Here is a 69,540-nt window from a genome sequence, read left to right on the forward strand (position 1 = left end):
GGATATACTTTCCAAGTATACGGTATACTTTCCAAGTATACGGCGACGTATTCTTGAGGTGATTCTGGTATTATTTATTTGAAGCTGATCGTGCATCTGCCAAGCGGTAGAAGGTTTACGTGCTACTACGGACTTCAGCCTTATCAGCTCTATACTCCGTACCGTGATACGAGTATATAAAGCCTTCCTCATCCCGCAGTCTGATCATTGATTATTCTCCCAGCTCCATCTTTCAGATCATCAATTTGTCAAAAAAAAAATCAGAATACTCTATCAACCTCTCTACATTATCAAAATGGTCTCCGTCAAATGCTTGCTTACCGTGCTCTTGTAAGTGGAGGAGTGGCTTGCTCATCCAACCAATCTTTAGAAGTCTTGTATAGCGATATCTGAATAGTCAGCTTGCTAACTCGGCGTATTCCTCTATCTAGTATCTCTGCAGTGAGCGCAAGGAACCAAAACTGTACATGTGGATCTAATACTTCCGAAACCCAAGCCGTCTGCAAAACACTCGATAAAACAGTCGCAAGCTTCGGTTCCGGGAAGGTAAGTGATTTAGCACCTATTCGTAAATCGAACAAAGTCCCTTCTTTTGTCTTTTTTTTTTTTTGTTTCCAAATATCTCAATCGAACGGCAAACCGCTTGATATATATATACAAATGCTAATACCCATCTCTCATTCTGAAGTGCACTGTCACTACTCAAGATGCCGCCAATTCCTTCGCGCAAACATGCATTCGTCGCAACAATAGTGACGAGTCAGAATGCGTTCCAGCTTGAGCGCCTGCCGATCGACGGACAGACGGCCTTTCTCAGATGGAAGGATGGATGGATGCAAAGGACTTCGAACGTGCGATAGTGGTGGTCTTTGTAGCCAGCTAGCCGGCCATACTCGTTACCGTCAGCGAGCTGGACGATGAAAGGCTGATTGATAGGTACGGAGCAACCCGCTGGAAGGGTAGGAATTTATGTATCGATATTACATAAATATAAATATAAATATATATATATATATATATAAACACATTCTTTTTTCTATTAGATTCGATCAGTGGGTAGCGGCAGCGGGAAGCGGCAGCGGGAGGCCTTGGGAAAAAGGGGGACGGGATTGGGGATTGGATTGGATTAGAGACCCGAAGCTATGTTTCGTGGATAGGTACCGTAAGAGGTTCAGGTACCTGCGATGTATATATAGAAATATGTATAGTGATGTATATGTATATATATAGATATATAGATATATAAATGTATATATATATATACCTATATATATACTTTATTTCCTCTACTGCATCGTGATTAGGTAAGTACTCAATGGGCAATGGGCAATGGGCAATGGGCAATAGGCATTGGGTACGTTCCGTAGACCCGATCAAATGATCCCAGCAACCTCAGCCTCAACCGCAACCCAACCAAATCCAAATCCAAATCCAAATCCAAATCCAAATTCAAGTTCAACCCCATCCAATCATTCCCTCGTCCAATCAATTCCAAACTCACCCAACCCACGCTGTTCTAGCCTCGAGACTCGAGAACTCGACTCGACTCGACGGGTATCACGTTTCGGTCCATCCACCTAACCTAGGTACCGGCCTAATCGTCGGCTCGCTTAGGTGGGCCTCCTTTCATCCTTTCAGTCTTAGTCGGCATAAGCGATTGCGGATCGGAAGCGAATGCGGATTTTTTCGAATATGTTAGAAATTCTCTAATACTATAGCATTTACTATTACAACAAAGAAATATTTACATGAATAATTAATCGTCTGTTATACCGTCTTCCGAAATATCTAAAATCGTATCATCCGATGAGATATCTGACTATCGATCATTATTTTCATTAGAATTTGATTCGTCTCTTACCTTTCGCAACGAATCGTTTGAATCTCTACTACTATTAGAATTGAAGCCATCGCTATCGATATTAATACTAGGAAAAGGAATAATATCTTGCTTTAAAGAAAGGTCTCCGGTAGTATCGGTTATAATCATTAGATTATCATCACCGAGAAAAGGTTCAAGTTGAGAAAGAGTTGGTCGAGAAATACTTTTTTTACGAGGCCGCAAAATTTGACGTTTAAGAAGTTGTTGCATCTACTAAATCTCTTTCGAATCGAGAATTGGAATGAGTATTGAATCGTCGTCTTCAATAATTAAGCTTGCAGCAAAGCGTTCTCGTATAGTCCTTTTGCGCTCGCGTTCAGCTTTGCGTGATTCGACTCTTTTACGATACTCAGCATCTCTTTCTTCTCTTTAAAGCTTGTCGACGATTCGTTGTTGTTTTGCAGCAGATTCAAGATTTGCTTTAGCTTCTTGCTTAGCAACAAGCTTATTACCAACTTGAGATGTTAAGCTTTCGGTGTGATGAAACCATTTGCGACTTTTTGTTTTGCTTTCTAGTTGGTCTTTTCGTTGTTAAGCGAGAATAGCTAATTCTTGTTCTTGTAAAGTAGCTTTTACTGCAACTTCTCGAGTACCTTTCATGTAGGATTCGAATTCTTGTCGAGAAGGACTACTTAATAACTCGTTGCATTTATTTTGCCACTTTTACGAGCTGATTTCGACATGCGCTGGTTTCCGAGGAGTACGAGGAAGCTCTGGCTCGTCTTTGTTTACGTATTCGGGAGGCGTAAAGGTCTTGAGATTTTTTAAATATTGCGTTGCGTTCGGTGGGTACATTCTAGACTTCTTCTAAGCTTTTTTGATATTGTATCGACTGAGTGTTTGATTGCGAATATGGTCGAGATCGTTTAAGAAAGAATTGATTGTATACTCGACGTCGAGCTATGCAAGCGCAGCTTTAATCGCTAAGTCGTGGTAATGCTTATAAAGTTGGAAAATCCTTACATCAAGAGGTTGCATGCAATGAGTGAGGTAAGGAATCAACGGGTACGGTAAAATGTGATTTTTGTTAGCTAAATTAATAAATTCCGGAGTCCGGTAGCTAGCGTGATTATCCATCAACATAAGCTTCCAAGGTTTATTCGGTCCACAATCTGCGTTTTTAATATAATGCTCGAGGTATAGCAATGCGATTTTATTGTCCGTGAATCCATTATCAGCTTCCTTAATGAGTGTGCTTGTAGGAAGGTTCGAAACGAACCATTGCTGCATGAGTCGTTTGCCTTGAATAAGAATCATCAGAGGAATAGGTTTTTAGCCAGTCGCATTGATCATCTCGATTATTGTTACGGATCTTCGATTCTTAAGGCTAACACTGTAGAACTATATATAAAAATTAATATATAATATTAAATAAGTTATATAATACGATATAGCACGACATACCTCTTGAATAGATCCAGGAACTAATACTTCCGTTCCTCGCGGACAGCCAATACGGAACCCAGTCTCGTCGAAATTGATGATATCTTTAGGTCGAATATTCATCTTCTTCAAGGTGCGTCGATAGCTTTTGAACCACTTGTGTACCGCGTTCGTGTCTTGCGCTGATATTCGGATTCGAGCGAGAGGTTTGGTCTTGATTTTGTGGAAGCCACTCGTTTTCTACCACCTTGTAAACCAGCTCCAGCTCTGCGGCTTCGCGTATTCATCGTATGTTTTGCGTAAGGCGAATATAACGTTATAGATCAATTGCGGTGTAGGAGTAAGCCAATTAGCAAGGAGCTGAACGATGAATTGGCGTAACGCGTTGATATGCTAGCTTTGCAAGATCTTATTTTGACCGCCGCGCTTGCGATTTTTCGGTCGCTTGAGGTGACTGTTCAATGTGCGCTCACTGAGGTCGTATATACGCGCAGCAGTTTTTTGAGTCTCTTGAGGGTATTCGGACAAGAAGGTTGTAGCGCGTTAAAGACGCGTCGCAAGATCTTCAATTGCATTAGGACTACCTGGTTGAGCGTGGCTTTTATATTGAAAAATCCTTAAAGGCTTCTTCGAGCGAGTGCGTTTTCGGCCCATAATTGATTATAGAATGCGATTGAATTGTGCGGTGGTAGATCAAAGAATAATGTTGTAAATTGTATTTTGTATACAAAAACTGGTAGCAAAATAAAAAAATCCGCATTCGCTTCCGATCCGCAATCGCTTATGCCGACTAAGACTGAAAGGATGAAAGGAGGCCCACCTAAGCGAGCCGACGATTACCTTGACCTGACTTCTTCCCACTTCCCATACCAACACTCACTCACTCACTCACTCACCCACCCACCCACTCACCCACCCACTCACCCATACGCATCCTCTCTCGTCTCTCCCTCTCGAAAAAACAAGAAAAAAAAAAACAAAGAAAAAAACAGATATATCCTCCTGCCTCCCTTCCGTCGGTGGCAACAGCAACAGCAGCGGCAGCAGCACCAGCACCATCGCTCGCTCACGGTTACGGTTACAGTTACAGCTACACGCGGCACCGGACCTGGCCTAAGAGAGGGAAACACCACCCAACACAACCCAGGGGAAGAAGCTTCAACCGACCGACCGACCGACCGACCGACCGACCTGTACCACCACCACGTATCCGTACTGACTGAATCACACACGGTCGATCCATATCCACGTCGGGAACCGCAGGAATTCCATTCACTCCTTTTCGCGCGCCCGAGCAGAGAGAGAGAGAGAGAGGAGGAGAACAGTCACAGTCACAGCCACAGTCACAGATCAACAATCAACAATCAACAACCACGCACCCGTTGCCGCATCCATCTTACATACATACCGGTACATACTCGACTCTCTCGAAACGTCCGTCCTCAAACACGGGCGCAATTTCCAAGTCACGCAAGCACGGACGGACCCGTCAACAATAAAGTCGCAGCCGCCTGGCGGATTGACAATCTCGAGACGGCCCCACCGGCAACACCGACAGAGACACCTCACCCCATAACACATAACACATAACACATAACACATAACATCCCCCCATCCCCCACCCTCCCCCCCCCCCCCCAAAACGAGTGGGTGAGCATCAAACATCCCTCCTCCACCGTCTCACGGTGTAATCCGCACGCCTCGGAACGACCGGAATAGATTCCCACCCACGAGAAGCGACAGGAAGAAAACATCCCTCGACCCAAGATGAAGGGCCTCGCCGTCGACCACCTCGTTTTCGAGCAGATGTTCCCCAAACCCAAAGCGACGGATCCGCAAAACTTCCAGGGCCTGCTCCAACGCCAGCTCGTCCCGGAGGTCCGGCTCGAGACACAGGCGTTCTACGGCCATCTGTCGTCCCAGGAAGCCAAATACCCGGGCCTCGATTACTCGTACAAGCCGCATCGCGTCCGCCTCTCCCGCTACCCATGGCACCGACGCCTCTTCCGCGCCTTTGATAGTCTGGGCCTGACGAAATCTGAGATTGCGAGCTTGACGAAGTGGGAGGGGACGCGATGGGCAAAGGAGCGATTTGAGCGCGAGCAGGGCATTGTGATCAAGGATACGACGGCTGATGGCATCATGGACTGGGTCCCTCCGGAACTGCGCAGATCAATCTCGCAGCAGGCACACCATGCCGATATCGAGGTCATGGACGATGTTCAGGAAGGCGAGGAGACGGAGGACAACGAGGCGGAGAACGAGGAGATGGATGAGGATGGCGAGGACTCGGATGCGGAGCTGCAGAGCGTGGGCACAGAGTTGAATGAGCGGCTGCGGGCTGCCGCGGCACAGCGGGAGGCCGGGCAGGACACCGTGATGGATGAGGAATGGGAACAGTGGTTGAAAGAGACGGTCGAGGCTGGGGGCCTCCCCTTTCTCTCTGCCGACCTGTCGCCCCATGCCAACATCCCCGGTACGAGACCCGCGTTTGACAGCCCACACCTGCCCGCCAGCATCTTGAACGCAGCGCGATTGGGGCAGTGGGATCATATCCCGGATTACCTGCACAACTACATCCGCCGCGAGATGGAAGCCAACCGCCGCCGAATGGAAGATGCACCGATCACCTCTTCGACACCGTCCTCTTCTGCCTCGTCGACCAACGGCAGTGGCCCACTTGCGTCCACGAGAACTCTCCCAATCCCGACCCCGACGACTGCTGCTGCCCCCAGCTCCCGGGTCGTCTCGCCCTTCACCTCCAGAACGCTTCAAGGCCGACAAGATCTCTCTGGCCACTTTGTTCGAAGCGGCACGGGCAGTCCCCGCGCACGCCCTGCAATCCCAGCACCACCAGCGCTCGCGCTCGCGCGCCTGCAAGGTCGTTCTTCGGAACAGATCTCCCGGCGGACGATGATGTCTGTTGATCGAAGAACCCCAGCCATGTCGGTGCATAACGCTGCGCGAGGTAATCAACCCGGAACTCATCCCTAACCTCGTCCCCGATCCGGCGAGAGGGGAGAACGGGCCCGTGGGTCTGGGGGTGCGACCGGCACGGATGATGATCATTGGCTGGCCAGTATACCTTGCTCCTATACTAGCTAACCTTCTTGGAGCGTTTCTGTTTTTGCTTTGGTCTTGTGAAGTTGAGTATAGGTGCACGGGTGGCGTTGTTCATTAGCATGGCGTCTCACTGGGCTTCTTTCGTAACCTGCTAGAGGGGAAATGTGTCATGGTATTCAGAAGCACGGGTTACAAAGCTTTTTTTTTTTTTTTTTTTTTTTTTTTTTTTTTTTCGCTGCAGTTATTGTTGGGGATGGATAGAGAGAGAAAACGGTGGGAAGGGTGTTGCCAGTACTGTACTCGTACGGCTACTGTGCAATGTGGTGGGACGAGATGCGACGAGATGAGGACAGCGGGCATGCAGGCCGGTCTTGTGGGGGTCGGCTTTGGCTGGATGGTGGTACATATGGAGCTCTTGTCTTGGTTCGAAGAAGAAAAAGAAGCATGGAAGCATGAGTTTTAATGTTGCTAGCGGTGCGTTACTTGCTGGCCTGGCTCGAACGACGAAGTTTTGAAAGATCTTTTGGGAGAAGGGAAGGGGAAAGGGGGGGAGGGATAGGATGGGATAGGATGGGATAGGATGGGATGGGATGGGATGGGATGGGATGGGGAGGAGTTGTGGAGAGGGTAGCAAGAAAAAAATGTAGCTTTTTAGTTATTTGGCTGGGCGGACTGGCTGGCTGGGCTGTGGAATTACGATGAGCTTTTAACCTACCTACCTGCATGCTTTTTTTCCTTCTTTTCTCTCCTTTCAACTACCTAAGTAGGTAGGTAGTCCTCCACGTTGTTCTAATTCGATCTTCCATTCATCTCTCCTTCTCTCCTCGTGCATTTGTGTAAATCCACAAGGAGGTAAGTAAGTAAATACAACGCTTAACTAACGCCAGAGTATCAAAAGTATCAAAAGTATCAAAAGTATCAAAAGTATCAAAAGTATCAAAAGTATCAAAAGTATCAAAAGTATCAAAAGTATCAAAAGTATCAAAAAAAAAAAAATATATCAATGAATGACCAACCAAACCCCATCGTCTTCCGAGCCCTTCCGCGTACAGTAAAGTAAGTACAACCTTCGAACACTGAAGGCACCACCAGTGCAGCGATTCTTTGAAGCTTGAAGCTTTGGGTTTGGGGTTTGGGGTTACTTGTTACTTGTTGAGGGAGGGAGGGAGGGATGGAGAGAGAGATACGGAAGTGATGAGAGACTTTTTTATTATCATTTTGCATTCAGTGCGCCTGTCTGGCTGCCTCTGCCTCTGCCTCTGGTTACTCGATACCGTTGATTGCGTAGCCATTGCAACCCCCCCCACCAACGCCATCGCTGCAAAAAAAGAAACCGTCCTATTTCCCTTTTGGAAATATGTGAATCATGGACCTGGAAGTGAATTGAAACCAGCGAAATCCTAGGACGCCATCTGAAAGAAGAAAGAACCCCCCCCCCTCCCACCCCCCAATCTCTCTGCCTATGCCTATGCTATCTATCTACGGCTCCAGGTGCGACCACTCCGGAATGGACTTGATCTGCTGCCACATGAACTTCTCGAGCTTGTTCGCACTCTTGGCATAGGGCGTCGTCTCGTTGTTGTACTTCCTGCAGTTGTCAAAGACCAACTTGGCATCGCGGATGAACTCTTCCGGCGTCGCGTAGTTATCCGCTTCGAGCTTGCGCTCCATCGTGCTCAGATCCATCGGCTCCTTGATGACCTCGTAGTAATCGTGCACCTCCTCCGAGTTGACCGGGTGGTTGAAGGGCCAGGCCGACGCGTGGTTCTGCATGTCGTTCAGCAGGTGCAGCAGCTGGTTGTAGTTGGGCCCGTGGCGAGGCTGGCGTGCGAGCTCGTCCATGTCGGGGGACCAGCCCGAGGCGCGGATGGCGGGGATGCTCATGGGATCGATGGATTTGACGCCGTTCTTCCACTCCGCCGGCGGCTGGTGCACCACGTGGCTCTTGCTGAAGGCGCGGATCTTGGCCTGGACGGCTTCCTTCTGCTTCAGCAGCATGCGGCCTTGTTCGAGGTAGCGGATCCGGGGGAGCATCGAGCACTGCATGATGGTTCCGCCCTCGTAGTCCTTGATGTAGCCCATCCACTTCTCCTTCTCCAGCGTGATGTCCTTGGTGAATCCTTGCTTCTTGAAGTACCCGATGGCATAGTTGTCGGCGTAGGTGAGGAAGTGCATGACGCGCGAGGTGGCGCGGACGTAGTCTTTCAGATGGCACATCAGATGTGCTCCGTAACCCTTGACCTGCTGGTCCGAGGAGATGGCGCAGAAGACGATTTCGGCGAACTGTTGCTTGTGGAAGGGCCGGTAGGTTATCCCTCCCACCACCTCCAGCGGGTGCTTGACGATAGCAATCGATAAGTGAGTCCGGTCATAGACCAGACGCGCTATGTAGTCCTTGGGCATCTTGGGGAGTTGCTTCTGAAAGATGCACTTCAGGCCCGTCAGGATAATCAGGCTCTCTCTCCGATTATCGTTGTTGACCACCCAGAACTCGATCTCCCCGTTGCGCTCTTCTACTACCGCCGGGCGTTCGGGGAATGGGATGATATGGGTCGCGGGCTCCACCGCGAGCGGATCGCTGGTCGATTTCTTGACCCGTTTGCTGTCGCTGGGTGTCCCAGGCTCCTCCGTCGCTTTGCGCTTCATCTCTAATTTCGTAGGACCCATGATGTGAGTCGCAGGGAAGGCGAGATTGGGTTGCGGGCGAGCTCGTAAGTATTTGAAAGTACCCAGTTGGGAGCTGGTACAAGGGGGATGGATGGATATCGGGCTTCGACCGAGGGGGTGGAGGTTATCAGCTGGATAACGAAGTGGAAGAAGGATGCGAACTTGGAACGGGTTAGATGAAGGTGCCAGTGCAGGTGCAGAAAGATGAGGTAACGTCGGAAGAGGTTTCTAGATATGGAGAATCCTGGCTCATCTACCGTGAGCTGTTTGCGATCAGAAATGAACGGAGTTTGCACGATGTTGGGAGCGTATTGATTGATTGATGTCGCCGCCGAGGTTTCAAGCCCGGATCCGGACGAACTGAGAATCAGCGCCTAGCCGAGACAGCTCACAAGGCTGACCGTCAGCCTCGTGAACATTCCTAAAGCATATCCGTCTGGCCGAGGCTACAGCCGTTAGATTAAATACGTATGTATTTATGTATGTATGTATTCATGTATGTATGCAGTACATATGTCCTTAATCAGGAATGTGACAGAACAGAATCTCAACCCTGATCAATGAGCAATGTTTTGGTGATGCTTTGTCCGGAGGGCTCTGTTGCTCTGAGCCTCCGTACACCCCGGCGCTACATTTCTCCGGTGCCGGCCTTAGTTATTCCGAGGGAAGGCCAGCTCGCGACTTTGATATTGACATCCATCGACAGCTCAGCTTCACTTGTGTTCGTCCCCCATCCGCGTCCATTCCCCTCCCAGAAAACCCTCCAGATACCCGCAAATCGAAGCTTATGGAGTCATCACTTCACAAAGTCTGGGAAAGTGCCGCCGGCAACCCATTCGCCCCAACGATCGACAAGGAGAACCATTTCACTGTCGGCTTCTCTCTACTGTCTCTCGGTCTTCTTCTCTGTGGATACTTTGGCCTCAGTAAGCGCCACGATCACGTATCAGATGAACCTCTGCTAAGCCATTCTATAGACAGATCAGTTCTCAACATACCCCTCGTTGGAATTCCAGCTTCATTAGCCATTGCGTACGCAATCTCTCCCCGTATTCAGCGACAGCATCTAACAGTTCCTCTAGCTTTGGTGCAGTCTACATGATCTGCGCAGTAGGCGTCTATGTATGAGGATTGAAGCCCTGGACCCTCCGCGAATCTCCTTCCTTCGCATAAACCGTGTACATAAGTTGTTGAGCAATAGAAGCAGAGGAGATCAGCATACTTCGGACCTTGTGACCCTACCTACTACTTCCCCGAATCTCCAATTACCTCCAGAAAACATGTCTACCCAGGGTGAGCCAAATGTCGGCCCGCCCATTTTCAAATCCGTTTCTAGTTCTGCAAGACAGCTCTTTCAGTTGCTCAACTGCATCCGTTTCGCACCCAAGGCACAAGTTGAAATCAGCCCTGAGGGTATACACTTTGCGGTTGATGAATCCAGGGTCATGCAAGGTTGGCTGACCTACCTGCTGTTAGAACGCCGTGTACTGACATACCTAGGCGTCGTCTTTCTCGACAAAGCTCTCTTTACTTCATTCAACTGCTCTCTCCCCAAGCCAGGCCCAGACGACGCTGATGCTGATGCTGATGCTGAAGCCGAAACGCCAGACAACCCCACTTTCCAAGTATCTCTTGCAGCCCTCCTCGAAACGCTTCAGATATTCGGCGCTGCGGATCCCAACACCGCACGTTTCCTAAAGTCCGATAATGACGGCTACTCCAGCAACATCCGCCCCGGTCGTCCCAATGCGTTCAGTAACCAAGCTCTTGGGATGGCAGGCGTCTGTAGACTCTCATACGCTGGTATCGGATCCCCATTCAGTATTGTCCTTGAAGAATCCGGAGTCACAACTACTTGCAACCTCAATACCTACGAACCCGAGAATCCAGAAGAAATTCCCTTCCAGCTCGATGCTATGCAAGTCAAGATCATAATGCAATCTCGCTGGCTCTTTGATGCCGTCTCGGAACTCAACGCCACTTCTCCTACTCGTCTGGACATAACCGCCTATCCCTCTGCACCATACCTGAGCCTGTCGGCTGTTGGACCCCTCGGTAGTGCAACCGTCGAATTTGCCAAAGGGAGAGAACTGCTCGAGACCTTCACTGTGTCAGAGAAGTGGACCCAGAGCTACAAATTTGAAATGATCAAATCTGCAGCTGAAGTCATGAGATTGGCGAGCAAAGTCAGCTTTAGAGGTGACGAGCAGGGTGTTTTGAGCTTGCAGTTCATGGTCGAGGTTGAGAGTGGCGGCATCAGTTTCGTTGATTTCAGGTTTGTGCCATTTATCCGCGGCGAGGAGGACGAGGGCGACGAGGATGAGGAGAGCGAGAATGATGAATATGCAGATGACGAGGATATGCTTTAGCTAGGACGAGCTATTAATCAATCATATTGCTACGCCCAAGCCGATGTCACACATCCTTTCCGGCAAGCCAACGTCGCCACGCAAAATGAGCTATGCATACATAGCTCAAGGCGCTGGAGATTGCACAGGGATGATGTTGGTGATGAGATGATGAGATGATAATATTATACAGAGGAATATATTGTGTTCGATCGTAAGTTATAGCACCCGCGCTGGTTCCGAAATAGTCCTCCCTGATTGATGGCTTTATCGGATTCAACCAACGTCAGAGGGGGGTGGGGGGTGTTTCTTCTTTTTCTTTTTTGGATTTAGACTATTGGAAATGCCTGATTTCCTGGGGGCTTTTTTTTTTTCTGTTTCACGGCTCTTTCTCTTACAGACTCGGTTAGCCAGCCTTTTTTGTTCTGGTCGACATCGAAAAGACCAGGGAATCGAGGACGAGCTGAGACGAGCTGAGCCGAGCTGAGATGAGATTTATCAAGGAAAAAAAAAATTACAGACAGAAAGATGGAACGAGGCTATTGTCTCTTGATATTTCAAGGGTTGGTTGAGAACTCGAGTTCTCATTTATAATAGCAGGGCCGGGAGGAATGGGTCTTTTTTTTTTTTTTTTTTTTTTTTTTTTTTGAAGTAGATAGATATCCTTCTGATGAATATCTCGCTGTACGTGCTTTACTTATTGTATTCTGTTTATCTATTGACGCATCTTTTGTTTGTCGATATGTATATATGTGTGTGTGTGTGTGTGTGTGTGTGTGTGTGTGTATGTGTGTGTGTATGTGTGGTCTCTAAACAGTGTTGTCAGCGGGCGTATAGGGGATGCAAGGAAAGTAGTTAGGTTTGCCTTCTTTTCTTAGTAAGTGAAGAAGATGATACGGATACAGATGAGGATGGGGATGGATGAATAATGAAAGAGGGGGATTTTCGCGGGATCTTTATATGAAAGTTTGTTCCATTTATAGCGTTTCTTATGCTCGGTTTGTAAAATATATATAAATATATATATATTATCAATCAGATATAACGTAGGGTAGAAATAACGGTTTATATCTGCCTCGCCGCCCCCCTTCCACACACTCTGCATAACATTAGAATTCGGAAGAGCCAAAAAGTGCGCTGTGGCAGGGAAGGGAAGGGAAGGGACAGGAAAGGACCCGTCCAGCCAGCAACGATAGACATCAAAAGTTGCAGACTATTTAATAAGTAACACCGTTGAACTCTAGGTATTCAAGTTGCAACCTCTTTCAACCATTCGTCACCATCTATCCGTATCTCTGGTAACCTAATTTCTAGCCTGGAAGAAAGAAAGGAAGAGAGAGAGAAAGAGAATGGGATAACAACAATGATAATCACAGGCTCTTTATTCCCTATCTATCAATTAAAAATAGATATTATGATCGGAACTCTTGTAATCACAGACTCGCGAGCGGAATTCTCAGCTAGGTAGATTGTACATTGTTTATTGTTCTAATTCTGATTCGATTACGAAGTACACACTTTCGGCTTAATCTGTTGTGACATTTCAGTACTCCCCCGTCTTACTTAGCTGATCTAGCTCAGACGACTACTTCGTACTTTGTAAATATTCGATGTTCCCTTATAGATTGTAGATTGTAACTTTGACCTAGGGTCCGAGTATCCGGGTGGCATATACACACAGAGAGTAAAGTACAATAGATAGACGACAGAGGAACAGCAACAGCAGGACATTTGATCCAACTCCTTTGTTCTCTTTCCTTCTCTTGTCCCAATGATACGCGGACAACGGACAACGATCATTCCTTTCATCTCAATCTCGAGGACAGCTCGAAGCCAAGGCCAGAATTTCGGCGGTATTGTTCTCGCCCAACTGAGAACAATGCCATTCAGGTATTCTATATCATATCGGAGTGGTACGACTTTGCTCTAGCAATCACTCTCCCAACTAGAAATTTTCCTTCGACGAGCTTACTGACGCAGTTACGCTACACTGAAAAAACACATACTTTAGCCAAACCACAAATATCAACAAACAAACAACCGTCACACATACGCATACACGCCGGCACTTTCAAAAAGATGTGCATCAAGAACTTCGCCAGCTACCGTTGCGGTTGCACCATCTTCAGTCACCTCACCCTCTGCGACAGAAACGACGGCAGCTGCGAGCGGCCCTGGGCCGCGCCCGACCCAGCCAACTGGTCCATCCGCAACAGCGCATTCCTGTGTCCGGGCTGCTTCCGCCGGAGCCAACCCGAGAGGCCCAACGTCTACCAGCCACGCCTCAGCGCCGAGCAGGTCTCCGCGCGCGAAGCCATGTTGGAAGACGCCCGAAACCAGATCCGGGACCTGGAGCTCGAGAAGCAGCAGAGGGAACTGGACGCGCGGATCCGCGAGCTGGAGTTCGAGAGGGCGCTCGCCGAGCGCCAGACGCAGGTTCGGGTGATGGAGCACGTGGAGGAGATGGAGGCTGCTGAGAGACGCATGCAGTTCCTGCAGGCGGGAGTCGAGCTCCGCGCTCTCGATCGAGAGGTCGAAGAGGAGGAGGAACACCTCAGTCGGTTTCGGGCACAGCAAAGCTCCGCGAGACGAGCGCAGGAGCTGCAACGAGAGCGAGAGGTGAGTGATACCGAAAGCCACATCCGGGCGCTCGAGCACCAGGAAAAGATGGCGGGTCTTAACGAACAGCGTAGGTTCTTGCAGGCGGGAGTTGAGCTCCGCGCTCTCGACCGAGAGGTCGAAGAGGAGGAGGAACACCTCAGTCGGTTTCGGGCGCAGCAAAGCTCCGCGAGACGAGCGCAGGAGCTGCAACGAGAGAGAGAGGTGAGTGGTGCTGAAAGTCACATCCGGGCGCTCGAACACCAGGAAAAGATGGTGGGTCTTAACGAACAGCGTAGGTTCTTGCAGGCGGGAGTTGAGCTCCGCGCTCTCGACCGAGAGGTCGAAGAGGAGGAGGAACACCTCAGTCGGTTTCGGGCGCAGCAAAGCTCCACGAGACGAGCGCAGGAGCTGCAACGAGAGAGAGAGGTGAGTGGTGCTGAAAGTCACATCCGGGCGCTCGAACACCAGGAAAAGATGGCGGGTCTTAATGAAAAGCGTAGGTACCTGCAGGCGGGTTTGGAGTCGAGAGCTCTCCAGGAAGAGATCGATCAGGAAGAAGGGGAAGCTAGTCGCTCCCGGTCGTCGAGGAGCAAAGGCCCGTGAGTGAGATGCCTCAACTCAACTTCTCGGCTAAGGTACCGGTAGGTTGGTGATGTACGGAGTGCATACTGTGAGAGATATGTGATGATAATAGGTTAGTTACACCGAATCGATCTTTTCCACAATACTTTTTTCGTATTTCCCAATAATGCACATTGTGTATGGACGTAGACCGTTGTTGAACTTGAGAGCTGTACTCACCTCCAATTGGAACCAGATTTTGACATGTCGCCCCGTGCCAAAGAACAGTCCTAACACATCAAACGGCAGCCATCTCCACCATGGTTTGGCCTCCCCCTCAAGTTTCACGGGTGTGTCAGCTGGCGACTTCAGGATAACCATCCCTCGACTGGAAAAACTACTACTAACGCCATAATTTTCATCATCTAATTTTTCCCTGCTGGTAACTGCTCACCTTCCTCCCTGCCCAGGCGGCAATGGATCTGTAGCTTCAACAGCCGGACGACAATAATGCCCAGGATTTTTTGGACCAGACTCGAGGTTTGTTAGATGGAGTTTTGACTTGTGTAAGTTTAGGACTGCGGTTCGAGCTTCATGCTTTGTCTATACGTGTGTGGTCACTGACTTGAAAACCAAGCAGTTGGCCTGCTCGTTGTCGATCTTCTTTTTCCCACTTCCAGGAAACATATCATTCAATTTAATCGGTCTCGTAGCCAGAGCGAGTGACCAGCAGCCATGGCCGAGCCTAAGGTTACCTGGGGAGGTTATTTTGCTTCTTATGTGAGGAAGAAACCTCCTGCAGAAGCACCGGTAGCGACAGCGGCGCCCAAAGATGATGGTAAGGCACCACCACCCAATGTACTTAATCCCGTGGATATATCTGCTGGCCAAGAAACAAAACCGAAGACGGCCTCGGTAAAGAAACCGTCGGAGGGATTTCAACGCTCGACTTCAGGTACGAAGAAGCTCTATGCAATCCCTAAGGAACCAGTGGTATCGGAAGCCTTAGCGGTACAGAGGTCTGCGTCAAACGCATCGAGACTGGCGAAAATGTTTGGATATTCGGGCAATTCGTCGGCTCCTCCAGAACCAGAAAAGATTGAAGAGCTACCGGTCGCGCCGCTTATTGCTATGGTCGAAGCACAAGAAATAACCGAGAAATTGTCAGCTGCGCCGATTAGAAATGTGCCAAAGCCGGAAATGATGCCAACCGTCGAAGCGGCGCTGCAATACACGAAAAAGGACACCGTGGTACCAATCATTCAAAAAACGAGGAAGGATGACACTCAAGACATGTTGGATTATTTTGCCAGGCAACTCGAAACACCAGTGGACGAAAACTCTACCTTAGCCGGCAAGAAGAGGTTCGATACACCAGAGAGCAAGGCGATAGATACGATCGTCGTAGAGAAACCGGCACAGACACCCGTTAGGGCCAAACCGAAAGCGGTAGATATGTTGGATTTCCTCGTAAACCAGCTCGACTCTCCCAACGACAATCTGGCTTCGGCCAGTGGTAAAATGAAAGAGGATTCCAGAGTCGTCAATGAAACAAAGCCGACTCAGTCTAAAGCCAAGGCATTAGACATGCTTGACTTTTTCTCAAGTCAACTGGATTCGATCGATCCAAAACCAGCCCCACCTGCTACCAAGAAGACCGATGTCCCGGGGGCTTTGCCAGCACAGACAGAAATGCCTCCCATCACCAGAAAGGACTCAATGTGGAGTCGACAAGGTTCTGCGACTTCTTCCGAACTGAATATGGTCATGAAGGGCCGTAAAATCTCTGATCCCCGTCCACAAAGCTCAAGCAAACCTGTCGAGGTGAGCATGGAAACACGCAGGACACCGTCAAGATACGGGTTTGGTGACGAACAGCTCAGGCTCGAGCGCGAGCTCATGGAGGCAGAGCGTGAACGTATGCTCCAGCTAGAGAAACAAGCTGAGATAATCATTTCCGAGAGGGAACAGATGGATCTAGAACGCCAAACAATGCTAGAGGAGCAGGCGCGATTTGACGAGGAGGCAAAGCGAATAGCGGAAGAGGAGGAATCTATGCGTAAATTTATAGAGAATGTGGAAAGGGAAAGGCAACTGGACTTTGAGAATCAGGAAAAGAAGCGGATAAGAAGGGAGGCCGAAGAGGCCGAATTGAGGAGAATTGCAGCAGAACAGGAAGCTGAGAGACTGAGGATACAGATGGAAGAAGAGGCTGAACAGAGGAGGATTGCAGCAGAACAAGAAGCAGAGAGGTTAAGGATAAAGATGGAAGAAGATGCCCGGAAGGAAGCTGAACGAGTCAGAATCAAAGAGCAAGATGATGCCCGGAGAGCGGCCGAGATTGAGGCCAAAGAGCTGGCAAGGGAGACCGAGCTAGAGAGAAGACGAGCCGAGAATGCAAATAGAGAGGAGGCTGATCGACTTGCTGCGGAGACGAGAAGATCTGAGGAGGAGGCCGAACACCTATATTACGAGGAACAGGAGAGGATAGAAGAAGCTGCCGGGCGGCAGAGCCGTGCTGACAAGGAAAGAGAAGAGGAAGAACGCTACGAAATCGCACTTGCGGACGAAGAGGCACGACTCCGCGAAGTTGACAGGCAAAAGCGACGCGCAGCACAGCTCGCCAATTCCGAGGTCCAGGCTCGCGCGGATGAAAGAATCGAAAGGGAAACTAGGCGAGCGATGGCCGAGAAAGCCGACAGAGCCTACGAGCAGGAAGAAGCTGAGCGCGCCCGGGCTGTCGGGGCTGACAGGCTCGCCGATGCCTACAAATTCGATATGGATGTGACCGGTCAGCCAATGATCAGCCCGTCCGTGTACGAGGATGAGCTGTACGAGGACGAGTCGGACGAGGATGAGAAGAACGAGGATGAGATGGAGGAGGATGAGATGGAGGAGGATGAGATGGAGGAGTATGAAGAGGAAGAGCGCGAGGAAACCAAGGAGGAGAAGCTGCAAAAGGCAGAAGAGAAGATCCGCCTGGCCTTTGCTGGTATGGCCGAGGAGCGAGCACGACAACCCTCGGCAGCAATTCCAAGTCCGAACCCGATTCGAGAGGATACACGAATGATGAGAAATGATAGAATGCCGATGCCGATGCCGATGCCGATTCCGACAGCTGGGAGGAATTTGAACGTCGGAAACCAGAATGCAAGGCCAAGGCCAGATGTCGGGGGTTCACGATTCAACACCGCTGGGGGTGCAGGTGCAGGTCCAAGAGCAGGAGCAGCAGGTCCCCGGCCTCCAATCCGTGGCGGCTTGCCGAGTGGACCCAGAGGTGGTGGAGGACTACCAGGTGGCCCCAGGCCAAGGAGATAGTAGCGAATTAATGTATGTTGTTCCAATGATCTTGCGAAGATTCGTAAACTTCTCGTATCGTGCCTAAAGTATGGCGCATCGTCAAATATTATTTCCACGATTGCAAACCAGCAGTTTTCCGACTCGGGGTGGTTTGGCGGACGTAGTGGCCAACAGATATCGAAGAGCCCCCTAAACCTCAAGGGGCTCCCAAGCAGGAGTCCGGATTATTTTCAATGTCGTTCATTCGTATAAGCATAAGGCTAAGCGCTAAATGCGATGTGCCTATGGCGGGGTATCAGCTCGTGAAAATGAGGAAATTGTAACAATGTTGCAACCATCAGGCAAAGCAACCACACATCAAGTCGTGTCTAGCAACAGAGACATCCACAAGATTCTAGATCCATCTCTGCTCCTCTCTGTCGTAGCCAATGATGTCCAGGTTAACGTTCAATGTCCTCAACATCATAGCCATAGTGAATTCCTGCCAATGTCAGTAAATACTCAGCACTGCTGGATGAGACGAACTCACGTCCTCTTGGCCGGGAAGCTCTCCAGTATCGCCAAGACCCTTAACACGCTGCGACTTCTCGTTCTCCGTCTCCGGATCGATGCTGTACTCAGCATAGATATCCCTCTTCTCCACATTCTTCTTCTCACCGTCGTCGCCATCATCGGAATCGTTGTTCTTAGCTGGTTCTTCCTGGTCCCACGAGTTCTGATGCTCCGCCTGCTTCTTCTGCATCTCTTTCCAGGCTCGTGGACCACCCATCCTGAACCTCATGAGTATCCATCCCTATGCCACCAAGCGTAGCAGACATACCTGTTAACCCTATCCCTCACTTTTCCAAACAGCTCCTCGGCAGCCAAGCGACTAGCCCCCTTCCACTTCTCAATCAATTCCACCAGCTCCGCATCAATCTCACCCTCTGGATCCTTCTTCTCGCTCTCCGCTTCAATCTTCCGTGCCTGCTCCGCAGTTTCCAACGCCTCCTTGACCTCCTTTAGCTGCTTCTCCAGCTCTCGCTGCGCACGCAGCATCTGAGCAATATCTGGGTCGGCATTGAGCGCAGCTGCGGCGACGGGCGACGTGAATGTCTTCTTGCTGCGGGGTCCGCGGCTTGGGTTTGCCGATGGAGGTGGCAGGCTTGGAGTCTTTGCTGGGTTCGAAAGCAGGGAGTTGCTGCTCTTGAGGGCGAGCGGTGTGCTGCTTTGAGCTGAAGCTCTAGCCGGAGCCCGTGTATTGGTGGTGTCTTGAGATGCGTCGTCTTTCGCGGGGGACTTGAAGGGCGTCTTGAAGGGAGAGCGAAAGGGTTTGGAAAGGGTTTGGGAGGCGACGTCGATTCTGCGCCGCTTAGCTGCCGGGGTGGACATCTTGAAGGTGTTAGTGCTGGTCAAAGGTAAGTCATAGATCAATTGTTGTGGAGCACTGGTGGGTGGGCTTGAATTGGTGTTCAGGACGTTGAAGTCGCGAGCCGGGCTTCACGAGGCTGAAAGTCTGGGCAGTACTGGGATGGTCAGGTGACCGTGGATCGCGAGCGCTGTATTCATTTCATTAACTCTACACGCTTAACCATACATCCAACCCAACTCCATTTTCAATGACCCACGCCGCCCGCAACCCACTGCCCAAAATCAGGATCTCCAGGCTGAGGGAAGAGACCATTGTCCGGCTGGGGCTGAGGTTGGCCATCTTGAGCACCATTCTGTGCTGCCTCGGCTTCCTGTCCTCTTCTATGTGCTAATTGACGTTGCTGGCGGTAATAGATCAAACCAACAAGAGCCCCTGCCAACACAATAATAGCAAGGCTCTCCAATAGCCCATCGTCGATCATATTGTCATACATGCCATCTGCATCACCTCCTGGCATGGGATCGGTATCTGGGAGATAGTTGTCGTCGTAGTCGGCATCGCCGTAATACATATGGTCGTCTTGGAGGAAGTTGGTGATCCATTCAGAGAGGGACCATTGTTTCTTTGGTGCTACTTTTCGTTAGTAATTTCTAAGAATCGGCGGGTCTCGTTTCTTACTTGGCTCGTCCTGAATGGAGTTGATCCTGCCATGTGTGAGAGTATTCCAAGCACTTCTAAGCCGTAACTTAAATAGGCTCAGTGTCACAGGCAGGTATGCCTCCTCGTTCGTCTCCAACGCAAGGTCATAGTATCGCTTCGCAAGATGGAAGTCCTGAGTGAGACCAACGCCATTCTCATGCATCCAAGCGAGGTTGTAGAGAGCTTGTGCACTCTGGTGATATTCGCAAGCTGCCGTGTAGCATGAAGCTGCTTTCTCATAATCTGCCTGGGTGCCGACACCTTTCAGGTAATAATCCCCCATCTTCACCAACGAGTCGATGTTTGACTGCTTGGCGGATCTCGTCCAGTATATCAGAGCTAGTGCCCCATTCTTGAGGAGTTCAGGTCGTGAGATCGAGCTGGGCGATAGCCATGACGGCAGGGTCCATTTAGATTTTTGCTGGTCAAGTAGGTAGGCAACATTTGCTTGTCCCTTCTCGTAACCTTGTTCGGCAGCAAACATGTAGTCGATCAAAGCCAGCTCATGATCGCCGTCTTCAAAAGCTTCATTGGCTTCGGCAAACGAAGAAAGGAGAGGCTCGGCCTTCTCTGCGACACTCTTGTAGTACGCCGCAGCGAGTCCGCAACTTCTTTCCCGACCAATGCCTTGCTCGATGAGCTCGGCCAGGAAGTAAAATGCTTCAATATGGCCATATCTAGCGGCCAGTTCAAAGTACTTACTGGCAACCAAGACATCGCTTGTTGTGCCTTGGTCCAGATACAAGGCTCCCAGAGCAACCTGAGCCGGCGAATAGTCCTGGTCTGCCGCAGCTTTGAGGTACTCTGTCGCCCTCATGACGTTTCTCGGGACACCTAGTCCTTCCAAATACATGAGCCCCATCCCATACTGGGAACCAGCGTCGCCACTCTTGATACCTCGCTGAAACCAGATTTGGGCCTTTTCGAAGCTCTGCTCTACGCCTTCTGCTCTCAAGAACATGCGCCCAAGATATCCGGCGGCTTTGGTTGCCATCTTCTCTAAGCCTGGCTTCTCGCTCTCGATGATACGTCCCTCCCTCGTCCAGTAGAGTTTGGCAACCTTCATAAAGTACCACTTTGCACTCTTCATATTCCTAGCCAGCCCCTTCTGACCATCGTAATGGATTCTTCCCAAGCTGAAAGTAGCCTTGAAATCGCCCTTTCGCGACATAAGATCCAGGTATTCCAGAACGTCATCCAGCGCAGCATGAGCATCCGAATTAACGTTCGCTTTGTTTCTGTTGGTCCCGGAGCTCGAGAAACTTGCCCCCTCTCCATAAACCCCTCCATCATCGTCCGCGATCCTATAAGAGTCCGGTACCCAAGCCATTCCTCCAGGCGGCCCAGACCGAAACCATTCAATCGCCTTGTCTGCCACTGTCTTGTAGTGCTTGACCGCGGTATTGCAGCTCTGCACAACCCCAATCCCGATGTGGTATCGGAATGCAAGCGTCATTTCTGATTTGATATTGCCACCTTCAGCCGCGAAAGTGTGATATAGCAGCGCCTTTGCCTGGTCCGGCTCGACGGCTCCTCCAATCCCAGTGGCATACATGAAACCTAGCATGTGCTGCGCCGAGCTGTTGCCATCCAACGCTGCTAACTGGCGATACCTCCGGAACGCCTCTGGGTAGTTCTTGTGGGTCGAGAAGTTGCCGTAGAAGTTCATTTCCGCCAGGAGGAAAATGGCATCTGGGTTATTGATCTGCGCCGCCTCCTCCAACAGTCGCACCGCCTCTGCTACTGGTCGGGACGGTTCTTTGTGGCGCTCCGCTGACCCTTCTGATGCTGGTCCTTGTATCGATAGCCGGGGCATGAGTGCCAGTAGGTATTGCCCAGCTTGTGCCAGTAAGCCAGAGGATTTTCGAGAAGGGCGTGGGTTCAGTCGTTCGTAATTTCGCAGGAAGAAGAGGGCCTTATCAACCTGCTCTGTGCCTTTGGCTCGTCAGTACATAGCTTTCATATTATGCGGCTTATTCCTACCATCAATCCTTCTCCGCCCACCATCTTGCTCGCGCAGTGGCTGTTGCGGCGTTGGCGATTGCGCTGCCACTGAGGGCTGCGGACTTCCATCTGCTGTCGCCGTTGATTCGGTGCCATCTTGAACTTGCGCGCACACTGTAGGGTATATGAAAGGCAAAAATACTGGTCGGAATGTCAGCAATGAGCGGAATTATTTCAGTGGCCGCATGTCACAACATGACGTACAGATCAAGAGCCACAGCTGTCGGCTCCAGTCCTTCATAGTGTAGAAATTTGCGCGTGAGAGATCACTTCGTTCGAGAAGCTGTAGGAGGTAGCCCTGTCATTGTCCCAGCTGCATAGCACTGAGGGTATTTGTGGTTGTGGGGTTGCGACTCAGCTAGTCAATGTTGACCTGAAGCTAACAGCTGTCAAGACGGTTTTCGGATTCCGTCCCGAGCACGCGACAACGCTTGCTTACAAACAGGAGCGTCCTGAGACACTATACAATCATACTTTGCAGAGAGTTACGTACAGCGAGATGATATTTTGAAACTTTAAATCCCAAACAACTTTTGATTCATTATTCACCTGGCTATATATTCGACTCATGGGCTTTCACCCCGCTACATTCCCCCGAGCCTCAATCTCCTTTCCATGCCTTGATCTGGCTATCCTCTCCGCACGTTAAAACTATCTGTTGCTAGAAGACAAGACCGTCAGTAAGAGTGAAGAAGAAGACTGCACTTTTGCTCACCGAGTCCACAAAGCAGAAGCTTCTGACTATTTCCGATCCATGAGCTCCAGGCAAGGCAACCTTGGCCTCCGGCGCAAATGTCCACGGAGGGTCTTTTCTCAACTGGATGAGCTCAAACGTCTCACGGCTATTCCGGATTATTTTCCATGGTACCGAATCGATCAGGGGAGCAAGCAACATACCTATGGGTTCCGACACCCATAACAGCACCTCCGTCCGGCCTCCTGACCACGTTCGCAACATAGTCGACTTCCAACTTCTGCCTCATATCACCATGATGAGTCGACCACGAATATTCATCTTGCTCCTCTGGATTCGGTACCGTTAACAGTTGGTAAATAGAGAACTTCTCATCGTGGGAGATAGCAAAGATTTCGTGCTCGCTAATGAAGTTGGCGTGGTGTACCGAGGAACCGTGGTTGATGGTTTGCTGCAAAGCATCTTCTTCTTCTTCAATCGTAGTGTCGTATATATTGACTAAACCGTCTGTCGAACCGGAAAGTAAAATATGTGGTTTGGTCGGGTGGAATTGGAGCTGAGATAGGAGTCAACAACCAGTAGGAGTGTAGGGAAATGGGGGGTGATACTTCTGTGATATCGTCACAGTGGCTATCGTAGTATTGCACCGCTGGGAATCCAGTCTTCCTTATATCCCTGGTTCTTATTAGTACGGGCACTTCGGACAGACGGGTGAACTTGCCATATCAGAACTGATGATTGGTGGCCTGACATCTCAGTACCCGCTGCTAGTCCATACGGAGAAGAAGTTGCCAGAGACAGTATTGGTTCAGAGTCTAGAAGATATCAGCAAAGGCTCAAGATCCCATCGAAAAGAACAGCAAAGAGGAGGCTCGTTCTCCTCCCTCTTTTCAGCCGCTTCAAAACCCCGACTTGAAAGGAATGCAGTACACGCTGAAAATCGCGAGATATGTAGGAGACAACACCAAAAGTTACCCAAGCCAACCAAAAGAGGAAAAAAAAAAAAAACAGAAAGAGAAGTAAACCCAAACGAAGCCTCCACAACTCACCACTTCTAACCTCCCAAACCTTCTCTCCACTTCTCGGGTCCCAAAGGCACACCCTATAATCCCCCCCCGCCGTAGCTACAAGCCCACTGCTCTCAACAGCCTGCATACACGTGACCTCCTTATGAACCTCTTTCACCTCGGTCAGCGGGCCCCTATGCAGCGCCAGCGGATCCAGCAGCCGCAAACTATCATCGGAGGAAATAGCTGCGATGGCACCGGCTACAGGTACGATATCGTAGACATAGACGTTTGCTGGGCGTGCAATTCGAAAAGAGGATATGGCGTTGAGGTTGTACATTTTCTGCGACAAAGAGAGATTATTAAAATTTGAAATTTCGGAAGCCGTATCCATCTGGAGCGAGGAACTCTTACATTGGAGTTGCAGATTTTCAGCTGAGAAGAGGCAGGTGGTGCTTGATATATACATAAAAGCGCAAACTTCCTCTTATGTTACCTCAAATGTCAGGCTCATTCACCGCCTTACCAATAAAAGCTTTGGGGACGAAAACTGGCGGATAATTATGGTGCTCACGTGGATTCTGCCGCTCCCGTTCCAAGTGCCTGATATTGAGGGAACGCGTTCGGCCCAACGGGTTGGATTCCCCGTCCTATCCATATTCTCGAAAAGAGACTGTAATATGGCGACCTCGACTAGGCCTCCCGAACGGAAACTATCAGCCAATTACTTGCTCGACTATGTTAGTCTAATGTGACCATACACCACCCCACGCGTTACATGCGATATCGCAGGATATCTTAGAACCTCAGAACGTAGATGGTAACGTTGCACCCACCGCGAGGATTCTGGCGATGAGATCAACGGCCTCGGGATGGGTGGCACTTGCGGCGGGTGCCTGCCATTGACACAGATACCTACTAGGGTGAATCAGCCTACGTGGATAGATACTAGAGCAACAAAAACCCTAGGATACGATGTGGCAAAAGAAAAAGAGACGAGGTAGGAGAGCAAATTGCAAAGAACATTTCCCACAAGTAGAGGGCTAAAGGGCGTGCATGGCCAGGTGCATGTATCTTTGCAGAATTGCTTATCTCGGGCCCAACGCAAACCCAGCTTTGAAACCAACACAGATATCGACTGAGGGAACTTACATGATGCCGTATATTCTGTAACCAACCAACTGCTCTGTGCCGCCCCCGACGAAGTGTCGGATTACGGTCGCCGCCCGAGACCTCAGGGGCAGTGACCATTTCAGCCGCAAGCGATGGCTACAACCGCCCAAACAGACCCTCAACTATACTTATCATGCTTGTTCTTGACCTTGATGAGCAGCAAAGCCTCGTGATAATTTCCCTCCCTCCGAGCCTTCTTCAACTTCTTAACCTCGTCGTCCTCTAGCCTCCTGCCAACAGCCTCCTCAAGCTCCTTCCTACTGATTTTCTCCCTAGCCCTCTCCTCTTTTGACGCCTTCAGTTTCGGCTTGAAACGTGCCTGCATCCGAATGCGGAGCGTCGTGTTGAATGTAATAGCTTCTGCGTCACCTCGTACCTCAGGGAGCGCGCTCGATTTCGAAGATGTAGATGGCTTGATGGTCAAGAATGTCTCGCGTAGTGTTTGGATCTGAAATGTGCCTGGTGTGTCGACGGTAGGTATGGCGAGGAATGATTCGAGCGGTGATACCGCTTCTGTATTCGCAGACAGCATGCCGTATTTGTCGCAACTCAAGTACCTGTAAGATATTAGCCAGAATCCCATCAGGAGCGACTCTTTGACCTGCCTTCCATGGTGGCCCTTGAATGTAAACGACTCTGTGCCTGCTACTCGATTCGCGACCCAAACTTGCCGTACGTCGTGGGGTTCTGCGGTGGAAGGGTCGTCGTTGATGATATTCTCCAGCGCGCTTGCAAAGACCTTGCCATTTGTATCGCACGCCACGCAACTCGGCGGCTCTGACGGCAGAACCAGAACGATCGGCCCTACAACATCTCCAGTAGCCTCTGCCGTCACCCAGCTATCGTCGTCCACAGGGGCGTCCAGCTCGGGCTTCGAAGCGGTAGGTTGCTTGGCCGAAGGTAGATCCTCGCCGTCGCCAAACTTTTCTGCAACGTCGACGCGCTTCCTCTTTTTCGTCTTCTTGTCGCCTTTGAATGAGAGTGGTTTCACCATGTTGCCGAAATGCTTCGCTGAACGGATATGTGGTTCAGCAATGAGTTGTTGTTGTTATCGTAGACCTGCCTTTTCCAGGAGCTTGAAGCTTGAAGCTTGGAGCTAGACCCAAAAAGTGCCCACCTTCCGACCTGAATCCCGACCTCCTCACCCCGTGACATTCTGGACTTATATCGAATTCCCCCTTCTTCTTCCTCTTTAATAATTCAGTATTTCTTGTCTACCTCAAGATGTCTTCGGCACCAGTCACGGTCAGTCTCGAAGACTTGAAAATTGGTAATATACGTCCTTATCAAAACTCTAGACAGTCCGCTCATCTCACCAGGAAATGTCCCCTTCTCTACCTTGGTAGAAGCCTTTGGGCCAGAATCTCTCGGCATAATCATCGTCAAAGATGTCCCAGAAGATTTCCTAGCCCTCCGCCATCGCCTCCTCTCCTACTCCTCTTACCTCGGAAACCTCCCCCAGTTCCGACTTGGTAAACCTACAACATCCACATCCACATCCTCACCCCTATCCTATTCACAGCACTAACTTTCCAGATAAACTCGAGAATCCAACCTCCAAATACCTAACCGGGTGGTCGCGCGGTAAAGAGACTTTAAAAAACGGCCAAATCGATACCTACAAAGGCTCCTTCTACGCCAACTGCGCCTTCTACGTAGACTCCTCCTTGGACTGCGCCAAACCCACGGAGGAGTTCTCGCCTACCAATTTTCCTGAATATCTCAGTCCTAATTTGTGGCCCAACGTGATCCCCGGCTTCAGAGAGACATTTGAGGATCTGTGCCGTCTCATTATCGATACTGGTGTCCTGGTAGCCAGAGCATGTGACCAATACGCCGAGAAAGAGATTCCAGACTACAAGCCGGGATACCTCGAGCATGTTGTCAAGAATTCAACTACTACCAAGGCGAGGTTATTGCATTACTTTCCCGCGGATCCAGAAGCCAAGGAGGAGAGTAACGACGATGACTGGTGTGCTACGCATCTCGATCATGGGTGCCTGACAGGCTTGACTAGCGCAATGTTCATAAACGAGACACGACAAGTCCCATGTATCCCCATTGGATGCTCTGACAATCCTCGTTTTCTCCCGACTCTCCCAGAGCTTGAATCGTCCCCTGATCCCACGGCAGGCTTGTACATCCTGTCTCGCAGCGGAGAGACGGTGCAAGTGAAGATTCCTAGAGACTGTATTGCATTTCAGACGGGTGAGGCGTTGGAGAGGATCACCAAGGGGAAATTCAAGGCCGTGCCGCATTATGTGAGGGGCGTTAGGCCTGGTATTGCCGGTGGGGAGAACGAAGGGGCTGCTATTGCGAGGAACACATTGGCGGTGTTCACGCAGCCAAATCTGGGCGATTTGGTGGATCTAGAGCAGGGTCTTACGTTTGGGGATTTTGCGAGGGGTGTTGTGGAGAAGAATACTGCGAAGTAATGGTATGGCGGAATTGGATAAGAGAAACAGGTGAGCAAGTGTTGGGCATCTTGATCTTCGAAGCTATGTAGATTTCCGCTGATATTTCTCATGATCAACTCCTGCAGCATACGCAAATCCAGCAGCGACCGAATGTTTATACCTCCTATCTTAGAAATTTGTCAACATGCCCTCACTAGAGCATCACTTAACCAGGTTCGGCCCCGGTGGGTGTTGGCTTGGATATATCCGGACATAACAAGCTCTGCGCTCATCCGTTGGCAACCAAAGTGTGGACAAAGGCCATCATAGATAGCATCTTGTTCGCCAATTTTTGAAGGATACATGGGATCGGCCGTGGTGTGAAGATGGGGGGCGTTCGCTCAAGGATTTGAGTTTGACAATTAATGTTCTTCTCGAACGTTATCAAATCTCTCCGTTCGAAATCGGTTCGAGTCGAAGGTCCTCTGATCACGAGATGCAGGTTCTAGAATCCATATTATTATTCCCGGCCTGTGAAGCGCGTACCCGCATGCCTGGTCGCACCCGCCATCCGCGATCTACGGAGTATAGGAAAAAAGCTCCGGCCCTGTACCAATTGATCCGCCAAAAAAGCTTCGGGCGTTGGTGTGCATTTCGCACAGAACCTCGGTCAGGATGACCTTGCTGCTTCGATTGCTAATTTTTCCCTCCCTTTCCCCAGCTCTCAAGTTCTTTACTTTGTGTTCCGTTTGCTATACTGTATCACGACAAGGCTCTCAAGCGAGTCTGTTGACTTTGCCAGACCGGATGATCCCTCTAGCCCAAAAAAGTATCCACTCGCCTCCTCTCCAGCCAATAAAAGTTGCCTGCCGATCCCAACTTTCTACGGAAGAATGCGTGCTCATCTCAAATACCAGATCCTTCTGGCTTCGAAGCTTCTACCTCACCACGCTTGTTTGCTCCAAGTAAAATTTCTAATTATGCTATTCAGAATCATTCTGGCAGCTTTTCTACAAGCAGTTGTGGTTGCTGCTCTGCCAGCGTCTGTATCCTTCCTTTCTCCTGGTAGATTCGAACTTTCCTTTAATATTTTCTATAGGGAGACCTCATCGAAAAGATCCGTGGATTTCAACTGGGGCTCAACCAAAGTTCGGGGACTCAATATTGGAGGCTGGCTGCTACTCGAGCCATGGATTACGCCGTCCATATTCCACGCTCTGGATCCGTCTAAAGGGATAGTCGATGAATACACGCTCACCGAGAAGCTTGGTACGGATGCCGCGTACAGCATCCTCAAGCCTCACTGGGATAGCTGGTGCACCTTTTCGGATTTCCAGAAGATCGCACAAGCTGGCTTCAATACCGTTCGAATCCCAATAGGATACTGGGCCTACTCTCTCGAGAGCGGAGAGCCATATACGCAAGGTGCAGCGCCGTATATTGATGCAGCCATTGAGTGGGCGCGAGCAACCGGGCTCAAGGTCTGGATTGATCTGCACGGAGCGCCTCTGAGTCAAAATGGATTTGACAACTCAGGGCACAAGGTGTCGACACCAGGATGGCAAGGAGGTGACAGTATTGCTCAAACACTTTCAGTCCTCAACACCATCACGAAGAAGTACGCCCAGGAGGAGTACCAGGATGTGGTTGTAGCAATTGAGCTCTTGAACGAGCCTTTCAGCTCTGCTCTGAACTTCGAAAAACTCAAGCAGTTCTACCGAGACGGGTTTGATCAGGTCCGAGCTGTCAGCGACACGCCTGTGATGTTGCATGATGCATTCGTGACCCCCAAGACTTGGAATGGGTTCCTTTCCGTATCTGACAACAACTCGCACAATGGTATATCAAATTGAGCCAGATCTAAATCCTCGACTAATGGTGCCTTCAGTTATTGTCGACCACCACGAATACCAAGTTTTCACCAATGAGCTTGTAGCTCTCCAGCCATGGGAGCACCGTCAATTCGTATGTAACAACGTTGCATCGTATACTTCCGAGACCGATAAATGGGTAGTTGTAGGCGAGTGGACAGCCGCAATGACCGACTGTGCTCCAGCCCTCAACGGGTACGGCATCGGTGCCAGATACGACGGGACCTACCCGGGCTCCTCGTACGTCGGCCAATGCGACGACAAAAGCAACATCACCAACTGGAACGAGACTTTCAAAAGCGATATGCGAGGATACCTTGAAGCCCAGCTCTCGGCTTTCGAAAGCCATTCGCAGGGCTGGGTGTTCTGGAACTTCAAGACCGAAGCAGCTCATGAGTGGGATGCGTTTGTGCTCATGGACGAAGGGATCTTTCCTCAGCCTCTGGAGGACCGCGATTTTGGTGCGATTTGCTCTTGATCATGAGTGACCTGCGGTATTTGGTTTGGCTTCCAGATAGCGATCTGGGGTTGGATGGTTGTCAGGGAGAAGGGGGGGGGGGGGGAACTTGCCGCTGAAAATATAACATTCCTTAGTTTCACTTCTTCGATTTTCATGTACACAAAGCTTAATACTGGGATACTGGGATACAGAGGTCTCGACACCTAATCTACAAGAGAGACTTGATATCTAAACTTAATTAGATAGCATATGCTTATCTTTAGGATGCGAGGCGTTGATTTGAATAGGTATCATCGGTGCTTTTTATCAGTGCACCCACCAACTTCACCTGCCCAGTCTTCCATGCTACTATTATGTCACTGCATCGCGACTTGTTTGTCTCGCTGTTTCTTATCATGCTGTCTGTTCTTGAAAATACCTAGAACTTCGATTGGAAAGTCTGCTTCACTTGTGCCCGTTCTGGGGTTGGGGCTGAGGGTGGGCTTGGCAGAATGTCGCTTGCAGAATGCCAAATCCGACGACACCTCTTGATCTACATACACTTTCATCATACTTACTACGAGACTTATACTTACTTATGATTACTAGACATGCTTCACTATCGTTTAAAACTATTCTTACGTTTGCAACCTTGCTGCAATATTCTTTCCGAGTGTGGGACCAATGCGCTTCGTTGAATCTACTGCGCCCTTTGGCATCTACAGATTCAAGCCATTTTTACAGTCTATCCCAATGTATTGCGGTACCTTCCAAGGCTATTCCGGGGTTTTTTTTGATACAGAATAAACCATTCACTCTCTCTATCTGCTTGGTGTATTTCTCCTCCCTCTGTCCGTGTTTGTCTGAAGGCCTGAAGCCTGGGGCAAGCAAGAGCATCTCCAATCTGCAATATCACTTCCACTCTATCAAGACTCAAATTTTCACAATTGAATCATGAACACCGCCTGTAAATTTTGGCATATTCCATTTTGAGGAGGATTGGCAGAGTGAAAGCGCTGGCTGCCAACTGGCGCTACAGAATCGCTATCACCTCTATCTCCGTACTATAAAGATGTTTAATATTATGCGTTTCAGCTCAAGCATTGTATAGCATAAATTTATTCTTTGTATTTTGTGATGCAGTTCTTTGTAGCCTGCAGCATCTCTCGGTAAACTTAATGTTCCTACTCCTTCACGATGCTGCTAGACAGGCCATCGACTATGACCATCTAGGTAGCCATTCACTCAAGGTGTGGAGCTTGAGATGTTAGGTAGTCCAGGTGCGGGAATCTAGCCTCGTGATATCTGGGGCTCAAGGCTAAGCTAGTTCCTGTCCCCACCGATACAACTGAGATTTTCTTCTAACCTCAACTTCCTCGATTCCACCTCTCAACCTTGTTTCCGATTCCCCTCGACGCCATCTATTTCGTGAAACTGCAGACTCTTCACAGGCCTCCTGGGATTCTTATAACACATCAGACTTCGAAGTCATCTGCAACGCCCTTTATTAGTAAGGAATGGCCTTGACGCAAGATCGATCTCAATCACGAGAAGTGAGCTGACCCAGAACAGGTTTCGATCACTGTGCCTGCACATCTGCCTTCAGCTTCGACTCACGGCACGTGTCTCCCTGGTTTCGACTGAATAGTATGGAAAGCTATCGCGCTAGAATGGCCCCCGCTCTTATACTTGAAGTGGCTCCCCACGAACCTTCATCTTTGGAGGACTTGATCTCAGCCATTGTCAATACCCATCAGTTTCCCGAGCCTGCTCCGTTGAATCTGACTACTCAAAACTTCTCTGATTGGAGAAACAAGATTACTACTCGCATACTGCCTTCCTCCGCTGAACACGCACACTGTCCTCTTCGTCACTACATCGGCCGGAAGCAGGTCAACGCGAAAATTCGCCTTCTGCGACGCTCCATCCGTTCTTCTCGACGAGTTCCACTCCAGGCCGAGAATAACACCCCCGAGGACGCCAACAATAACAATCTCGGCACCATCAACGGCGACAGCTCCTCCAATAGCTCCATTGTCAACATGTCCATCCCCACCACATCTGCCTTCAGCCTATCTCGCCGCGGCGGACGCTCTGCTACCCAGCTGGCTCCTCGGACTCCTCCAAACCTCTATCGCGATAGTAATGTATCTGATCGCGCTTCATTGTCCCCAGTCCTGAACCACCCTGCGAGAGTTGGTTTGGCGGCTCAGCAAGTCATTCGTACCTCAACTATCACTCGTACGACGACAACCACCACTCGCATCGACACAGTCGCGCCCGCTCTTACCTCTCTCGTCGACGAAGCTCCTGCGCGTACCGCCACTAGCTCTCGCATCAACTACGCCGCTCCTGTGGTCGCTCGAGAGGTCACTCCTGAGGTTGTTCCTGCTCCTGAGGTGGTTCCTACTCCTGAGGCTGCTCCTGCTTCTGAGGCTGTTTCTGCTTCTGAGGTTGCACCTGCAGTTGCTTTTACGGTCATGCCTCAACCTCCCACTCCTCCCCCCAAAGATGCTCCTCGTGCTGTGAGTTTCACTTTTCTTCCCGATCTGGTCTCCGGGGCGCAGTTACAACATTTTTTCGCATTCCGCGGCGCGTTATCCACTCCGAACTTCAAACGAAGGCTAACATTAGGACTCAAGCAGAAGGCGGTCGAGAAAGAGCTTCCTGCCAAGCCTGTTCTCTGCAGAGATCAACCTCCCGAGCGTACCGGTCTCACTGGTAGGTTCTTCTATCTGCCTGCTCGAGCTTTTTGGATTGACACAAACACAGATGCCAATGATAGTGCTGCCAAGCGCAGATCTCTCATCTCCCCTCCTCCTCGTCGCTCCTATATACCACCACGTACCTCCTCTCGCCCATTGGGTGGCCCTTTCGTCAAGAATGCCCGCGTCGTCCCCCAGCTCCCAGCCCGAAGTGGCTTCTCTCCCACTGCTAGAGTTGTGCCTGCGATTCGTGCCTCTCTTGGTCACGCCGCAAACTACCAGAGCCGGAGCCCCACGGAGAGAGAGCCCGCTGCCTCTGTTGACCACATATTGTCGTCTGCTTCCAGGGATCCGAAGCCGCAGAAATTGGAGGGTGTGTCTCATGTCAACGCTTTAAACAGTCTGCCCGAAGAGTCGAATGCCAAGGAGGTTAACGTTTCTGGAGACAAGGGTGATGTTGCTGACGACGGAGTTTCTTCGCCGAAGCTGTCACCTGCTCGTTCGGATGGCGGTCGACGCTTCGCCGAGTACGGCTGTGGACCATCTATTAGATTTGCGCCCGATGCTCATGAGAAGATCATGGGTTACTCTAGGTAATTATCGTTCCTCAGCACAGGAGCTCCCCACTGACTTACGATTACAGGCCTACAGCCTCGAGCGGCAGTGCTTCCCGTGATTCAGTTCCTTCCGTGTCTTCCAGGTCTGGCGCTGCCAATGGAACCAACCCGAGTGGACGCTTGTGAGTGCTTGTTCTTGATCTTGATCTTGGGACATCTAGCTAACAGATTGTAGGCCCCCCACGAGCCGCCAGCCGATCAAGACTTCATTCAATGAAGCTAATACCCCCGTCGTCACTTCTCGATTCAATAAGTCTGCAGATCTCAAGGCCAAGGTCAGAAAAAACGCCCCAATCGAGGGCTCTCGCATCGCCCGTCCCGTCACTTCCTCCAACAGTGTCCGCAAAACCACGCCGATTTCGAATGCCAAGGCTATCAAGCGTAAGCCCGTTGCTGTTGCTGAGGTGAAGAAGTCCCCCGAGGTGAAGCGTGTTAGCCAGGGTATCGTCAGCCGCGTCTCCAATCTTTTCGGCCGTCGGCGTATCAAGGAGCAGACCGATCCGAAGCGTGAGTCTAGCAAGTCGAACAGCAAGGAGGGTGCTCGGGCCGCGAACGGAACTCGTGTGACTCGTTCCGGTCTCCCGGTTGCGAATGCTGAGCCAGCCGTCGAGCCAGTCACTACTACTACTGATACGAAAGCAACTCCTATCGTTTCGGAGGTCAAGGGCGGCTACAAGTCCCCCAAGATTGTGATCAATGAGGATCCTGCCCCCTCCTCTGAAGGAAGCACCGAGGAGGCTATGAACAAGCCAGAGGCTGCACCCGCGAGTTCTGCCACTATGGTCAGCGAAGAAGCTGCCCCGGTCGCCGCCACACCGGTTGCCGCTGCGGCACCAGTCGTCATCGAGGCGGTCATCGCCGCCCTGCCGGGCCTTCGGGCCATTTACGAGGAGAACGATGCCGCGGCTGTGGCCGAAGACCTGCGTGCCGCCGCTCGCATCGCGGCACTGCAGGCTTTGGTCACACCGCTCATCGACCACCTCCAGGGCATCACCGACCCGCGGCTCCACGCTGCCATGGCTCCCGTCGCCCGATCCTTCGCCGGGAACCTGATGGCCATGCGCCGTCAGCGCATGGCGTCGGTCGAGGTGGCGGATGCCAACCAGGAGACCATTGGCAGCGTGGTGATCCTGCTCGAGACGGTTGCGGCGCTGCACGGCGTGTCTTGGTCTGAGGGGACGGATGTGTGATGACTGTACGACTAATTGATAATGGGGCACTGGGCGGCAAACAAGGAAGATGATTTGTAGTATAGAAAATAATAATATAAGCAATTCAAAAAACCAAAAATCGGAATAGATGATCGTGATAATATAAAGCTTGCGGACAAGATATACGTTTGATGCTTAACTATATTGATAATATCTTTTCGGATCTAAAATGCTTCGATTGGATTTTTTTTTATTAATCTCCGATTAATAGTTCTTTGAGCGACCGCATAAAAGAAACGCTAATAAGATCTTTATTTATATAGGTAATATTACGGTAATAGCGATCTTATCTTACCACGGACTTATTGCGAGACTTGAGTCATGACGTTATATGTAAATGCGTATAGCAAATTAAGTATACTTATACCTCGGGATTATTATTTTAAAAGCATGTATATAATTATTTCAGCGATCTTTTAAACTTATTTCATAAGCAATTGTCATTAAGCATTGGTTACTTTAAATTCGACTGGAAGAAATCAATCAGATTTAAATAAAAATAATAATAAAGATGAAGTTGTAAAAGTACAATTTATTATTTGGAAAGCTTATTAATGAATCTAGCGTTATGTGATACAATTGTTCCTTCTTTTTATGACGATCCGTGATCATTTGTAATGTTTATTAATAACGAAAAGTAGTAGCGATATGACGTATAAGAATCGTAGATGATAATACCTTTTATTTTATATAAATTAAGATCGCCGAAGATATTGAAAGTAGGCATAAATCCATAGCGATATTTAAATAAATCACAAACATGTAACCTAGAAAATATAGTATAATCTAGCTCTTTCTTAATTGAATCTTTATAAAGTTTTAAGCACGGCCTGCGTTCTTTGTACCAAAACGAAGTGATGCAGACGTTGCAGAGCTATGTAAGGATACGTTCTTTTTAATCGACACCTACTTATTCCCGGAAAGAGATGGTATTGTCTGCGAGTATATAAACACGATGACTATCATAAGAATAAAATAAAAGATGAACTTAGGACGAATGAAAACCCAGGAACATTAAAACAAAACAAACCCTTTTCAGCACCGATGGGAAATGACATTCAATCATATATAGCTTTCCAGAACGTAGCTCCTGATAACACACATCCCCCCTATCACCATATCCTCGACCTCCTTCCTCTCACTTAACAAATCCCCTCAAGCAGCGACTCAGTACTCCCCCAACCGAGAAAAATGGACGGCGCAAAGGTTCGTTACGCAAAGTGCTATGAAGGGAGGTAAAGTAAAGATCATCGCTTGAAATCTACTACCCCTCGCGCTTCGCATTCTTACTGGTCCCGATCAGAGTGTTAAGACTAGGCTCGACCTAGGGTTAGGCTAGAGGTTGTTCTCGGCGTTGGCGTTCTCGCGCTTCACGTTCTTGCTGGCTCCGACCAGAGTATTGAGGTTATAAAGGTTGTTCTCGGCGTTAGCGTTCTCGCGTTTTACGTTCTTGCTGGCTCCGACCAAAGTGTTGAGATTGTAAAGGTTGTTTTCGGCGTTGGCGTTCTCGCGCTTCACGTTCTTGCTGGCTCCGACCAAAGTATTGAGATTATAAAGGTTGTTCTCGGCGTTGGCGTTCTCGCGCTTCACGTTCTTGCTGGCTCCGACCAAAGTGTTAAGATTGTAAAGGTTGTTCTCGGTCATAGCGTTCTCGCGCTTTACGTTTTTGCTGGCTCCGACCAAAGTGTTAAGATTGTAAAGGTTGTTTTCGGCGTTGGCGTTCTCGCGCTTCGCAGTCTTACTAGCCCCGACCAGAGTATTGAGATTATAGAGGTCGTTCTCTGCTTGTCCTGTACCCACAGCTTTGGCAGAATTCGTCAGGATGATTCAGCAACAGAAAATGATCGTGGAGACTCACTGTTTGGGCTAGGGAGCGGAGCAGAGAGGACGACATGCGGAAGCACCGCAAGCAGACTTAGGAGCTGGATTAGGAATCGCATGGTGCTGGATGGCGCTGAGATAGATGGCTGATGTGGATGTAGAATTGTTGCAACTAAAGAGTTGATTGTGGAATTGGCTGTGTTGGATGACTATTGGAGTTCCATCGCCTGCTCTTTATAGAAATCAAGAGCGACCAAGGGGAAGAATTGAGGTAGCTCAGCCCAATTCTTTCTCATGAGAATCGTGTGATCCTCAATCTGACTTGCAGTCTGTTTGCTACCAGGAAAATAGCGGGAGAAGCAGTTTCTGCCATAGACATGCTTCAATGATGCGCTCGTATTCCGAACATCTGCCACATGGCAGCGGGAAACTTGATCACTCAGATAGGCCTCTTTAGGATCTGGTAAGCTGGTTTAGTGTCAATACGATCATGCAATACAATATAATTCCATGCAGATGAAACCTAGAAATTTGTGTACCAGCGATATGATAAGCAGGTTAGCGACTCACAAATGTACTAAGATCTGACAACAGCAGTCTTCGATGATACTACACATTCTGGAAGCTTGCATGAAAATTGAAAAATACGATACATTCGGTCATGCAGAGATGATTCTGCGGTGAAGCGATTGAGTACGCAGTACAATAAGAAATCTATGATTCGGGCCTTAGGAGCCCCCCCCCCCCCCCCCCCCCCCCCCCCCCCCCCACCCCCCAAAACGAAAACATCCGAGACCATACAAAAATTTCGAATCTTAGCTGACCAGCATGCAAGACCTCTGACGAAGGAGGTTTTTCCCGAAAGCCAAATCCAATACTGCAAGCAGCTCAAGCAACGTGCTGACTTATTGCTGGCAAGACAATCACAATAAGGCTTACGACCCCAAATATCGCTTACAACAGCCTCAGACTGTTGATTATTTCACGACGTTCAGCTGGCCACATCTTCATCGCGCTTTGAAACCTTGCTGCTTACTTTTCGCAGCCCTTGCTGTCAGCCTTTCACCGCAACTTCTCATAAATTTTTAAAATGGCATTAAGCATTTGGCTGAGCTGACCTTTAATCTGGGTAAAGGCCGATACCCGTAGGAGACTGTGAGACTAAAACTGCAACCCAAAACTGTCGCTTCCCTGGAGTCGGACCGCTGACGTTATCACAACGTCCAAAAAATCCACGTCTGTATCACCTCAGGACTTTTGTACTTAATTTTCGTAGTTCTTGTTGTCAGATCTTCACCGCAACTCTCTACACATTGGAAAAGTTGCCTGCAGCACTTGCTGAGCTGAAATATGATCTGAGTATATGCTGGGAGAGACCAAAAGTTCATTTTCTATAGAGATTGCGCTACTGACTCCGGAGAAGGTGCGTTGCCGGCCTTCCCTAATAAATACTTATCTACAGGCTACTCAGCGCTCACCGGCTCACCTCTGTCCTGTCCAGTACTGAGAATTTCGCGAGATCAAGCTTCGAACAAGTACCTCCACGGATCTATCTTCTCGCCAGATATTGTTCAACTCGAGATGTGGCTTTATAAAAGTGAAAAGTATAATGAACTGACGGACGATGACCATGAAGTAAAGATTTTTAATGAAGATGACTCCGCCAACTCGACATCGGACTTCCTTTCGAGAGCATACCGAGCCAGGATCCAAGATGAAAAGCTTCCGTGTCGATTCTGGCGATACATAATCATACTCTCGCTGATCAATGTGTTCCTTCTACTCACGTCTTGCACACTTGTGCTACACTGCTATCTCCACGCCCTTCACGGTCGCAATGCCCTCCTCAAAGCAACATCTTTCTACTCTCCGATCCTCGACAGAGTGGAAATCCAAACCTCCGTTAAGAAGATGAATGCGACGCTCTTCCCTGGACCCAATCCCAGCTTTGCACGCCAGTTTCCCAACCCCGAAGCTGACGCGTGGTGGGAAAGCATGGAAATAGTACGCACAATACCAATCACTAAAGAGGACGTGATAAAGCTTGGGAAAGACCCCAAGACTGTTGCCAAGTTTGAAGATGGCCATTGGGGCTTAGGGGATGATGCTTATATGGCGGAACTGGACATCTTCCACCAGTAAGTACATAAACGAGGAATGGCGATATACATATCTAATAATGAAACAGGCTACATTGCCTTAATTCGCTACGGAAATTGATATATCCGGACTACTACATGTACAACGCTTCAAACACTCGTCATCCAGATCTTTGGTATGTACATCTAAACCACTGCGTCGATGTGCTCGCGCAGAACTTGATGTGCACGGGAAGCACGGATCTCCTGACGGTCAATTGGATGGAGACACAGAGTTTTCCTTTTCCAGACTTCAACATCAATCACCAATGCCGAGACTTCGATGCGCTAGTTGAGTGGAAGGAGGAGAATGGTGTGGATCTTGAGAGATGGGCGGCTATGAAGAGACCGGACGGAGTCAGGCAGGTGAAACCAAGTGAAGGTATCAAGGAAATGCTGAGGCATGAGCATGAAATGAAAAATAGTAAGACGGACAGGGAGCGATTGTAAACAATTTGCAGTATGTGGGAGGAAGATGTTGAACGGTAACACGGGGAACAAAGATGAGTAGAATAATTCTTGATTATTGTCTGATAAACTTAAGGAGTAGCCCTTTACTTATATATCTAAAAAGGTCTTGACTAGGCTGCTCCATGGGGTGGGGGCCCCATAGGGTTTTCCTCTCCATTCCCCTTATAAGGTCTTGGCCGATGAGGGACTTTTTTTAAAAACCTTATAAAGAGGATTTTTTTAAGTCAAATTCTTTACGAAGGATGGAAAAACCTTATAAGTTTAAAGTAAGATAGCTAAAAATAATATAAATAATCGTCGGTTACCTTGAATTTAATTTGTAAAAAATCCCGACCTGGCGCAGCCAGGTCGGCACCACCAAGGCGGGACAGTAACGGTATACCACTTATTAAACAACAACTATTATTATAAAACATTAGAAAAAAATCTTTATTGTCATCTACGGTGACCCAAGATAAATTCCAGTAGTAGTAGTAATTAGTCATTCAATCACGTGAAATTTTCTATACGGATCTGCAAGATTTGTGAGCGTGCCAAGACTTTTATTCTATGTCAATCTATTGAACTTTTTCCGGGAGAATTAAAGAAAAAAGAGGGATTAAAGTAATTCCGCCGGCATCGGAATTTTTTTTTCCGTAATACGTATCGCGGGGCATTAACGCGTCGACGCGTCATATAAATACGCGTGCACGGACCACCTTATTTTATTCTTTTTATAATGACGCGTCATTTGTATAAAAGTGCACGGGCCACTTTATTTTTTTAATTAAGCTATTATTAAGGCTGATAAAGCCGTTAACCTTTAGCCGCTTAACCTTCAATCGCTTGATTCTTAATTGCTTTACCAATTAACGTATTTTAACTTGCGTCATTTCTTTTAGCCGTAATGCTTAGTATATCGGTAGAAAAAGGTCGGTTCGAAAGCAAAAGTTCGTTTAATAAAGAAACTATTTAAAAGTATTAATAAATAAACTTGATCGCGATAATTTAGTTTACGATTAATAAGTTAATAATTTAAATAAAAAAAACGACTTTATAAAGCAATAAATAGCGTTATATTTAAAAGCGTAGCAAATAAGAAAGCGATAGTTATAATTGATTATTAAGTGATAGTAAAAAGAAATTAAACTTTATTTTATAAAATCAAAATTGCGTAAAGCGGTTATTGAATTGCTTCTAAACGATTGGGAATATATATTGGTAAGGTCGTAACGTTCGTCAAAGTACTTGCAATTGCAAAACACTCGGTTAATAAGGTATTTGAATTCTATCTGCTCCTGTGATGGCCTGAGGCTGTCAGGCCTGTTGGGAGCACGTGCACGCTAAAGGAGGTACATAGACTTCTCCTACTAAAGAGAACTTAGAAATATCATCCTTTCTATATAATACGGTCCTTTTCTTTACTATTAAAGTGGTGACTTACGCAGCGACCGACTTAACAATCTTTTGATTCGCAAACAAAGAGCTTAAACAATACATTAAGAATACAACTATTAAAGAAACAACTTTAGCTTTATCTTTCTTTCTGAAAGGTTTATCGATAAATCACCGCTTTACTACTACCTTAACTAAAACTACTTCAACTAAAACTACGGACTTATAAAAAAGAGATCACGGACTTACAAAAGCAACAACGACTTATAAGTTAGATAAATGCATAAAAAAAGAATAAAAGAACTCCGCTTCGGCTCACTTTTTTTAATAGACTCGAAAAGGAAATACGAAAAGAAAATCTATTACTTTTAATTTTTATTATTAATATTATTATCGAACGAAAGAGAAAAGAGTTTACTTTCAATAGCTTCGATACTTTTTACTTTAAAATAACAAGCATAGCATAAGCTGATTACTAACCTTCTTTTACGAATATATATATAGTTAGCAAGATTAATAACTTTATTATCTTAACTATTAAATATTAAGACTTAATTACTACTTTCTAACTTTTAAGATCGATTAAGTGTTAAGTTCGTGCTTAAGATCGATATAAAAATTTACGACACAAATGCTCTTGTAAAGACCGAGCGATAACAAGATACTTAAGCAATTAATCAATTGCAAAACTATTATCTCACTCTTCTTTTTACTACTACTACACTTAAACTTAAAGCAATAGACAAGATATCGAACTTAAAGATGCTAAAGTTCGACCGTTGTAAAGACTACGATAAAGAGATGCCGGCTAAGCTATAGCTAAACAAGCTAGATTACGATTTCGAAGTCGATAGCTCCGATAACTTCTCTTTTTTAACGTACTTTAAAGCAATTTCAATTTTTGTCGGTATATCCATATCGACCTTAGCTAGCTAGTAGTAGTAGTAGTAGTAGTTGGGGAAGCTCACCCGTGAACCATGGTTCACGGGCCACTTGGCATGCCTCGCTTAGCATGTCAGCAGTCAAGGGACCCTTAACTTGACAAGTAAACTTATTAGTTAGCTAGTGCACGTGATTCCTTCTAATCGTATAGAAGGAGTCAGCTCCTCTGAGCCTTAAGGAGCAGACAGAATTCAGATACCTTATCAACCGAGTGTTTTGCAATTGCAAGTACTTTGACGACCGTTACGACCTTACGAATATATATTCTCAATCGCTTGGAAGCAATTTAACACTGATCAGTGATTGAATTACTATTAAGTGATCAATCATAGAGAAGCTAAGACTCTATAGCGAGGATACTTTTTAATACGATACCTCCTTCTTTCTATAACGGAAGAGCGATTCCGTACCAAGTCGCTTGCTTATACTACCGAATTCTTTATTTCTACGGAAGAGTGATTCCGAATCAAGTTACTTTTATATAACCTTCAACGCTGTAAGAGCCGCGCTTGCTATATATAGCAACCCAACTAAATTTAAATCGACTTATACGCAAACAAATAACAATTATAGCCGATCGAGCAACTGGACTTTCGAGTAAGGAGTCTAGCCGACAAAGAGCAAGGTATTATACCTTTCGAGTCTCATTACCACTTACGGAACTTCTAGCTATTTAACTAAAAGAAACACTATACCTAAGGCTCTTAAGCCTTTCGGAAGGACTAAACGATAAGATGTCGAGCATCTTATTTGACTTAAACGAGCTATTATATACAAAGCTAGATAGTAAGATCACGGCCCGAGCGATAATAAAAGACTTCTTAAACGCGAAGTGTAAAAAGCTAAAGGATTACGACTTATAGAGCTTATTCCGGCACGCTTTCTTACGCTAAGATTAAACGAGTTTTACGATGACGAAAGATAATACGAGACGAAGCTTTAAGTTTGCTACTTTTATTAGCTTTAAAGAACACTTGCTATTTAAAAGCGTGTGGTACCCTTTAAAGCAAAAGGGCTACGCTAATAAGATAGTCAAGCTTTTGAACGACGAGCAGCAACACTAATAGACCTTTTAAAAAGTAAAAGAGCAACAAGTAACACTTTTAAGCCTCGATTTAAAGTAGACCGCCGAAAACCTTACGGACGACGAAAATAATACGTCTTAACTACTTTTACCACTTTTACAAAGTCTAAAAAAGAAAGAAAAAAAAGAAAAGGAAGAGATTCGAAAGTTACGCGAAGAATTCGCGAAAGAAAAAAAGAATATAAAGCAAAATATAAAAGTGATAGTAAAGCAAATAGCGGAATTACGGACTTACGTTATACAATCTAACGAAAGGCTACGACGAAGCGCTTTAACGTACTCGACGCCTTTAATCTATCAATCGCTACGCAATACGTTAATCATATAAGAGCTAAAATCACTTTAACGGCTTTTAAACCTTTTTCTCAAAAGCTACATTTAATTTTCTGAAAAGCTTAGGCTTAATAGCAATTATAACAAAGGTCTTAAGAATATCATCGGACTAGACAATATTCGAAGCTACGAGAGCTACACGCTAAAAAAAGACTTACTAAAACTTAAGAGCATTCCGAGCAAAATCAGCTCTTACTAAAGACAGCGTGTAGATTTCCGTGCTTAACCTTAACAACTCGAAAAAAAGATCTAGCACTTTCGGACGTACTAACAAGCTCTTTAAATCTTTTAACAAGCTACGTATTAACAAAAAAGATACTAAAAGTATAAGAATCGTTAAGAGCGTGCTTAAAAGTACGGATATCACTAAGCTAGAGTCTTAGCCGGTGACCCGAATAGCTTTAGCGATCTTAACGATAACCGACGAAGAAAGAACGAAAGAGATTAGCAAAAAGATCGAGGCTACGAGTATAAAAGAGGTAAGAACGGCCTTTTTAAACTACTAAAGGGATTCGGAAACGGATTTTCAAAAGACTTCGGATTCGGAAATAAGCTTTTTAAAGACTTTAAAAAAGGACGGATTACCGGCAATTATATCGGTAACCTTTTACCGATCAGATTATTAGCTAAGCAAAGCACGCTTGCGTATAGCACTCCAAGCGCTTTTAACGATAATAATAACGATTTCCTTAAACTAAGAGCGACGGACCCTTATCTAAGAGCAAAAGAGTTAGCTTTGTTTGCAAGAAGCTTTCTTAAAGAGCTAAAGTATTCGGGACCCGACAATGACTTTAAGACTTAATTAAAGATTTTTGCTAATTAAGCAAGTCGATACGGTTTAACTTTAAACGACTATTTAGCGGCATTTTTTATTATGCTTACGAAAGAAGCTATTACCTTTTATTATAATTACGTAATCAAAGCCCGGCTCTTTACGTTCAAAGCGAACGCTATTGCAGTAAAAGACTACTTCGAGACTAACCACCGGCGGCAAGTAAAATACGACCGTTAAAAAGAAATTTCGCTAGATTTAATCAAAAAAAAGAATCTAAAGACTTCGTTTAGCGAGTGCTTTAAGAAGCTCGCTAAAGAGCTCAAGGGAATTCAAAGCTTATTACGACCAAGTTTAAAAGATGATCGAAGTCTTGTTAACAAGCTGTATTCAGCTTGTAAAAACGTGCTAAAGACTACGATTGCACGAATAAACCTTGCTTTTACTTCTACCGCCGTAATTGCTAACATTCGTCGAGCAATTGCGTTTGCTACTAAGACTTCTCGACCTCTCGTAAAAGCGAGTAAAGCTTACGCGAGCTCTAGCGAGCTACACGATCACACTTGCTCTTATAACACTTTAAAAGCTAACTTCGATTTGAACGAAGAATACGAATGCTTTATTTAAGACCGCCAATACTTCGGAAGTAAGAAAGCTGCTAAAGCTACTACTAAAAGTAAGAAAAGGTGTTTTGTTTGCAAAAAGCTAGGTTGCTAAAGCATTAACCACACTTTCGACGAAAGAAAAGCATCCGTCGCTAAGTTTCAAGCTTTTAAAGACGCAAAAAAAGTAACGAAAAGCAAATTCTCTTAATACGTAGCATCGATTAAAAGTTTGCTACTTGTATCTACGAAAGAATTCGATTAGTTTATCGCAAGCTTACTAAACGAGCCGTTCGAATCGAGCAGCTACGCTAATATATCGGAAGGTTTTATGATTACTTACGGCACTTTTAACGCTAACGAAATATACAAACAGTTAAAAATTTAAACGGCATTCTACGCTTTTATTAGCTAAATCGAGACTTAAAACGTGCTCGCGAGCAAAGCAAAGACTTATATAGCTTTTAAGTACTTTGAAAACGTATTCATAAGCTTTATGATTGATAACGGAGCAGTTAATTTCTTTACCGCCGGTTTGCTTTAATTAAAAGCACTTTAAAAGAAGTACTTCGAGGTCCAATTAAATATATCTCGAGCAAAAGAAAAGTCCGTTAAGTACAAGATCGGCTTTGCTACTTCTATTAAAGCAATTACTTTGCATACCCTTTTAAGTCAAGTGGAGTTCTACGTTATAAAGAGCGACGTACCTTTCTTATTTTTATTAGCTAATATAAATAAGCACAAAGTAATCTTAAATAACTTGCGAAACGTGTTAGTTTAAAAGAAAAAAGAAATACCGGTAGTAAAGATGTTTAAACACGTGTAGATGCTATTAAATAAAGAGCGCGCTGCTATTTATTATAGTACCGAAAGCGAAAGCGAAACCGTCTACTGCTACTTTACGGAAAAGCAATTAAAGACTATCTATAAGCGTTTTAATCACTTTTTAGCAAGTCGATTTGCTGCTGTTCTTAAAAGGGCCGAGCACGAATTCAAACGAGATTTGCTTTACAATATCTAAAAGTTTTGTTATTATTGCTAAGTATTCGAACGCTTTTCGAAGAGGTTTAGTATTAAACTTAAAGATAATACTAACTTTAATGATACGGTATACGTCGATATAATACACTTTAACGGCAAAAACGTATTGCACGTCGTTTGCGACTCTATTAATTTTCAAGCCGCTACTTTCTTTAAAAGCATATCCGCATAACACTTACTTAAAGAATTCAGTCGATGCTAAGTTAATACTTACGTCGAGCCTTTTATAAACGTAATGCACGATCCCGGAACCAACTTTAATTTAGCAACGTTCTAAAGCTATCTTAAAAGTATAAGCAGCACTTTAAAGCAAATGCCCGTAAAAGCTTATTATAGCGTCGGGCTAATAAAACGCTACTACGTCCTTATGCGACGCGCTTTTAAGATCGTTATAAAAGAGCTTTTAAAGGCCTTAAAAAAGGACCGGCTTTAAATAGCTATCAAAGCTATTAACGACACAGCTAGACCTAATAGCCTGGTTCTTATACTCTTCGTTTTTAAAACCTTATTAAAGCTAACGGAACAAGATCGACTTGCCGCGTTTACTCAAGAGCGTGCTGCTGCTATCAGCAAAGCTATAAAAGAAGTACGAAAATGCCACGCAGCGAAGCAAGTTAAAAACGCGCTTAAGAGAAAGAATAAGCCAGTTACGAAGCATACCTTAGACCTCCTTATTAGCTTACAAGTACTCGTATAGCGAAAGAATCAAAGGTAAAAAAGCCTTTTTTAGCTGCTTAACAAGCAAAAGCACACGTGCACAATAGCATATCCGAAGCTTACGGAATTCAAGTCAACCTTAATAAAACCTTACTACTCTGAAGTTGAAAAGCTGCTAGAAGAGTTGCAAACACTTAAAATAAAAGTGGAAAAAGATCAAAGTGAAAGCGACGAAAGCGAAAAAGAGCTAAAACTACGAAATTCGCTTAAACCTTAACATTCGCTTAATCTACCGAAGTCGCTTAATCTAAGAAGCTCGCTAAGATCAGCTCTTAATCTTCAACTTATCAATTCTTAAAGATCAATAATACTAATAGTCTAGATACCTTACTAGAAGTACGATCTTAATATCTCGACCGTGCTCGACGAAGAAAAGAGCGATTCTTACGTTCTATTTACTAAAGACTCCGAAGTGTTTATTATCGACAAAGAACGCCGAGACTATAAGCTCTTAACTAAGCTACGAGCCGAAAGAATCATCAAGAGCTTCGAAGCACCGTTTTAAGAGTCGAAAGTAAAAGAATTAGCAAGATTAATAGCTTAAAGCATCTTTTAAGTGATCTCGAGCATTGACTTACGAGCTAAAAGTGCTAAGATCTTCGGATCTAGATTTGTTAACGAGATCAAAAGCAAAAGAACACTTACGCTATACGAGAAGTCTTATATAATAATCTAAGCTTTTTAAAATAAAAGCAAAACGAAAGTACTTATCGAGTCACTTACGGTGCAGCGAGCGGGCTAAAGACTTTGTTATGCTTTAGCTCTTTCTTTAATAAAAGACTACGAGTGTCAAGTCTATAATAAAGATATCATTTAAGCTTACATTCAATCAAGCACGAAGCTTATCTGAATAATCGTCGTGCGACTACTTAAAGAGATCACTTATCGATTCCTTTTCGGCACTTTGTTTCTTATAACTAACCTTTTATATAAGATCCTCGAAGCAAGAACGCACTAGTATAAGCGTTTTTTAAAGCATTTTACAAATAACCTCGAGATAAAGCAATCGAGCTTTGATTCTTGCTTCTTTATATCAACTAACAAAGATCAATTAAAAATAGCTGTTTTACAAACGGATAATGTTCTTATAGTTATTAATCTAGCTATAAAAGCAAAAGAAGAAAGAGAGCTAGTCAAATCTAAGCTAAAGAATAAAGAAATAAAGATCTTTACACACGCCGAGCTAATGATTTTCAATAGATGCAAGTTATTCTTAGATAAAAACGGGTTCGAACTGTTAGTTAAGCAAAAAAAGCAAGGTAAAAGGCTTGCGGTGATCAAGCTTAATTCAGTCATACGAGCTAAAGAGTACTTAAAGCAACGTGCTTAAAAAGCGTATTTAGCTACTATTTGCTACTTAAAAGCATCTTGCGCTCTATCGATAGTTGCCTAGCACTAAGAACCGAAAGACGAAGACTATAAAACCTTTAATTGTCACCAACGGTGACTTAAGATAAATTCCAATAGTTGTGATAGTGATGAGTCATCTAGTAGTTGTAGTAGTGATGAGTCATCTAGTAATTATAGTAGTAGTTAGTCATCTAGTAGTTGTAGTAATGATTAGTCATTTAGTAGTTGTAGTAGTGGTTAGTTATCTAGTCACGTAAGACTATTTTATACGGATCTAGTAAGATTTATAAGCGTGCTAAGACTTTTATTTTATATCAATTTATTAAACTTTTTTCGGAACGGGTCGGCTCGTTTAATTTATATACAACAGCTAAACTTAATCGGGATAAGTAGCTTAGCAGCACGCGCAGTACTTTATAGCATTTGCACGTATTAAGTACGTACTTAACTTTTTCGTCTTTTATTATCTGTTTAAGTATTATTGCAACCTTTACTAATTCATAATATAGACCTTCGTATCTGTACTTATACGCGATGTGTACTTAAGAACACTTTTTAGCTTATTACATCATTTTAAGACTATAGTTAAAATAAAATATTCGCCTTTTGCAATAATTATAAAGCTAAAAACAGAGCTTCTAAATCTGCATATAAAGCAAAACATCTTTTACCTCTGTCTAGTGACGATCACGATCTACTAATAAAAAAGCTTCGCGGCCGACTTCGGCGCGCTTTAATTGCAGCCTTTCCTTTACGAGCCTTTCTACGAAAACCACGCTCTTTACGATATTTACTATTAAAGCCTGGTCACTTTCACCTTACGCAGCGTACCTTTCGCAAATACTTTTATAGATCATCCTTTTTATTACGGCGTACCTTAAATAAACCACCTTTCTTACGCGATCTTGCAGTTCGGCTTAGCTCGCTTTCGCTTTTTTTATTACGATATACGCGTAAGCCTGCTCGAAGTAATAGCATAAGTGGTTTTAGCGAAAATACACATAATAGTTTTATGCGTAAGCTAGCGCTAAGTAGCATGAATAAGTCCTTTTAGCTAAGTTACTAAAGTTATTAAAGTTACTAGAGTTATTAATATTATTAAGGTTTCGATTCTACGGCTTAGCGCACTTAAGTTTTAGGTTTTGTTAAAGATTTATATAAAAGTATATATAATAGTTCTATGCGTAAGCTTGCTCGAAGTAATAATATAACTAGATTTAGCGGAGATACACACGGTAGTTCTATGCGTAAGCTAGCGCTAAGTGGCATAAGTAAGTCTTTTTAACTAAGTTATTAAAGTTATTAAAGTTATTAAAGTTATTAATATTATTAAGGTTTCGATTCTACGGCTTAACGCGTTTAAGATTTAAGTTTCGGCGAAAATACATACGGTTCTATACGTAAGCTTGCTTAAAGTAGCATAAGTAGTAATATAAGTAAGTACTTTCAACCAAGTTACTAAAGTTACTAAAGTTACTAAAGTTATCGAAGTTTCGATTTTACAGCTTAGCGCGTGCAAGATTCAAGTTTTATTAAAAGTTTATATAGTTTTATAAGTAAGCCGCCGCAAAGTAGCATAAGTAAGTCTTTCTAACCAAGTTACTAAAGTTACTAATTTGCTAAAGCTCACTTCTTCCGAATCGGCGTATTAGATTTGCAGCAGAGTTTAAAGCTTTTTAAAAAAGCTTAAGCGGTTTAAGTATATTACTTAAATTATTAAAGTTACTAGAGTTACTAGAGTTACTAAAGTTACTAGAGTTACTAGAGTTACTAGAATTATTAATATTACTTAAGTTCTTTTAATCTGCGATTTAAGCTTACCGTTTTGATCTTATACACTTTGCTACTACTTAATATACTTAATACGAATAACACGTCTTCTTTTAAAAAGGTTCTTAATACTTTGTTACTATCTTATTAACTACAACGAGACAATAATTAAGAAAAAGATTCTAAAGATAATGAACTTTTATTCCCGTCTTTATCTCTTTTAATAAAAGAGCGAAAAGGTCGCTTAAGAAAGCTTGCTCTTCGTATCTTATTAAAATCGCAATTGCGTCGTGGCCGTTTTAAAAAATAAATTTCTAACTTATCTTTTTTATAATCGTTTAGCGTCTTACGGAACTCTTTTTCTAACCGCTAAATGTTTTTTTTTAATTCCGGATCCGAACTAAAGGTTACCGGCCTTCGCTTAAACGACTTAAAGCAAGGTCGTAAGATACGTAAAGCTCGAAAGATCTAAGCTAATATCGAACGAAAGAACCGTTTACAACGGAAAAATAAACGAAAAACTGTTAAAAAAGCTGCTTAAGCCGAGCAAGAACGCTGCCGAAACTTTTAGTTTTAAAAGTCTATCTTTTTCTCGGACATATCATAATCATATGCTACTTTAGCCGAGTATAAGCCGGCGGTTAATAAAAAAAAATAGAAAATGATTTAAGATTTTCACTCGACTATAAGAGCTATTTAAATAGACTTTTGCTTTCGCTATAATAAAAGATAATTCGAAATACGACTTAAAAAAGTCCGCGGCGATATTATTTGTTATAAGTATAATCGTCGTAATAAATCTATTAAAAAGCTAGATCTTTTTAAACAGCTTTATCTTATAACAGCTAGCAATAATATAAACTTAAGTGAAGTGCCGGATTACTTACTAAAGCTTTCGGCATTAAAAAAAACGTTGATCTCACCGTTATATATTAACATATCGCTTTAGCGTTACCGCGGCTATTAATATAAGTACTCGAGCTACGTAATAACCTTTGCTTTTAATAACGCTAAGTTTTTTAAAAACCTTCTTTTGCTTTTTAAAAAGATCAACGTGATTATTCTTAAGTTTAAAAGTTCTAATAAAGACTTTCGGATCAGCAAGCAATTTAAGAAAGAATGCTAAGTTCGGCGCTTTGCGATTTATATCTAGCTTACTTTCTTAAAAGCAAATAATTTTAAGTATATTAATATTAATATAAACTAAGACCTAATAAATTCTTTGCTCGTAAATAAAAATATAAAAAAGCAAGTCATAATTATTAAAAACAAAACACTTAAACAGCTTTTATTAAAGACAGCGGCTCTAGCTACAAAGTTATCGGCATAAAAACGCCGCCGCTTGCGCCGAGAAGTTCGCGGTAATCTTAAAGAAAATTCGAGCGAAAATAAAGCTCTTGCAAACGATAAAAATGTTTTACTTGATGTAAAAGATCACTTAGATCTTAACGATAACTTACTTAATAATTAAAAGCGTCCTCTTTTAAAGACTATCGTTCTCGATTTAAATCTAAATATTACGGAATCCAATCAGCTCTTTGCTTAAGTTAATAAACTCGCATCGAAGCAATATGTTTTTGCTTTTGTTTTAAGCTAGCGATCTACTTTAATCTCTAAGCTAAAACTTAATCAAAAGCTCTTTAGTTTAGCTTTTCTTACACTTTTCTTTACTAGCGCAAGCGATTTCTATACTTAACGATTCCGAAAGGTTAGTATAAAAGATTATGCTAAACACTTAATAAAGTACCGCGATAAGCGTTTTACGACTTACTTTCGTTTCCGGTTTTATTTTTTTAATATTTTAATGCGCTTTAAAGTCGCAAAAGTATCTTTTTACTTTATTAAGTCTCAAAAAGATATTAAAGACTTAAGTATTAATAGTTTGCGAGATCAATTAAAAGAACAGCTAGCCCTCTTTAATTAAATCGTGCGTTATAAGCAAGCTATCGATAGCACTCGTCCTTTTTAAAAGAAGCAAAGCTATTAGCTAAAAGCATTAGCCAAGTCTTAGCTAAACGCTACAACAGCTTTTCTTATATAAAGTGTTGCGAACATACAATAAGAAGACTTTTAGCGCTATCTTCTTTAGTATAATAAATATAAAGCCGCTAATTAAGCTAAGCGAGCTAAGATAGTATAAGTTAATATTTAAAAGAATCCGGCTATTATTGCTTATTACATTTATATCCGTTAGCAAGCTTTTTTATAAAACATCTTAAGTTATTATTTGCCGTATACTGATTTTTAAGCTCGATAAAAGTAGCAAGACCGTAGCTCGAGCTATATTTACGATATATTTTAATTAAAAAGCAGACCGAACGATACGAGCGAGCTTAAACTTAATATGAACTTTAAAAAAGACGATTACTTTCGTATTTTAAATTTCGTTAGCTTTTAAAAGGATTATATTACCGCTTATAACCTTAATGCTACTCGTTTATTAGATTTGCAAAACCCGACTTCTTTACTTTTCAGTATGATCAAGAATACCGTCGATCAACTTATTGCGTTAATTAATCAAATGCAAATCTATCGCGTTTGCTTAATTAAATACTATTTACGTAAAAACAAAGATATAAAAGTCTTTTCTTGCAGATTTTATTATAAGCGCTTTATATAATCGACAGCTGATTATAATCGAAAGATTAATCTTCGCAAGTATTAATTCGCTGCTTAACGCAATCATCTTTTGCAAAACCCTTTTTCACTTGTTTTTATATTAAGCTGGTTAGCTAATACGGATATACAACTTGTATCTAGCCTTAAAGGTCTCTTAAAGTACGCCTTTAAGTATTGCTTTAAGCATGAAAAAGAATCCGACTCTTATAAAGATATTATCAATATAATGCTAGAATACATTAATGCTAAAGCTCTAGCCCTTTCGCTAGTCTTTAAGATGCTTAATAAGCTGCTAAAAGAAAAGGATTATAACGCTTAAGAGGTTTGTCACTTGCTTTTTAAGATCAATTTAATTAAATCCATTCGGAACTTTATCAATTTAAATTGCCGACTAAATAAAAATAAGAAGTATTAAGTAGAATTAAATGAATATAAATTAAAACCTAAACTCTTTAACCTTTAACAGTACCGATAACGCTCCGAGCGAATTAAAGAGGTTATTCTTTTAGACTTTTTTAAAGTTTACGATATATATACTTGCAAAAAGAAGAATTTCTTACGAAAAAGCAAGCTTTAAATCATTAATTACTTTTTTTAATACTTAAATATTAAAGTCTACGATAATTATAAGCACAACGCACGCACTTACTTAATGCTGCACTATTTTTATCGAAAAAAAGACGACTTACTTATTAATGTTACTAAAAAAGAGCATCCGACATTCGCTTTAGCTTATAGCGCTTGCAAGCGCTTTTATCGAGATCTTTATAGCGATTTTTTGCATATACTCGATTATTACGATCCTCTTTCTATAGCTAACGAAAAAGATAAGGCTAGTTTAAACGATAAATACGATATAAAAAGCTTTAAGCCTCGAGACCGTAATAATATTAACGCAAAAGAAGAATAGAATTTGCGCAACTTTCGGAACTTTCGTATTATACTTATAAACGAAAACGATATATCGAACCGGCTTAAAGATCTTACTTATAATTAAGATTTATATATTAGCAAATATAATATTTTATCTACTTATGTTCGAGATTAAAGAGCTGCTGCAAAAGTATTTGATATACGAGTTAGCGCTACTCGAAGTTATGACTTTAAAAGGCTTTCCGATGAACAGAAAAGGTTTTACTATTCTATAATAAACTATTATATTATAGTATTATTAAACTAGACTTTTCTACAGCTGCTAATTCATCTCGACGGCAAAGCTAGCACGAGCAAAACTTACTTTATTTTAGCTACTTGCGTCCGGCTTTAAGATATAGCGGATAAAGCTAGCAAGCTTAATCCAATCATCCGAGCAGCGCTTATAAGTGTTGCTGCCTTTAATATCGCAAAAGCTATATTACATTCATTATTAACGCTATTAATCAAACACTATTCTATAGACAATTCTCTTGCTATCTTCTAGACCTTCTAAGCGAAATTCAAGGATTGCAAGTATTTAATTATTAATAAAAAGTCAATGATTAATTTAAAAGACTTCGCTCGAATTTAAAAGCGCTATGCTTAGATTTTCCTTGAATCTTAAGAGCTATTTAAAAGTTTAAATATTTACTTTTATGATGATTTTTATTAGTTACCGCTAGTTAAAAAGAAGTCCTTATTTGTAATTCACAACTTTTCGCCGGAACAAAAAATCGGTCAGTCTTTTTATCGATTATTTAACAAAACTATTCGATTTAAAGTTATTATACGTCAAGAAAGCGAGTCTTTAAAAGCTATTAATTTCCGCAAAGCCTTTTTAAAACTCCGAAAAGATAACCTTTCGATAGATAGCTAAAAACTCTTTATTTCTCGAGCTAAAATAAATATCCGGCCGGCTAATAAAGATTCTTTTAAAGATGCTTTTCGTATTTACTTTACGAACGCGGAAGTTAAAGAATACAACTACGAGCAGCTAAAAAAGCTAAACGCGCTTATCTTAAGACTTAAATCAAAGAATACGAGCAGCGCGAAAGCTTACAACGCTGATTAAAAAAAAGCTAAAAGCTTAAAGCAAAGCATTGATATATATATTAAAGCTAAAGTGATATTGAATCAAAATCTTTAAACAGAAATAAAAGTAATTAATAAGTCTATAAGAATAGTTAAGAATATCTTTTAAAAAGCAAGCGCTAAACCACGCGAAGAACTGCTATAAAGCATTATAATAAAGATCGAAGATTATACTAATCTTACTTTCGAAGAAACTAAATAGTTTTTAATATTTACCGTCGATCGAGACTTTTTTTACGACAATAAGCTTTATAATCGTCGGCAGCTTTTTCTTCGCGTAGCTTACGCAATCACGGTATACAAGAGTCAAGGAATTTCTTTAATTAAAGCAATGATTAGCTAAGCTAAAGCTGAATTTGCTTATAAGCTACATTATGTATTAGCTTCTAAAGTAAAGACTTTAACGGAAGTTATGTTTAAGAATGTGTTTGATTTTTGCTGCTTTAAAAAGAAGTCTACTAATACTAGTATTAATCGAGATACAAATCATATGTATAAAAAGCAGTTTGCATAACGATTATAAAACTTATAAATAAATATAAATAATACAAATGTTATCGCTAATTACAAAAGTTACAAAAGTTATAGAAGTTACAAAAGTTATAAAAGTTATAGAAATTACAAGATCTAATAAGAATTTACTATTACTCGCTTAATTCAAACAAAGGCTTATTTCTACGTGCACTTAGCTTTAGTAAAGTATTTTCTTTACATTCAAATACTTTGCATTTACGATACACCGAAATCAAATAATATATAATAATAAATCACTTTTTTTATCGCGATTATAAATACGAAGCAAAAGAAAGAAAGTGTTATTAATTATACTAAAGAGATTGAAAAAGAAAAAGAGCTAAAAGAAAACGAGATTCAAGAAGAAAGCGAGATTGAAAAGGAAAGCGAGATTAAAAAAGAAAGCGAGATTAAAAAAAAAGACGAGATTAAAAAAGTCGAGATTAAAAAAAAAAAAGAAAAAGAGATTATTATACTACTATCGAAAACTCTTTTGTTAAATGACTTTTATTACGCAACTTTATAACGCGCATTTATCGCATTATCACTTAGCTTATTACGCTAGCGATATAAATCACTCGATCTCTTCGGTAATGACGACGAAATAACCCGCATTATAAATAAGATCAACTTTAAAAAGCTTATCGATGCTTTAAGCAGCTAACAAATTAAAGTTGATGCTTAAAGCAAAGATAACACACAAGATAATGCTTAAAGCAAAAATAAAACACAAGATAATGCGAAAAGCAAACGAAAAAGCGAAGTAAGCAAAAGAAGCTAAGGTTTTATACTTACGGACTATTTTAAATTTACATACACGACGTATAAAAATAAGAAAATATACAACGATTTCGATATACACCGCGCTTTTAAACAAATCGAGCAATCTAAAAAGATCAAGGCCGAAGCAAAAGCATTAGATTTAACGCTAGATTTGCTTTTCTTTCTATTCTTTTTAACTTTTAAACTAAGTATAAATACGATATATCAATCTCTACCGCGTCTTGCTTTTTTCGCACTTACTTAGCTACTTAAAAGACTTATTAAAATCGAGTGCGCTAAATGCTATACCTTTCGCTTACTGCTATACTTCTTTATCTTAAACACTAGTCTGCGATTTACTACTTGCTTAAATTGCTATTATTAACGACGCTACGAGCTAGCTAAAGAGTACTTTATTCGAGATACAGCTCGGAAAGCTTTAGTTAGCAATTTAATAGATATAATAATATCGAAATATATAGCGAAATTAACGGACGAACCTTATTAAAGCTGTTTAAGTCTATTCCCGTAAAAAGAGCTAAATAGCTTACATACTTATTATTATTGCCGCAATAAGCGGACCTTTTAGCGCTTATGTGTTTTAGATAAGCGTATAAAAAAGGTTATTTAAAGTCTAAAAGCTTACGCACAAATCGAGCTTAAAGCTCACCGATTGATAGCTATAAAAGAGTATAAGCTTAACGAATTGTAAGATGTATATTAATAGTTTATTATCAAAGGTAGTTGTATAGCTATTAGCAATTGATTAAAGGTAAACAATATATTTAAATTGTACGATTAATTGCGCCGAATCAATTGTAACCTTTATAACTTTTATAACTTTTATAACGTTGATAATTTTATATAATTATGCATGCTAAGCCGATAGATTTTGCAAAAGCGAAAATTTACTTATATTACAAAAGTTACAAAAGTTATAAAAGTTATAAGAGTTATAAGAATTACAAGAGTTACAAGCTATTATATAAAATATTATATAGATATACTGCTATACCGACGAATACGGCAAGTGTAAGAATTTAGCTAAACACGGACCTTTTTAAAAAGTGAATTCGTCTATCACTTTTTAATATTTATTATAACTTAAATATTCTTTTTAACCTTAACTTCAACTTTAACTTTAACATCAATATTAATATCAACTTTAACTTTAACCTTAACTTTAATTTCAATTATAACTACAACTACATTAGCAATATGATTTCACTCCGCTAGCGTAACTTTCGAGACGGACTTTATATAAAGCGGGTAAGTCGGCCGGATCCGGCTTATAAGCGGCAAGTACAACTACTTCGCAAGCAGCAATGGCTGCTTTTACACCTTCTCTTTTTTTCTTAATAAGCCTTGCCTTTTGCTTTGCTTATTGCTTTGCTTATTGCTTTGCTTGTTGCTTTAGTTGAGCCCGCGGTATAAATGATAAGTGATACGCTTTAGTTATTTACGCTAATATTATATATAGATTTAATTAAAACGACGATGATAATAAAAATGAGTTAATGATCTTTCGCTTTCTTTCTTCTTCTTTCTTTTATACCGTCTTCGCCGTCTTCGCCGTCTTCGCCGTCCTCGCTATTGCTTTGCCTTTTTTTCTCTTTCTCTTTTTCTTTATTATAAACTTAGTAGTAAAAAAAGTTGAAAAAAAAGTAAAAGAAGATAAAGTAATAAAAGATAAAGTAATAAAAGATTTTAAGCTCGCAATATAAGTCATCTTAAGATTAAGTAATACATTCGAGCTATTTACGCTAATGATATATATATATATAGATTCGAAGACGAAGACGACGACGATATAATTAAGCTAATGATTTTTCGCTCTCTTTTTTTTTTTCTTTTCGTCTTTTTCGCGCTATCGATTCTTATTAGCGTCTCGGCTTTTAGCTTCGCTTTAGCTCTTATATTCTTCGCCGCCGCCGTGCCTCTTCTTGCTACGCCACTTGCTACCCTTCGCTTTACAAGCTTTAAACCGATCTTACTTTTATAATAAAACACAAGCGTAAGTATATTTTATATCTTTTATTAATGCTTATTAATTAAATTAATAAATGTTTGCGTCTCCGCCGGCCGTTAATAAAAAGACCTCTTTTACTAAAGCTTAGCTTGAACAAGCTTAATCGACTGCCGAGTTTGCGCGGCTTTCTTAAGCTTAAATTACTTAAAAGAAGAACAAAGACTTATATACGCTTTCCGTTATAAGCATATAATAGTCGTATAAGCAATCGGACTTATTAAAGCTCTTTTCCTTTCGCCGTGCTGTTATCGGCTACGTCGGCCGTATCATAAAGACCGAATTATAAGAATTACTTTCTTTTATCTTTTAGCAACTTTAAGCTAATACAAATATATAAAAGTAAGCTAATAGACCCGCTTTGCGATGCGTACGCTGCTGTCCGTTAAAAGTGCTAAGCATACTCTTCGGCCGGTAAAGCATAAATATCTAATTCGAAAGATGCGTATGTTCGCTATCGATAGTCTCTTCGAAAGTGTACTGCGTCTAAAAAGAGCTCACGTAAGAAACGTAGACCTCTTTCTCTTGCTCGAAACTTTCCTCTTTTTCTTTTTCCTCTTTCTTTAAGTGTACCTTTAATAGCTAAGTTAAAGATTCGGGTTTAAACTCCTTTTAATAAATATTCTTGAACCTAATAACTCTTATAAATTTTATAACTTCTATGACTTTTGTAACCTTTGTAACTTTTGTAACTTTTGTAACTTTTGTAACTTTTGTAACCTTTGTGACTTTTATAACCTTTGTAACCTTTGTAACTTTTATAACTTCTATAACTTCTGTAACCTTTAATATTTTCGTAATATAAGTAAATATATAATTATAAGTAATAAAAGAGGTCCGAGGTTTCCTCGGTATAAAAATGAAAAGATGAGTAATAAAAGGGGGTTTAAAGGGGTCTCCCTTTTATAATAAAATATAAACTCGATGATAACTTTTGTAATTTTTGTAACTTTTGTAACTTCTGTAACTTCTGTAACTTTTGTAACTTCTGTAACTTCTGTAACTTCTATAACTTCTGTAACTTCTGTAACTTCTGTAACCTCTAATATTTTCGTAATATAAGTAAATATATAATTATGAGTAATAAAAGGGGTCCGGGGTCTCTCCGGTATAAAAATGAAAAGATGAGTAATAAAAGGGGGTTTAAGGGAGTCTCCCCCTTATAATAAATTATAAACTCGATAGTTTTTAATATAATAATACTTTTATATATATTTACTTTTATTTTACGATCTATTTAATAAGTTTAATATTTAGCAAAAGATAAAGTCCGATATAATATTATCAACGAGCTAATTATTAATTTTATAAAAATCTAATTTAATAATATACTAATGAGTAATTAGCCCGTTGGTGACACTACAGAGAACTTGGTCCTCTGCCCTGGTAAAATGATTTAATAGCTGATCGATCACTCAACTCGAAAGATCTATTACGTGCTTTTAGACTTAAAGACTACGAAGCTTTTTGTGTTCGTAAATAAAGCATTTGCTAATAACGCTAACCTTAGCTCTTAGATCAGTTTCGTAGTTATCCTTAGCAATGAAGCTCACGTAAGTGAGAACGAGTTTACTTTAACGAGTAATATCTTATATTAAGTGTTACAGAAGTGCAAAAGGGTGATAAAAGCAGTATTAGCCTCCGAGCTATACGCTATGTCCTTAAGTATCGATATAATTATTACTATGTCGACTACCTTTGCTTAAATCACGGCTCAGTTAAGAATCCTTAACTTCTTCGTAGTCGTATGCACTGACTCTTACTCGCTTTACGAATGCATAATAAAACTAAGGACTATTAAAGAGAAGCGCTTAATAATCGATATTATAGCTATTCGAAAGTCATACGAAAAGCGAGAGCTCTTTAAGGTACGCTAGATCGGAAGAAAATCTAACCTTGTTAACGCTATGACTAAAATCGAGGCTAATACCTTTTTGCAAGAGCTAGTTTTGACCAATACCTTAAAAGTGCAGGTAGACGGGTGGGTAGAAAGGCCGCTGTGAGAGAAAGGAGAGTGAGATTTAGTAGAGTGATTGTTTTTCCTTTGTTTTGATCACCTTCCTTCTTTTTTCGGTCGATATAGTAGTTAGCAAGGCACTACTTGCTAAAGAGAGAGTTGCCGGTGTCGGTATATCCATATCGACTTTAGCTAGCTAGTAGTAGTAGTAGTAGTAGTTAAGGAAGCTCATCCGTGAACCATGGTTCACGGGCCACTTAGCATGCCTCGCTTAGCATGTCAGCAGTCAAAGGACCCTCAACTTGACAAGTAAACCTATTAGTTAGCTAGTGCACGTGATTCCTTCTAATCGTATAGAAGGAGTCAGCTCCCTTGAGCCTTAAGGAGCAGACAGAATTCAGATACCTCATCAACCGAGTGTTTTGCAATTGCAAGTACTTTGACGACCGTTACGACCTTACGAATATATATTCCCAATCGCTTGGAAGCAATCCAACAATTTTACTAATAAAAAAAGCTAGCAGAAAGTTCAAATCTAATATAAGAATAAGATACATTATAATTAACCGCATTATAGCAATAGAGAAAGAGAAGGCCGAAGTAATAAAATAGCTAAAGACGTAATTTCTTAATAATGAAAAACTAATAAAAGAGCAAGACGTAATCGCCGAAGTCTTTAAATTATAACAAAGATTATAAAAAAGTCTCGCATCTTATTATTTACGAACGGTCGCGCTATTAAAAAAGATTAAAAAAAGAGATCTAGAAAAGAACGAAGCATTATTAATAATAACGAATCAATCTAATTCGGATAAGTATATACTTAAGTTTATTACGTCGGCTTTTATTAAAAGAGTTATAAACGATAAGCTTCGGACATTAGCTTTAATTAATAATGCTTTGCTTTTGCTTTGCTTATAAAAAGTATACGAAACTCTCGTTTTCTTTTAAAGTGCATTTAAAGTACAAAAGAAAATTAAGTCGGATATAAAAAAGATTAAAATGTACGAGAAAATGCAAAAGTATATCGAGCATTATGCCGGAGTCTTAATATAAATAGCTTTAGCATCTTTTTAAAATACTTTATACGTCGCCGCTTTATTAAGCTTTAACTTAAAACTGCTCGCTTAACTTATGAAGCTAACTTAACGCATCTTAAAATTAAGATAAAATAAAAACTTAACAACTTTATAATAGAATGCTTTTTTTCTTTAAGCACAAAAACAAAGTAGATATTAAAGAAATAATTAAAGACCGAACTATTAAAACGGATACACAAACTCTTAAACTTAAAGCAATTTAATCATTAATAGATAAATTAAACAGCAACTGCTTTTACGCTTATTACTCTTAAATGATTCGCTTTTTATACTACTTCGATTAGCATTTGAATTTAAAAATCAGTTTATTAATAAGTCGAAGATTTATAACAAATCGAAAGATAAACTTTTATGCATAAGCTATAGACAGACCGGCTACTTAAAGATAGCTTGCTTTAATGCTTAACTTTAAGACTAAAAAAAGGCTTATCTTAAAAGAATTTATTATTTAAAAAAGACGATCATAGTATATTATCTTAAGATTATTAGCAAAAAGCTATCTTTATTTAGCTTAAGCTTTAATGCTTTTATTTTAAAGATAAACATATTAATAAGCATTATAAGCATGTCTTTTTAATAATATACAAATAGCTATAAGACAGCTTCGATAGAAAAGATACTCGACGAGATTATTAAGATTAACATCGAGTATAAAATAAAAAGCGTCGGAGATCTTAAATATAAAATAGCTATTTTAAATAAAGAAAACGCTACGAATATTAATATAAAGATAGCAGATAATAGATCGAAAAAAAGATAAAGAATAATAAGAGCATTAAATAATATAAACACTATTAAAGTCGTTAAGCAGAACGCTAAAAAGCTAGCTTCGAAAAAAGCTTTTACGAAAAATAAAGTAAAGATAAAAAGCAAGAAATTAAAACAGTTAAAAGAGATCGTAAGCCGTAAAAAGAAAAGACCGATAGATTACGGCGATTTAACGGCGAAATTCGAGATGACTATCAACCTTTTAAAGCTTTTTTAGCTATTATTAAAAGTATTTAAACAGTTTCGAAAGTTGTTTATAAAAAAGAATATAAAGAAAAAGAAATCGCAAACGATACTAACGGCCGAAAGCTAAGCAAACCTCAAATCGATATTATCTTAAATCTGCTTATATATATACTTCGACGAAAAAGCTTAAAAAATAATATTATGCATACGTATAAAGACAAAAAAGAAGATAATTAAAATAAAGTTGCTTATAAAAATAATTGCGATAGATTAAAGTTTTGATATCGTATTGATGTCTTTTAGCTTTGCGAAAAAGCTGAATCTAAAGTCTAAATTACTAGCATTAGCAAATTACGAAAGAGTCAGCTTTAATATAATAGACGAAAAAGTTTACGACTTAATAAAATTCGTTACGATCGAGATAAGAATAAAAAGAATATAAAAACAAGTCGATATCTTCGTTAAAAAAGACGCAAGAGTAAAAGATATAAAATTAAGCTTGCTATTAAGTTTAACGTAAATGTATATAATAGACGCTAAGTTAAAGATTCGAGTTAAAAAGCTTATAATCGGTAACAACGTATTAAAAAAAAAGCAAGTAATGATCTAATGCTTTTTCTTCGGACTATTAAAAAAGATCAACTTAGTCTTATAGCTTAAAGAAGAATCTAAAAAGTCTTTCGATAACTTAATAGTAAAGTTCGAACTATTAAAGTTAAATCTTTTTACGATAGATACGGAATATAAGTTAAACTTAGATAACTTAAACGACTCGAAAGATTCGGAAAATTAAGTTACTTAAGCCGCTTTAACGATAGCGTAAAACTCATTTAACGAAAAGGAGTTTACTTTCGAGCTAAAAGAACCTTTATTAAGCAACTCTTTTAGCTTAAACAATGTAATAATAGTTTTATAACACAAAGAACCTTAACCTTAGCTTTAACACAGTGCTATTAAATACTACTTAAAGAATTCACTTTTATATATATCGATAAAAAAAACTTGCAAACACTATTTTTAAAAACTAAAGCTTTAAGATTCATTAAAACTACGAGGAATAATATATTAAAGATCTAGTCGTGATTATATAAAGTCCACTTAGCAATAAAGAGCTTCTCGATAAAAAAGAGAGTTATTAAACTACTACGTAAAGACTTAAGATCTTTTGTATTAAAAGAATAAGCAACAAAATGCGGACTCACTTTTAAAAATAGAATCTTATTAAACAAGTTAAAAGATATTTAAGTTTTAATATATATATATCGAAGAATGAATAGCGTAAGACTCGATGATTTCCTTTATATAAACTTTATTACTTATCGATATTATGGAAGGGAAGAGCTCCGACATATACTTAACGTTAAATCAAAAGATATATATAAATATAGCTATAGTAAAATCGTAAGTAAATAAGGGAAGAAAAAGAAGACGATCGAAAGACACTCGAATGTATGCTATAAGTACGTGTATTATATTGTATATTGATGTAATGCTGGTTCAAGGAAGAACCAACTACTCGTTTATATAAGAGCTTACACGTAATCTAATTACGTGATTTAACCACGTGCTTAACAAAGCTAAAGCATGCAGCGCACTTACGTAATAAAGGTGCTTAGCATTAGTATTATATACATAAACAAAATAAATATAAAGCTTTAACTCTATCATATACGTTTTCTTTTCGAATCAGACTCGCTCTTAAGTCACTTTTTATCAAAGTAGTAAAGTTGGGTTTGCAAGACGAGCATATAGCCGAATTGCATAATCGCAATACGGTCTTAAAATACTATTTAATAATGCATCGCCGGATCGGTGTTAATACGAAGCGTATGTAATATAATAAAAAAGATAAAAATAACAACGAAAATGCAAGATAATCTTTCGGGTCTAACTTTTTTTTACATCTTTTATAGCTTTTTTATTCAATTACAAAAACAATATCAACTCGAGCGTTAGTATTATTGTCAAGACAAGCGTGCGCTAGTTTAAGCGGTCAAGTAATAACGCACTGCCGAATCGGTAATAGCGCGAAGCTTAAAGCGGTAACGTAATAAAAAAAACAAAAGCGATAGTATATACTCGAGGTTTTGCTATAAACAATCAACCTTTTTCTTATATCAACTTTATACTTTTTTATTTTCTTTTTAATATCATCACTTATTAACTTTATCTTTTATTATTATATTATCGATCTGCTCTCGGTGCGTAAGTCACGCAAGCAGAACTATCGATAATATTGCGAGTCGGTGCATCTTTTCCGCTAATAAATCTATTAAATGCAAGCGTTGCCGTGCTATTAAGTTAACTTGCATTTTCGTAAGTTATCTTACTTTCCGTCTTATACTTGTTTTAACTTTAATTCGATAGCTCTTCGCAAAAGTCGTTAATGCTAGCATAATCTTAATAGATACGATAACAATTATAAATAATAAAATTAAAACGGCCGACGACGTTTTTCGTAAAAGCATAATTGTAAATAACTTTTTTATAAAGATCCGCCGTGCTCTTGCTTCTTATATTAATAATACTTCTTTTCTTTTTCGAGCTCGTATCGTCGCTGCTTTCTTTGCCGCCGCTAATGCTAAAAGTCTTTTAGTTAACTTAAGTCTTGTTTTAGCGTTACGCTTACTTGCCGCCGCTGTTACCGCCGATCTAGCTTCGCTAAACTTGCTGCGTTAAATCTTAACTGCAATAAATCAAAATAATACTTTGCTAAGTAACTTCTTTAGCCGCGTAAGTATATATTGCGAACCTTTTATAATTCTCTTCCGATTTAATTACGATAGATTGCCGAAAAGTCTTCGTCTCTTTTATTTTTATCTTTAAAATCGCTAGCACTTTTTTAAGCAAAAAGGCTTTGCCGAAGTGCTCGCTAAGCTTTTAATCGCGGCAATACCGGTGGTTCTTTTTCGCGAGGTTTTAGCCGTAATAATACTCGTAATTCTACGAAAGGTTCGAGTCGTAGCAATATCGGTAAGACTTCGAAAGGTAAAAGCAGTACTTAAAGTGCTACGAAAAGCTCTCGCATTATTCTATTTAGCTTTGAGTTATGAAGTCAAAAGGGTTTTTATCGCGTATTAGCAATTTGCTAAGTAATTAATGCAATAGATTTTTCGTATGCTTTTCTTAATTAGCTTTTAAATAAGGTCCGCTTTGTATATGTAATATGCTCGTATATAATAGATCGAGAGCATATAAATATAATAATGTAAAGCTTTTTAATATAAAGAAAGAAATAAAAAAAATGTAAGAAGAAAGAAAACAAAAAAAACTAAACTTAAATAAAAAAAAATTAAAAAATCAAATTTAAACTCGTCTTTTTTTCACGTATAATTATGCTTTTATAACTTAATCACTCTTTGTTGCTTCTTTATTACTGCTCACAAAAACTCTTGCGTATTAGCTCCGTTGTTCTTCCGTAAAATTAAGTAATCGAATAACAAATCTATTTAAGCGTTTGATTTAAGGACCGGACTCGGTTACTTTATCTAATAAAAGCTATTTTAAAAATCTTTTTATATAAAGCTTAAAACGAAGTAGTGACGCTTCGAGAGTATATCGCACGTAAAACTTCTTTAATCGATTGCCGGTAAATATTCCGTTTAGCAAAGCCTCGTCCTTTTTTAGCTCTTTTAATTTGTAATATCCTTTTATATTTATCGACGAAATTTAATAAAAGCTAAGCCATCGAAAATCTAGCTTCTTAACGTTGAATATATTCACTTTACGTACCGAATCGTACTTAAAGATTAAGTTATTTACTTTTAAAAGTCTAATTCGAAAGTTCTTTTTATTATTAAAAGCATCTTTTCTTTTTTAATAGCAACGGGTTTTCTTAAGTGTAGCTTTCGTAGTATCTTCGTTTCGCATCCGGAACTAGCGTGCTCTTAACTCGATAAGTTTAACACGATTAGTTACTAGCTTTTAAAATAACGTAGCTTAAAATTAAATTCGAGTCTTAATCGAAAGCATTACTTCTTTGCCGTATATTATATAAAAAAAAGTGAATCTGATAAAAGTATGCATCGAAATACGGTCGGCGAATAAAACGGCTAGCAATTGCGCAATTTAATCGATGCTTTTAAGCTTACTTAACGCGTTTTTAATTAGTCCGTAGCTGCGTTTTACTATTCCGTTCGCTTAAAGATAATATACTAAAACTACGACTCGATTGATTTTTTAATTATTAAGTAAGTCGATTATCTCTTTTTTAAACTCCGAACCTCCGTCGACTATTAGCTAAAAGAAAATCTTATAACGGCAAATAATATCTTTTTAAATAAACTTAATTATAGAAAGCGAATCTCGAGTCCGAATCGCTTTCGCTTCGACTTATTTATTTATATCGTCTTTAACAACAATTAAATAGCTTTTGCTATTGCGTGCAAATAAATAAGTGATATCGATAGCTTAACGTTTTATTAAGCTATTAGATCGGGTAAGATGCAATAGCTTTTCGAGCTTATTAGCTGCTCGGTGTTAGTATTTTTTATAAGTTTTAACGAATCGTTTAACATCCGTATAGCATTTATTTTAAAAGTAGCGCTGAAAAACACAGTAATAAATTGATTCACGGCTTTTATAATTACTTTTATCGTAATAAGCCGTAATAATATCCGTCTTAATCGAAAGCTTATCGATTATTAATCGGAAGAAAAGACTTTTCGTCGAGAATTTTTAAAGTTTTTTATCGTTCACTTTATATTTAATAACTTCTTTTTTAAATTTATAGCATTCTACTTTGTTTAAGTCTTTAAGTTTTCGCAAAGTCGTTAAGAAAGTAGCTATCCGAATTGATTCCGAAGAGTATTCGATTAAGTTTAAAAGACTTTCGTAATCGTGATTATCGTTAGACTCGTTTAAGTTTGCATTTTTTGCTTTTTTCGAGCGTTAAAACATATCTTTAAGAATAGATTAGCGAATATTTATTAAAAAGTCCGTCGAAAGTTTTTCGAAGCCGTCTCGAGCTTTAATAAGTCTTAAGTCGGCTAGCAAGTTATTATTGAACTTATTCTTATTTTTTTCGCTTAAATTATCGGAATGCCGTAGCTATTTCGATAATGTATTAGCAGCAATATAATCTTTATTAAAGACATATCAGACTTTAAAGTCGAAAAGATTGATTTAAGCTAATTAGCGTATAATTAAAACCGAAAGTATATCGATAGCTTTTTATCGAAGCTAAGCAACGAGCACTTTAGCGTTAGTTTCGAAGATAAAGTGTACTTTAATAATTTATAACTTAAGTTTTTTAAAAACTTTAAGTATTTCGCAGCACTTTCGTTTAATAGCGTCGTAGTTTCGTTTTGCTTCCGTTTAAGCTTCGGACTCGTATCGAACCGATTATACTTTATTAAAAGTAGTCTCGCGTTAGCCGATATATCTTTTTTATCTTTTTAAGCTAGCGTCCGTTCTTATTATTATTTCTTTGTTTTAGTCTTTATAATCGATTTTGATTAAAATCGGAGCCGTCGTTAAAGCATTTTATAGCATTTGCATAACTTTCGAATGCGTTTCGGTTTATTATTAATTTATATCTTTTTTCGTAAAGTTGTAAAGAAGGTTAGCAATATATACGAATCTTTTAACTTAAATGCGGAAGTAAAAGCAAAAGCTTAGAAATCTTTTAACTTTAATAACGTTTTCGAAAGTTTTTTAATTATTAATCTTAATAACTTTATCCGTAATAAGTTCTCGACCTTTCGAATTGTATACGAATCTTATTATATTTATTTTATTTCGGCAGAACTGTGATTTTTCTTCGATTATAGCATTAGCGCGCTTAATTCGTTTTAAAGTCTTATCGATATTTTAAATGTGTTCGAGCACGAATCGGCGTATATTCGAAAGTGCTTTTTCGTCGGAATAGTCCGTTTGTAATCTTTTTACTTTAATATCGTCGATAAATAGCATAAAGACTTTAGGTTGCAAAGGTTTTAAGATAAGATTGATTGTTCGGACGAATTAAGCTATCGAATTTATAACACTTTGCGAAAAAGTAGTACATCGGAAAAGACTTAACGGTATAAAGAAAGCGGTAAAGTCTTTATTCGACTAATAAAGTATTTATTAATTATAGCTCGAATAAAGGTCGACTAGGCTAGCTATCTAGCAATTAAAAAACTCTTTAGCAAACTCATCTATAATTAAAGGTAGATTAGCGTCCTTCCGTATAACTGCATTGAGTAAGATTGCTGAGTTGATAAGTCGGTACTGGCCCGGCTGCTTTTTAGCTATTAAAAATTATTGATTCCGGTACGGTCTTTCGTAATACTTTAAAACTCTTTTATTAAGCTTGTCTTAAAGCATTTTGTTGTGCGGAACAAGCATGCTCCACCCAAGCTATATGTGACATGTCATATGACCTCGCTTAATAGCGCCCTTAGCATACTAAAGCTCTTAAGTACATATACATAAATCTTGACGAGCTTCTTAAATAAAATATACTAAGCTTTATTCAATCTACAGAATCTTTTCTTGATCTTAGTATTAATAAGCATTATAATTAAAAGCTATATTCGCACTCACGAGCTATTCAGTTAGTCTTAAATAACTTTCGAATTAATTAAAAGCGGATTCTACAAGTCACTTCAACGTTATTTTGTTATAACTTTCATTTTTGCAATCTGTCTTTTTTTCAATTATATTCATTCTTTACAACTAACACTTACTACTTTTAAGAACTTTAACTAATTTTCAAAAGCTTTAATCACAAAGTCAACTGTTATAATAATAGACGATAAAGTAAAAGAAGTTCTTTTAATTAACAAAACGAACTTTATAAGTCGTAACGACTTCTTAAGATAGATTATAAACTACAAATACTTTATCAAGCGCTTTAGTATAAAATAATACGCAGCTCTTCGTATTAGCGTAAAAAAGCTTGCTCTTTTTATCGAGCAGATCAGATCAAAAACGAAGTCTGCTATAAAGATAATAACGGAGCTTAATAACGAATAGTTTTAAAAGTAAGACCGCTAACGAAAAGCTTAAAAAGAACTACACTTAAAAGCTCTTGCAAACGATCTTAACAGACTTTTAAAACTAAAAGACGTTAAATTCGAAAACGTCCGAAAAGCGTATAACGATAATATAAAAGAATATAACTTCGCTATAAACAATTAAAAAGTCTTAAATAACAAAAGCAATTAAATCATAGATTAGATTAAAAAGACAGTTAAAAGCTTTATTCTCGAAGAAGCGATCTTAGCGGCTTTAAAAAAAAACAACACTTTTATTTAATTCTTAATAAAAAAGCTTTAAGAAATATGCCGTTTATTTGATTCGAGCTTTAAGCTATCGATAGCACGAGATTATAACAAATCTTTATAAGCAGCTAAGCAAAAGAGCGTCTTTTTAACGGTATAGATCAAAGAACACCGAGCTATTTACAAGTTAGCGAAGATAAACAACTTTTACGAGACGACGAATATACTTACGATAAAAGTATTCTTAAAAGCTATTAGCGAAAAATAATTATTAACTTAAGCGTCGCTAAAGCTCGCAAAAGTTATTCGAAACGACGAGCTATCATTGCTTTAAAAGCGCACTTTTTACGACTACTTTAACTAATACGAAAGTTAAGTCAACGAAAAGACTAGCAATCCGAACTTTAACTTCTTTAGCGTATTCGCTATTTTCGAAGATCAAACTATTCGCAGCACTTTCGAAAGTAATAAGGCTAACGACATTGCTTTTAAGCAATCCGGTAAACGCTTTAATAGCTTTAAAAGACTTACTAAAGGTTTTAAGTATCCGTGCTTTAAAAGGAGAAACTATTATTAAGACGCAATTAAATGCAAGATCCTTCGCTATTGCTTTAACGGTCTTGATAAAAGTAGATTCGTAAAGCCGAACCGAAATGATATCGTCGCTATAAAGAAAAAGCTTTAAGAGCTTAAGTTTAAAGCGCTTCGAAAAGAGATTATTAAAAAAGGTTAAGCATAGATTCAAGTCGATAAGATCGTTTTAAAAAGCAACGAAAAGCAATCGAATAATAACGATAAGTTAAAATACTTTAAAAAAGTGTTAACAGTTATTATCGATTTTAAGCTCTTTAGCACGTTCGATAATCTTGTTTTTAACGGTCTTTATAGCACGGCTAATAATAAGTATTAGCTATTTAATAGCATTCTTTTCGATAATTGCGGCGCTATTTACTTTATTAACGATAAGAATCTTTTAAAGTCAAAGTTAATTTAACGCTTTTGCTTAATCGACTTTATTAAAGCTAAAACGAGTAGTCTTTTAGTCGTCGAGCGAAGTATTAAAGTCTTTAAAAGAGCTTTAAACGGATTAAATAAAACTAAGACGGAAGATTTAAAGTTAAAAAACGTCGTTATCGTCAAAAGGTTTAATATTAATATTATTTCGGAAGCTCTTTTAAGCAAAGCTAGCGTATAGTACTCGAGATATAACGCAACTTTCCGCTACGAAAAGGTTAAAGAGAGCGTCGTATTAAGAAAGTTGAAAAAGAAGTTCAACTTTACGTTCTTTGAATATAAACTATTTAATTATTTTTTATTTTAATTGATTCGTAGCTCTTTTTGCTTAATGATGTTCTTTATAACTTAAAAGCGCTTGCAAACACGTTATAAATTCTAAAAGAGCAATGTCTTTCGAGCTTTAAAAAAAGATTTATCGATACTTTAGCATTTACAAACAAGTCATTTAAGCAAAGAAGCGCTCGAAGCGCTGATTTATAACGCTAAGAAAGTGAGATTTAAAGGAATCATTAAAGTTGAATATAAAGTATATGCTATTACGTACGCTTAATAAGTTATATTTCGCCGTACGTTAAATAATAAAGCAGCTAAGTTATTTTATAAGATCGCTTAAGATTTATTCGACTTTTTTAACGGTTTTAACGAAAGCAAATAGTTATTAATAATTAAAGATGAATATAATAAGAAGCTATTCGGCTTTATATTAAGAGACAAGTTGCAATTGACGGTTATAAAAGTGCTAAAAGAATTTAAAGCATAAACGAGACGCAAATACGGTCTTTTAATAGCTATTATGCGCTATAATAACGATTCTTCGGTAATCGCAATTAACGTTATCGGCTCTATCGAATATCAAAGATAAGCGAAAAAAGTTAAAATCGAGTTAAAGCTTTTATTATCTTTTAATTACGAATTTAATAAAAGAGTTGAAAGAGCTAAAAAAGAAGTGATAAAACGGTTTATTAAAATAAGAGTAAGAGCAAGGCTCTT

General features: G+C 41.5%; 14 protein-coding genes across 16 annotated transcripts; 9 read left to right on the top strand and 5 right to left on the bottom strand.

The window, feature by feature from the left end:
• Positions 1-295: 295 nt before the first annotated feature.
• Positions 296-860, top strand: L3040_007390 (uncharacterized protein; the record flags this gene model as incomplete). The annotated part of the gene is made up of 4 exons (XM_066154846.1): positions 296-330; positions 432-441; positions 497-546; positions 689-860. The coding sequence occupies 4 exons, from the start codon at positions 296-298 to the stop codon at positions 858-860; spliced, it is 267 nt and encodes an 88-aa protein (XP_066010738.1).
• Positions 861-5,032: 4,172 nt separating this feature from the next.
• Positions 5,033-6,259, top strand: L3040_007391 (uncharacterized protein; the record flags this gene model as incomplete). The annotated part of the gene is made up of 1 exon (XM_007297567.2): positions 5,033-6,259. One exon carries the CDS (start codon positions 5,033-5,035, stop codon positions 6,257-6,259), a length of 1,227 nt encoding a protein of 408 aa, XP_007297629.2.
• Positions 6,260-7,807: 1,548 nt separating this feature from the next.
• L3040_007392 (uncharacterized protein) lies at positions 7,808-8,995 on the bottom strand (the record flags this gene model as incomplete). Its single annotated transcript, XM_007297568.1, has 1 exon — positions 7,808-8,995. The coding sequence occupies one exon, from the start codon at positions 8,993-8,995 to the stop codon at positions 7,808-7,810; it is 1,188 nt and encodes a 395-aa protein (XP_007297630.1).
• A 787-nt stretch (positions 8,996-9,782) lies between these two features.
• Positions 9,783-11,364, top strand: L3040_007393 (uncharacterized protein; the record flags this gene model as incomplete). Its single annotated transcript, XM_066154847.1, has 5 exons — positions 9,783-9,921; positions 9,973-10,027; positions 10,078-10,117; positions 10,288-10,447; positions 10,496-11,364. 5 exons carry the CDS (start codon positions 9,783-9,785, stop codon positions 11,362-11,364), a joined length of 1,263 nt encoding a protein of 420 aa, XP_066010739.1.
• A 2,058-nt stretch (positions 11,365-13,422) lies between these two features.
• Positions 13,423-14,547, top strand: L3040_007394 (uncharacterized protein; the record flags this gene model as incomplete). Its single annotated transcript, XM_007297570.2, has 1 exon — positions 13,423-14,547. One exon carries the CDS (start codon positions 13,423-13,425, stop codon positions 14,545-14,547), a length of 1,125 nt encoding a protein of 374 aa, XP_007297632.2.
• A 693-nt stretch (positions 14,548-15,240) lies between these two features.
• On the top strand, positions 15,241-17,823 carry L3040_007395 (uncharacterized protein; the record flags this gene model as incomplete). Of its 2 annotated transcripts, XM_066154848.1 has the most annotated exons (2): positions 15,241-16,167; positions 16,241-16,264. In XM_066154848.1, the coding sequence occupies 2 exons, from the start codon at positions 15,241-15,243 to the stop codon at positions 16,262-16,264; spliced, it is 951 nt and encodes a 316-aa protein (XP_066010740.1). The 2 variants fall into 2 exon arrangements, with proteins under 2 accessions (XP_066010740.1, XP_007297633.2); XM_007297571.2 differs by having other exon boundaries at positions 15,241-17,823.
• Positions 17,824-18,199: 376 nt separating this feature from the next.
• On the bottom strand, positions 18,200-19,176 carry L3040_007396 (uncharacterized protein; the record flags this gene model as incomplete). Its single annotated transcript, XM_007297572.1, has 3 exons — positions 18,200-18,286; positions 18,335-18,575; positions 18,626-19,176. 3 exons carry the CDS (start codon positions 19,174-19,176, stop codon positions 18,200-18,202), a joined length of 879 nt encoding a protein of 292 aa, XP_007297634.1.
• Positions 19,177-19,400: 224 nt separating this feature from the next.
• On the bottom strand, positions 19,401-22,100 carry L3040_007397 (uncharacterized protein; the record flags this gene model as incomplete). The annotated part of the gene is made up of 4 exons (XM_066154850.1): positions 19,401-19,786; positions 19,835-21,790; positions 21,839-22,000; positions 22,064-22,100. The coding sequence occupies 4 exons, from the start codon at positions 22,098-22,100 to the stop codon at positions 19,401-19,403; spliced, it is 2,541 nt and encodes an 846-aa protein (XP_066010741.1).
• Positions 22,101-22,460: 360 nt separating this feature from the next.
• Positions 22,461-25,727, bottom strand: L3040_007398 (uncharacterized protein; the record flags this gene model as incomplete). 2 transcript variants are annotated; one of them, XM_066154851.1, is made up of 12 exons in its annotated part: positions 22,461-22,520; positions 22,575-22,701; positions 22,757-23,109; positions 23,162-23,228; positions 23,275-23,368; positions 23,603-23,903; positions 23,975-24,015; positions 24,087-24,210; positions 24,397-24,475; positions 24,713-24,793; positions 24,862-25,290; positions 25,339-25,727. In XM_066154851.1, 12 exons carry the CDS (start codon positions 25,725-25,727, stop codon positions 22,461-22,463), a joined length of 2,145 nt encoding a protein of 714 aa, XP_066010742.1. The 2 variants fall into 2 exon arrangements, with proteins under 2 accessions (XP_066010742.1, XP_066010743.1); XM_066154852.1 differs by having other exon boundaries at positions 24,397-24,478.
• A 230-nt stretch (positions 25,728-25,957) lies between these two features.
• Positions 25,958-27,322, top strand: L3040_007399 (uncharacterized protein; the record flags this gene model as incomplete). The annotated part of the gene is made up of 5 exons (XM_007297575.2): positions 25,958-26,003; positions 26,053-26,205; positions 26,270-27,119; positions 27,191-27,198; positions 27,276-27,322. The coding sequence occupies 5 exons, from the start codon at positions 25,958-25,960 to the stop codon at positions 27,320-27,322; spliced, it is 1,104 nt and encodes a 367-aa protein (XP_007297637.2).
• Positions 27,323-28,109: 787 nt separating this feature from the next.
• L3040_007400 (uncharacterized protein) lies at positions 28,110-29,478 on the top strand (the record flags this gene model as incomplete). The annotated part of the gene is made up of 3 exons (XM_007297576.2): positions 28,110-28,171; positions 28,229-28,968; positions 29,018-29,478. The coding sequence occupies 3 exons, from the start codon at positions 28,110-28,112 to the stop codon at positions 29,476-29,478; spliced, it is 1,263 nt and encodes a 420-aa protein (XP_007297638.2).
• A 1,631-nt stretch (positions 29,479-31,109) lies between these two features.
• Positions 31,110-33,951, top strand: L3040_007401 (uncharacterized protein; the record flags this gene model as incomplete). The annotated part of the gene is made up of 4 exons (XM_066154853.1): positions 31,110-32,160; positions 32,212-32,737; positions 32,788-32,883; positions 32,937-33,951. The coding sequence occupies 4 exons, from the start codon at positions 31,110-31,112 to the stop codon at positions 33,949-33,951; spliced, it is 2,688 nt and encodes an 895-aa protein (XP_066010744.1).
• Positions 33,952-35,307: 1,356 nt separating this feature from the next.
• Positions 35,308-35,912, bottom strand: L3040_007402 (uncharacterized protein; the record flags this gene model as incomplete). Its single annotated transcript, XM_066154854.1, has 2 exons — positions 35,308-35,774; positions 35,831-35,912. The coding sequence occupies 2 exons, from the start codon at positions 35,910-35,912 to the stop codon at positions 35,308-35,310; spliced, it is 549 nt and encodes a 182-aa protein (XP_066010745.1).
• Positions 35,913-37,704: 1,792 nt separating this feature from the next.
• Positions 37,705-38,381, top strand: L3040_007403 (uncharacterized protein; the record flags this gene model as incomplete). The annotated part of the gene is made up of 2 exons (XM_007297578.2): positions 37,705-37,931; positions 37,982-38,381. The coding sequence occupies 2 exons, from the start codon at positions 37,705-37,707 to the stop codon at positions 38,379-38,381; spliced, it is 627 nt and encodes a 208-aa protein (XP_007297640.2).
• Between the last annotated feature and the right edge of the window lie 31,159 nt (positions 38,382-69,540).

The sequence above is a fragment of the Drepanopeziza brunnea genome (genome assembly GCF_022702325.1).
Source record: "Drepanopeziza brunnea f. sp. 'multigermtubi' strain 214-2 chromosome Unknown ctg13, whole genome shotgun sequence".
Classification (NCBI taxonomy): domain Eukaryota; kingdom Fungi; phylum Ascomycota; class Leotiomycetes; order Helotiales; family Drepanopezizaceae; genus Drepanopeziza; species Drepanopeziza brunnea.